Raw genomic sequence first — 72,089 nt, forward strand, 5'->3', positions numbered from 1 at the left:
ACACATCCTTGTCAGTGGGCTTTGGGCTTAGAAGAAATTCAGTTTTATTACACTTCCCTCCCCCTTAGCCTCCCTCAATTTTATGGAGGGGAGGGTGATGTTAGGGCTTCCGGAAACTGAGGTATGGGTGTCTGGAAGTCAGGCTATTGATGAGAAAGCTTCTTCCTTCCTTGTAAGTCGCTAGGACATTTGTAGATGGAGGGAAACTCCTGTCCTGCAAGACTGGGATCTCTATCAGTTAAGAATCGTTTTTCCTTTAGGGCAGCCGGGAGTGCATGAGGAATGTTACACATATGGCATGGGGAGAGGGTGTAGGGCGCCAGCTTCTGCTTTGTCCTCAGCTTGCCTTCTGCTCCCTCATCCTTAGGACAGGAGCTGGGAGTGAGGAGACATAGTTCAGAAGAGGTAGGGGTAGGGATTGTTGAGGCAAGTCTTGAAGGTGTGAAACGGTCATCCATTAGAGGGAAAGCAAACTCACCAGAGAGACAAGGGAGTTTGAAGCCAGAGTTGAGTATCCACTGTAGAATTGTGGTCAAGTGTTTTAAAGTACAGCAGGTTGGCTCAGCTGTATGATCCCTTCCTGGTTTCTGGTGCATGCCGCTGGCATTGGTAGAATCATTTCTAAAGAAACAAAACAAAAGAGGATAAGCCGTTCTTTCAGAAATGACGATGAATCAAGTTTTGAACATGCTGGGTTTTGAGGCACAGGTGGGATATCAGTGAAATAGCATGAGTAGGTAGTCAGTTACACAGGCCTGGTGGGTAGGAAAGAAACAGATGGTCATGTATCAGTGGGAGAGATGTTGGCTAGGGAATGGGAGCTGAAACCAAGGGCACAGTTGATATCACTACAAGAGAGGGTAGCTTGGAAGAGAAAGGTTAACTGAACCCCCGGGGAAACCCTGATGGGAAAGTCACATGCATTTCTCAGGCATGCCAATGTTGACACATATTATTGTAACTTCTGGAGGCCAGAAGCCATGGCTTTGAGACTCATTCATTCTCTGCCTCTGGCATAGCATGGGCCACATTAAAGGTAATTCTAAAATTCATTCCGATTTGATTTCATTGCACTTCTCTGTGGGGAGCCATGCAGCAGAAACAAGAAGTCATGTACTAAGCGAGGCCTGAGGAGTGAGGGATGTAACCGATTGACCCTAGGAATGCAAGGAGTCAGGTACCAAGCGGAGCCTAGGAGTAAAGACTATAGATTAACTTAAGGAATGTGAGTGCTTTCATGGGTGACGTTTGATGGATACCAGGAGTCCTGGGAGAGGCACATGATCTGGGGAGCCATGGAAACCTATGGAGTCACATAGGTGCTCACGAGCGCGCCGCATGCACACAGATAATGTCATAGGTAGCCCTTCTGATTGGTAGTTATGTTAGCCGTGGTGTACTCTTATTGGATATAGTTTGTACTCGGTGGGTATATACTGGGGGTCTTAGACTGACCCAGGGTCCCGGCGTGATTATCAATAAAGAAGCTTGCCACTCACCTCGTCTGCGGGTCGTTCTTGCGGGCCGAGAGCGACATCTGGTGCCGAAGACCCGGGACCCGAGACGCCGGACGCAGAACGAGGATTGAGGTAAGAGCAACGATAAGGAAAGTGTGCACCCATTTCTGTCTTTGGACAGGGAAAGCTCCCCGGGGACGATTATAAATTAAGCTACTTAGGCTCCGCGGGGACTATAGTAACGAAAGATTTCCAGGATGGGAAACGAGCTTGCTAGGTATAGGATGGAGGGTACTTTAAGAGATATCCTCAAAGCAAACGGCACTCCTTTGAAGTCAAAGACAGCTCGCGCCTTCTTGAAAGAGGTAGGGGAGATTGCCCCTTGGTTTATAGAGGAGGGACTTCTGAATGTGCCTCAGTGGGAACATCTGGGGGAGGATTTGAGGCAAAGCCCCACCGTTACTGCCGGAACTCTTGCTGTGTGGGCCCTTGTGAAAGTATGTTTGCAGTCATCTCGGGAGCGACTAAAACAGGTAGTGCAGCAAGGAGGGGAGATTTTAGAACAGTTAAAGGAAGAATCGCACAAGGGGTCCTCTCTAGGCTCCGATGCAGACAGTGAGAGCTCAGAAGGGCTCCTCGATGAGGAGGTACAAGTACTGAAAAAGGGGAAGGAAAAGAAGAGTCTAAAAGTTTCGTGCTTATCTACGGAGAAAAAACCTGCTGCCGTAATACAGTCAGCAGCTAAAACAGATCCCGCGCCGCTTCCTCACTCCAGCCCTACGGCGCCGCCTTGTGAGTGGCCCCCACCATATCGGTCAGGCTGTGCGAAAGTCTGCCATTGTTCAGACTGCACCGCGGCGAACTGGAGAGAGGTCTTAGGCCCGGGAAAAGGGTTTTTCCCAGTACTAGAAGATCAAAATCAGCAGAGGTATCACCAGCCACTAGATTTTAAACTGGTGAAACAACTCAAGGAAGCAGTTAGTGCTTATGGACCTCAGGCAGCTTTTACAGTATCTCTTGTGGAATCGTTAGGGGCACTTTTTCTTGTCCCCGAGGATTGGACCAATTTAGCCAGAGCAGTTTTGAGCGGAGGGCAATATCTGGAATGGAAAATTCAAAATCAGGATAACTGCCAGGATACAGCGCGGAGAAATGCAGCTGCTGGAAATCCCCAGTGGAATTTAGAAATGTTAACAGGTACTGGACCATATCTCGGGGCTCAGGTGCAGAGTACCTACCCCCCTGCCGTATATCAGCAGGTTGCCACAGCGGCTGTTAAGGCTTGGAAGACTTTAAGGGGTGCAGGTGATTTGCAAGGGCAACTGTCTAGAGTAGTACAGGGGCCAAGTGAGCCCTATGCTGATTTTGTGGACAGGCTCATGCAGACCGCGGGCAGAATGTTCGGAGATGCTGACTCTGCGATGCCTTTAATTAAACAATTAGCGTATGAAAATGCTAATAAATGGTGCCGTGAGGCCATTAGACCATGGAAGGCTAAGGATCTTTCTGCCTATATTAAGGTGTGCAGAGACATCACAGGGCCCGTGATTCAGGGGCAGGTTATGGCTGCAGCCTTCGCTCAGGCTATGCAGGGAGTCCACCCTCGGAAATGTTTCCAGTGTGGACAAGAAGGCCACATAAAAAGAGACTGTCCACAGCGAGGAGCTCAATTTGGAAAGGCCTCCTCGACTAAGCCGGCGGGGATTAAACCCCAGCTTTGCCCACGGTGTAGAAAAGGAAACCATTGGGCACATGAATGCCGTTCCGTGGCAGACATTGAGGGGAACACTTTGCCTCCTAACAATTGGGGGAATTCAAAAAACGGGAGGCAGGGCCCCAGCCCCCGGGGCCCAAATCAAATGTACGGGGTGGCAATGTCCCTACCTACCAAGCCGCAATGGGTGTACCCACCCTCCGATCAGGGGAGTCAATCCGCACAGGGCCTAGGAGAGCCACAACAGGCTCCGCCGGACTTGACGTCTGTGCCACCACCCGGATGGTCTTAACACCTGAAATGGGGGTGCAGGCTGTGCCATCTGACCTACGCGGAGGGCCTCCAAGAGGAACGGTGGGACTCCTTCTTGGTAGAAGTTCTTGCACTTTACGAGGGCTTCAGATCCATCCGGGAGTTATTGATCCTGATTTTGAAGGGGAAGTTAAAATTTTGATTTCATCTCCAAGGGGCATTAATGTTATAAATCCAGGGGACCGGATCGCACAGCTCTTAATTTTGCCCAGTAATCATGAAAAATATCCCTCTACAGGCCAGACTAGAAAAGGTGGCCTGGGATCCACAGGATCTTCCCTCGCATGCCTTACTATGAGCATGAAAGAGAGACCTATGCTTAAATTAAAGATTAGGGGTAAACTATTCTGGGGGCTCCTAGATACAGGAGCAGACAAAAGCATTATAAATTGTCTAGATTGGCCTAAAGCCTGGGCTCTAGTTAAAGCCAGCCAGACCCTCCGAGGACTAGGGATAGCTACCAGTCCTGATATTAGTGCTGCATCTTTAGATTGGGAGGATGAGGAAGGTCATAAAGGTGTTTTTCAACCATATGTCTGCTCCACCCCCGTTTCTCTGTGGGGACGCGATGTGCTGGAGCAGATGGATATTAGACTTACTACTGAAAAACTGTATAGTGAGGCCTCCCAAACCATAATGAGAAACATGGGACATAAGCCTGGCCAGGGCCTTGGAGCCAAGGGCCAGGGAGACCCCGTTCCCCCTTCCATGGGAGGTCAGGTTTTTTCCTAGCGGCCACTGAGGCAATTTGCATAACTTGGAAAACACAAGAGCCGCGCTGGGTGCCTCAGTGGCCTTTAACAAAAGATAAATTACAAGCGGCAAAAGAGCTAGTCCAAGAACAACTCAAAGCAGGACATATTCAAAAATCCACGTCCCCGTGGAATACACCCATATTTGTAATAAGAAAGAAATCAGGCAACTGGCGATTGCTACATGACCTGCGACAGATTAATGATCAAATGCAGGTCATGGGGCCCATTCAGTTGGGACTTCCAGTTGTGACGGCGCTGCCAAAAAACTGGCCCTCTATTGTAATTGACATCAAGGACTGTTTCTTTTCCATTCCACTACACCCTGCAGATACAGAGCGCTTTGCATTTACTCTGCCATCAATTAATCATGCTGAGCCAGATCAAAGGTATGAATGGAAAGTACTCCCTCAGGGGATGGCCAATAGCCCCACCTTGTGTCAGTTGTATGTAAGCCGAGCACTAGAGCCTTTCCGGAAAGCATTTCCAGACTTGCTTTGTTATCATTATATGGATGATATCTTGATTTGTGGGCCAAATGAGAGGTTTCTTCCTTCAGCTCTAACCTTCCTACAGAAACAGCTGGCAGAGTGGGGACTAACTATATCCCCTGAAAAGATCCAAGCAGGAGACCTACAAAATTACCTTGGTATGCAGCTCTCTAAAACGTCAGTAAAGCCTCAACTGATTCAAATCCGTAGAGATCACTTGCATACACTGAATGATTTCCAAAAACTTTTAGGGGACATTAACTGGATTCGACCATACATAAAAATTACTACTGCAGAGCTGAAACCTTTATTCGATATTCTGCCTGGGGACCCTGCATTGGACTCCCCAAGAGTACTCACTCCAGCTGCTATTAAATCATTACAGTTAGTTGAAAGCCGACTAGCTTTAACAGCAGCAGATAGATGTGACCCGGAAAAGCCTATAAGTGTCATAATTATCCCATCCCCTGGATCACCCACGGGGGCCTTATGGCAAGGAGGACCCCTACTATGGATTTATCTACCCCATAATCTTAGCCGCGTCATCACCCCGTATGCTACGGCTGTAGCTACAGTGGCAAATAAAGCCTTTAAAGCCAGCATACAGGTCCTCGGGAAACTGCCCGATGTTTGTATAATCCCTTATGATAAAACCCAAATAAGCATTTTAACGCATGAAAATGACGATTGGGCCATTCTAACAGTTGCTTATCCTGTTACGTTTGATAATCATTATCCCTCACACCCTCTCATTGAGTTTTATAAGAATACACCCCTTATTTGGCCTAAATCCTGTCGATTGGAGCCATTAATCGGGGCCCTCACAGTATTTACAGATGGCAGTAAATTAGGAACTGGCGCTTATGTGGTAGAAGGAAAAATAATTCCTGTTGTTGTGCCCTCAACTTCAGCTCAGAGAACAGAATTGTTGGTGATTATGTGTGTTTTACAAAGGTTTCTAAATCAACCTATTAATATTATCTCAGATAGCAAATATGCAGTTGCAGCCACCAGGTCTATCGAAACTGCTATTATCTCAGCCAGCCAGTCAGAAATTTCCTCCCTGCTGGCTGAATTGCAACATCTTATACTCTCCTGTGGTGCCCCTTTTTATATTGGACATCTTAGAGCACATTCAGACCTTCCAGGACCTATGGCTGAGGGAAACCGAATGGCTGATGCAGCTGCGCGCTTTTATGTTTGTAGTGCTCTAGAAGATGCTAAAAGATATCATGATAAATGGCATGTTAATGCCCAAACATTAAAGGCACGCTTTCACATCTCCAGAGCTGACGCACGAGATATCATAAAGTCTTGTGGCAATTGTGTGGTGCACTTGCCCATGCCCTCCTTAGGGGTAAACCCTAAAGGGCTATTGCCTAACCATTTGTGGCAAATGGATGTAACACATGTACCTTCCTTTGGGCAACAAAAATACGTTCATGTGAGTGTGGATACTTGCTCAGGGGTCGTTAGTGCAACCCCCCTGCGAGGAGAAAATGTTAAAAACGTGATATCTCATTGCCTGCGCAGCTTTGCCTGCTGGGGAATGCCTAAACAGTTAAAAACAGACAATGCTCCTGCTTATACTTCTAAAAGCTTTTCAAACTTTCTAGCCTGTTATAATATTCACCATGTTACAGGCATTCCTTATAACCCTCGAGGCCAGGGCGTCATAGAGCGCACTCACCTGACCTTTAAAACTACCTTGCAAAAAATACAAAAAGGGGGAATAGGAGAGGAGTATCACACACCTACAGACCTTACCAACTTGACCACTTTTATTTTAAATTTTCTTACGCTTGACAAGGATGGCGTTTCAGCTGCGGAGCGCCATTGGGGTCAACAGAAAACGCAGCAATCTATGGTGAAGTGGAAGGATGTCCTTACTGGTTCGTGGAAGGGCCCTGACCCGGTGCTCCGGTGGCACCGAGGTTCCCTTTGTGTTTTTCCACAGGATGCGCCCACTCCACTCTGGGTACCGGAACGTCTCACCAGGCTGGTGGCCGTGGAACCTGTGGAAGATGCTGCTACTGCGGATGACAGTGACGACGACCGTCCTGCAGCCTGTCCCCATGAAAGCGCAGACAATGCAACTGTGGCCGAGACAAGAAGCCGCCCAGCTTCAGGCTCCTCTTCGAATGGTTCAGCATAGAATGCATTTCTCTCACCTGGACTCATGTCTATTACTAACGCTCATTCTTACGCAGATATTGGCAGCCCAGGGCGCATTGTATTGGGCGTATGTCCCTGACCCACCCCTGTTGCAGCCTGTGGGATGGGATATGAGTTCTATTCCTGTATATGTTAACGACACTGTTTTGTTGGGCCTTCCCTCCTCTGTTCATCTCCAGCCACAACAAGCTGCCATATCCTACAAGGGTTATTCTGATGTTTATCCTATATGTTTTACTATGAAACGCAAAATGTCATATTGTTTACGTGTAGCCCCACGATCTAGTTATGGTGACGTCATGATAGTCGGCCCTAACGCCACCTATGGCACCAGAGTGTCGTCTGGTGTTGCCCCACAAGACATTCCACGTTGCGCAGCTAACTTAAGTATAGCCATGGGGATCGGGGTGCCCTGGAGGCTTTGTATAGGATGAGAGGCTACTAAGTACCCGTTAAAAGATGGTTTCAAGCTATGGGACTGGGGGCCTATAACACCGCCGGAATGCCCTGAATGTCGCCCTAAGATACCCCCAATTCTCGCTCCCAAGCGTGGATATCCAGTGCAAACTGAGATTTGGAAACTCATTGCTGCTTTTGGAGGCGCGCTTTGCTATGTCTTACAAACTAGTGATGCGGAGACTATATTTGGTTATCAATATATTGGGCAGGATTTCAGACACCCTCAAGCCTGTGTGCCTCATCCCTTTATGCTAATTGTGGGAAATCTTACTGTGAAAAAAGAAAAGGCTACTTATTATCTTTCCTGCTATAACTGTACTCTAACCAATTGTGTTCAGGGTATATCTCCAAATGATAGTGTATTAGTGGTCAAACAGCCTCCATTTATTATGATCCCAGTCAATGTCTCTAAATCTTGGTACTCTAATCCTGGCTTGGAGTTATGGAAGCGTGTGCATTCTGCCCTGAGTCGACCTAGGCGGGAGCTAGGGCTGTTGGTGCTTGGAATAGCCTCATTAATAACCTTAATTGCTACAGCTATAACAGCATCTGTATCCTTAGCTCAAACGGTATACACTGCAGATACGATGGATCAGCTTGCGCACAATACCTCACTAGCAATGGGGACTCAGGAAAACATAGATAAAAGGATTGAAACCAGACTAAACGCCCTTTACGATGCTGTGAGGTTCTTAGGGGAGGAAATTCAGAGTTTGAAGTTGCGCACCAGAATTCAGTGTCACAGTGATTATCACTGGATTTGTGTGACTCCTAAAAGGTATAACATTTCTGAGACTTCCTGGGATCGCGTGCAGCGCCATCTTGAGGGGGTATGGTCGAATTCTAATCTATCCCTTGACCTGTTACAATTGCATCAAGAGATTTTGGATATAGGGGAAGCTCCAAGTGCTAAACTGACTGTGGCACAACTTGCTGAAAACTTTGTAAATTCCTTGTTCTCTCACTTCCCTTCCCTGACGCATGTATGGTATGTTATAGGAACTATTATAGGCGTATTAGTAATAATCGTTATTCTTATGTGCCTTTTGCCCTGTGCAGCTAAATTTATGCTTGTGGAAATTTACAAGCTAAGAGCTGTCGTACGTAATCAACAACGGGCCACTCGTGGCAAACTCAAAGAACGGCCTTAGTTATCACCTAGATGCCTTTTGACCCTGGTATTAGTAATAAGAACTTTATAGTACTCCTCCTCAGGCTAGACAAACGAACAAGCCTAATGAGTGTGACTCAAATGTTCTTAAAGCTGTAGCTGCTGATTAACATGGCAGACATGGCCATGGTGGCTCTGGAGGCTAGCACCTCCCCCCAGATATGGCTTAGCATGCTGGATCGGTAGTTAAAGACGGGTAAGACTGATCCCTCACCATAGCAACCTAAGACAGGGGCTCCTCGGCTAGGGGGAGTACCCGATGACGGGTAAGCATGTGTGCTGAGGATTGGCAACCTAAGACAGGCACGATCCCTGCCATATAAAAATACAAAAAGGGGGAGCTGTGGGGAGCCATGCAGCAGAAACAAGGAGTCACGTACTAAGCGAGGCCTGAGGAGTGAGGGATGTAACCGATTGACCCTAGGAATGCAAGGAGTCAGGTACCAAGCGGAGCCTAGGAGTAAAGACTATAGATTAACTTAAGGAATGTGAGTGCTTTCACGGGTGACGTTTGATGGATACCAGGAGTCCTGGGAGAGGCACATGATCTGGGGAGCCATGGAAACCTATGGAGTCACATAGGTGCTCACGAGCGTGCCGCATGCACACAGATAATGTCATAGGTAGCCCTTCTGATTGGTAGTTATGTTAGCCGTGGTGTACTCTTATTGGATATAGTTTGTACTCGGTGGGTATATACTGGGGGTCTTAGACTGACCCAGGGTCCCGGCGTGATTATCAATAAAGAAGCTTGCCACTCACCTCGTCTGCGGGTCGTTCTTGCGGGCCGAGAGCGACACTTCTCATTTACTAGAATCTTGTCACGGTTTGCTAGTGTATCATTTTCTCGAAAAGATTAAATAAGGACCATTTTACAAATATGAGATGAATGCCTGAAGGGATTTTGTTTAATTCATTCATTAGCTCGGGAACCACTAAGATGTTACCACCATTTCAAGCAAAAATCTCCAGGCAGACACATATACAATCAGTAATACTTAAACGAATTTGCTTTGATAGATGCAAATAGATATGCAAATAGAATGCAAATGAATGCAAAACTGCCTTCTACCAAAGGAAAAGGGGTCAACTGTACTTCCAGTGGACAAAATTCATTTACATATAGCTAGACAAGATCATCTGCATCCACATCAATTATGTACAATCTATAGAGTTGCAAAATAGCTCAAAGACAAGAAAGGCACAGAATATCCCATAGAATTGGTCATCCCAGAAGGTTACATGAGACAACACGTGTTTTCCCTTGGAAGACACTATAATCTTTTAGGTTCATTTCAATGTCTTTCGTGATTTTGCCTATGCTTTAAAAAAAAAAAGTTACCCTTATTATTAGTTTGAAAAAAAACTAATAAAATACTAGTCTGTTATAAAATACACATGGAAGAATGTTCTGGCACTATCATACCCAATTTGGGGTATTAACTGATTAGGAAGATGAGGCAGAATTTGGGAGCCCCTAGAATGAGTCTGTTTCTGGTTGGAATGGGAAATATTTAAGAATCAAATTAAATGATCTCAAATCCACTCTGGAATGAAACAGGTTATAAGGAAAATACAGAAGATGTTGAAATGGACCTGTTGGCTCATTGTGAGCTTTCCTGGTCGAATGGAGACCTCTACCATGATGCTTGTCCTCCATGTCCCACCCGTCCCATACCTGCTATCCTGGCACCAAAGGGCCATCAGACTTTAGGCTCAGTCTGCAGTTCCAAATGGAAACCCTCTGTTCCCACAGTAGTGGACAGGATGACTCTGGTTGCTGGTGGAAGCGTCAGCTGCTTTAGTCCAACAGTTCAAGAGAGGATCAGAAGAGCATAAGGACGATATTGGAAAAAAATGGCCGGATGAATTTCCAGAACACAATATTTCTCTTTGCAATTTTTGAGTGTTCTTTAGCCAACCTGCCAAAAAAAAAGTGAAAATTATAAATAGAGAGGAGTGGGAAGGAGAAATGAGGACCTGTCACAGTGCCAGCGAAAATAGGGAACTGAGAATCTTCCAGAGATTCAGAGTCAAAGGGGGTTAGTATTTACTTAGAAAAGAAGTCGTGGGCACAAGTTCTAGGATGAAATGAAGGCAAGAGAGGGAAGTTAGGGAATCGAGAGAGAGAGAGAGACTTGAAGATAAAAAAAAGTCAACTTAAAGTCTCATTCCTCATTAAGGAAAGTATGTATCAGAGAAGAGGGGAGAGACTGGGATATAGTTGATCGCCGATTGTGTCTGGCTCTGATTAGAAGCTTTGTATCCACTTTTTAATTTAATCTTCCAGCCTGTTTCCTGGATTCCAGCTTCTATTTCCTATGAAATAGGTACAATCACCAAAGACGAGAGTCAAACATGTAACAGTAGTCAAATCTTTAACAGCGCGGACAACTAACCAACCAAAAGCTGGCCCCGGGACCCCTGCAGAGTCAAGTGTTACACGCCCAGTGCCTGGATCACGAGGCCATGGTAGGGATCTTGGGAAGGGTTTAGGGTAGGGAGACACACAGCAGGTTCTGGCCAGAGGCTAGTCACCAAACTTTGTGTGGCTGAAGGGGTGTGTACCAGCTGAATGTCAGCTCCCAGATGAAACTGAGGGAAATGTACTTTGGGAAGGTTTCCGCTGACTCTCTGCCTTTCCTTCATCCTCCCCAGGATGTTCCATTAGCATTTGGGGTCTGGGGTCTTGCCTGTTGCTCCTGGCTTTGGTGGGCCACGCCACTGCCACAGCCAGGGCTCCAAGTGGTAGTGCACTGTATGGGCTCTTGACTGTTCCCTCCTTACTCTTGGAAGGAGAACAGGCAGCAGGGATTTTCATTCTTTGTTGGCACCTACTCTCTTCAGCAACCCCAAGATCAGTACCCCAGGCTGCACAAGCTCAGGTTCATGTCTTTACCAAAGGCCGGCAATAATTTCAGAAAGGAATGACAATGAAGGTAAAAAACAGTTCAACTACTCGCTCATCTGGACTTCTAGGGCAGGTGGGGTTCCCAGACAACTTTATTCCATCGGTCTGGCACCCTTGCCCCCCGTCTCGGTGCCTTGGTGATGAGTGTGGGCCTTACTGTTTGCGCTGCCTGAATTTTCCCTTGTCGCTTATTAGTACTGTGGCCCTGGGCTAAAAGTCATGCCTCTCAGAGCCAATCGGAATAGCTTATTACACCTATTGATTCTGGCATAGTGGGCCTGTGCGGAAATCTCTCTTCTTCATCCCTCCTCCTTCTCAGTCTTCCCCTCCTCCACCTCTTCCTCCTCCTTCTTTGATGTGTAAACCAAGGTATTTGGGGAGCAGGGAATGATGTGATGTTTGGGATTTACTTTAAAATATATTCCAGACCTCCCCCCTCCCCCAAAACAAAAATACAGGCACTTCGGGGGCAGTAGAAGGAGGAGGGCCTATGAAACAGTTGGGGAAGCAGAGTGATAAGTACTCGGAAGGGGCGGGATCCTTCTGCTCTACACATTTTGGTGTATGCTTGAGAATTTTCATAATAAGAGTAAACAAACAAAGACCAAATAATGAGGCTTTCATTCCCTATATCCAAATGACCACAACAGGGCATAGAATGCAATTTCATAGTTGTTCCCCTGGCAATTTATTCTGATTCTCCAAATAAGATTCCAGCTCTCATTCTACCTGTCATAGTCTCTGGATATTGACTGGGAACGTTTTCCTCAACAAGGCCTTGCCAGGCCCACTGCTAGGGAATGTATTGTTTCAGATTCTGTACTCAGGTTTTAAAGATTTTTTTAATTTATTTATCAGAGGAGGGGGAGAGCGAGCACAGGCAGATAGAATGGCAGGCAGAGGCAGAGGGAGAAGCAGGCTACCTGCCGAGCAAGGAGCCCTTGTGGGACTCCATCCGAGGACGCTGGGATCATGACCTGAGCCAAAGGCAGCTGCTTAACCAACTGAGCAACCCAGGCGTCCCTGTACTCACGTTTTTAAAAAAGTGACCAGTTTCCCGTTTGGAGTGACTCGAATGCAAGACTCACTGTAAGCCATTGTCTTGCTGTGTCCCATCCCTTTCTAAGGACTGCTTGTGCTATCTCTGGGAGATCACAGCATTGGGAGGGGCAGCCCAGGCCTGGGCTATTACAGCAAAGCTGCAGCCTGAAGGGCACGCGTGAGATCTGTGGTTTGAGCTGTCAGAGTCTCACGGAGAAAAAAAAGAGAAATGAATCATCATTTGACCATGACATTCCCACTAAAGGGGAGGACAGTGGGAGAAGAGCAAGGGAAGAGGAAAGAAAAATCTCAAAATAAATGTGGGGTGGACGGCAGGAGGAGGGGGTCAGGTGTGGCGATTGAACCAACGCTAGCCAAACACACGATTCCGCCCATTCTAGAGCGGACTGGACATAAACATGCTCCCACATCTACTTGTCGGCTGCGTTTTGTCGGCCAGTAGCGAGGTGATTCTTTAAGAGCTCTGAGAACCCAAACTTGTGGCCTCCCAGCAGCTGAGCCGAAGTGGAGCTGGGAGCTGCCCAGACGACCCGAGGCTGCCAGCTGACCACCTTCCTCCCTACTGATCGCTGGAGCCAAGCTCGGCGGGGGAGAAGCCACGCTCGCGGGTGGGTGCGGGGGCTAAGGGCGGAAGCCGGGTTCCCACAGAGGACTCCGCGCCCAGGCGGCTGCAGCGGCAGCGCAAGGGGACCGGAGGCCTGACACCGGGACGCGCCCCCCACTCTGGACAACCGGCCGCAGAAGTAAAGGGCCAGCATCCCGCCACAGCTATGCTTCCTGCGGGACAATCTCGGGAGAAGGTCCTGGAAAAGGCTCGCAGGCCGATTTTCCGAGGGAAACGGCGAGGTGGGGAGGGAGCGCCCCTGACCCTTCCCGCCCTCCCCTCTCCCGCTCACCCCGCATCACCAGCGGCGGGGCTGCTCCGCAGAAACTTACTCGAGGTTGTAGTGTCGCCCTCCGCCGCATGGGGGCCGCATCACCTGCTGGCTCGGCGTTAGCGGTCCGCACCCCTCTCTTGGCGGAGGCAGGCGGAGGCGGGCCTGCGGAGTCCTCTTTCATTGGCCGGGGCGCAGACGCTGCCATGTTGGAGGAAGCAGTGCCTTCTGTTCGGTGGAAACGCCGTGGCTTCACCGGTAGCGTCGGTAGGAGCGCAGCCTCCTACCTTTCCTCCTCGCTCGAGTGTCGGTGCTGAGAGGCGGCGGCCGGCGGAATGGAGAGAAGTAGGATGAACCTGCCCAAGGGGCCGGACAGGCTCTGCTTCAACAAGGACGTGTTCATGAAGGTGCGCGCCTGGGCTCTGCTCCCCGGAGCTGGGCCGTGGGTGGCCTGCCCTCCTTGGCCCTCCGGGGCCTCTCCTCGGGCTTCTCCTGCGGGCTTCCTGGGCCGTCCCCGCCCCGGACGGGTCCTCGGCAGGGACCTCACTGCACTTCGCAGTGAGTCTCTTGGCCTCGGGTGGGCTAGGTGCAACCTGGAGAAAGCACTCCTGTGAAATCGTGCACATTGAATGAAAAGGCCTGAAAGTTCAGGGCAAGTGGTTTTGAGCTAAACGTAAAAGCCCCGGACCCGTAGGACCCCCCGCCTCTGGTACCGTGCGGCACAGTAAGACCGCCGCTCCCCCAGCCTGACAGAAGCCTCCCAGTGCCTTGTGCCTAGAAGCTCAGCGACTGTGCGTTGAACACATCTCTGAACACACGTACTTACCAGGAATCGGGTCAAAAAGGCACTTAAGCTAACGTTTATGCCTGACTTTCGTCTTAAGCTCAGAATGAGAAATCTGAAAGACTGTACTGTCCTTACTGGTTCTGGTCCAGTACTACAAAGCATACCAAGCTCCTTTTCTAATGTTGCCCTACTTCTCTTGGTGAAGTCAGCCTCAAGCTGGCAGCAGATAACTGTAGGACATAAACTTACAGAATAGAAATTTAAACTGAAAAGACTTTACTGACAGGAAAGGTTCATCAGACATAGCCTTGAAAATGTCCCAAGGTTTGAATCAGAGCCAGGAGGAGCTTTATCTGTTTTTTGTATCCCTCTGGGTCTGTACTTGAACTATCAAAACGTATATGTTTAATTTCTAAAGATTGGGATTTAGTAGCTGGTTTCAGTGTTAAAAAGTTTTGGCTCTGTAGGTACCTAAAATTCTGAAGAGTTTGAATTTCTTACTTTTTTATGGCTTCAAGTCATAATATGTTTTTTTCTTTTTTGGGTTAACCAGCTAGTTCCTTTTTGATACTTGCATTCAGATCACATCTCCCAAACTCTGGCTTTAAAAGTGCTTATGTCTGGATCCTCTGCGGTGTGGCCATATCATTTTTAATATGTAGGGATGTCTAGACGAAGGTATATTGTACTCTTGTTCTTGTATGGTGATGTTAAGCCACTGTAATAAAAGGTGTAAAGTGAATGGAGTGTCTGAAGGAGAGCACAGAGTGAATTCTCTGATCCAGAAACCTTTTGTTAATGAAGGACACGTGATGAGGAGAGAGGTCATTGGAAGAAGAAAAGGCACACACATAGACTTAAAGAATCTCAAAGCACGGAAGTCTCTTTAGCTTGTCTGTCTTTGGACTTCGTCAGGCTTTCTTTGGGCCTAACACTAGCATTTTCTAACACTTCCTAGCCCTGCCATCTTTCTCACTCTGAGCTGACAGAATGCCTTTGGTCAAAGCAGCTTCGGAAAATAGAAATCTCAAAATAGCAGTTCTAAAGTAGGACTTAGAGGTAGGAAGAGAGCAAACTGGGAAAGTGGCTAGAATGCCAGCAATTCCATATTCTTTCAAAGCTCTGAAATTTCTGAATATAATGTACAATTTGTAGTGTTAATGAACATGACCCCTTTATACATAGAAGGAAAATACATGGAACAGCTGTTCTGTGTAAAGTGGTATTGATCTTCTATGTGGGAGCTGGAGATAAAGGTTATTTGCAATTTCTGTTTCCATCAGAGAGATGTTTTGTTAAGTTACAGTTCCGAGGCAGAAATGAGCGGAGAGCTTGCTGTCGGGGTTGTATTTCTACATAGGTGTCTTGTTTGGCACATTTTGGAATGAGACTGGGATGGTAGAAAGGGAGATGGGGTGGGGCTGCGGGTTGCACCTTGGACACTGCATACATTGAGGGGTCCACGTTGATGCAGTCTTCATGGTAGAGCTGTAGTCAGGTTTACAGCAGGAAGTTGCATGGTCATATCTGTTGAGTTCGAGCTGACTGGTGGCAGGAGACTACTTAAAAAGTCATGTTTATGAGATCTAATAAGAAATAGAAGGGGAAAGGTATGCAAAAGAGGTAGGTGATCAAAGTGCAGGAATGGCAGATGGGGAAGGGTCACCTGGGGCAGAGGCACTGGCAACATCATACTTTGTCAGCTTAGAAATCCAAAAATCTTTTGGGTTGACATCCAACTAATAGATGAGCAGGACATAAGGTATTGGTAGTAGGGGGAGAAAGTGGCATAACAGATAAATTAGACCATTTACATGGGTGTGCTATTGACATCACAAGTAGCCTTCCTCTTTCATCTCCAGTCGTACAGAAAAATTAGCAGCCATCCCACGGGACCTCTTCCATCCTGCTGATCATGATCCCATTCTTGTATTTGTCCCCTTCTCCTCTTCGCCTGGTATGGGGAGGGGCTCTCCTTCCTCCTCGGGTTCAGTCTCCACTCTGGCTCGGAGTCCATGCCCTCCCGCCCTTCCAGGAGCCTGCAAGGATCCTCTCCCCTGCACTCCTTCCCATCACGCGCTCCTGTTTGATCCTCTCCCACTTGACTGCCCCACCTCTAGGTATTGCCCTGTCACTGTGGCGCATCACAGCCAGTGTTCAGGGGTTGACTTGACTTTCCCACCTTCCACCCTTCAGGCCCTGTCGTTCCACTAAAGAGTTCTTACCAAAACTGTTTCTAAGTCAGCGCACCTGACCTTTCTCTGTCTCCTTACTCGACATCGCAGTAGACCAAATGCTCTGCATTGCTTCCTGTCTTTCTTCTACCTCTCTGATGTGTCTCCTGTGCAAAGTCATGCTCCTGGTAGCCACTGAATGCTGATTATGGGCTCAGCCCCGTGTTCCTTTCTTTCCCTAGATGACCTTTTGTGCAGCTTCATGATCACCTATCAGCAGGTAAGGCAGATTCCTGTCTCTGGTCCACACGCCTCCTGAGCACCAGTTCTGTGTATCGGACTTGCTGACCTTTCTTCTCGGATGTGTCTGTGGCCCCTCAGACTCATCAGGTTCAAGACGGAATTCATGAGCACCTCCTCCACGGAAAACCACCTTTCTTATTCTATTGCCTCTCTCGGTAAACACTTCATCCATTTAGCCTGGAGTCGGGAAACCAGAAGTCAACTCCTACTCTGTCACCTTTCCAAAATCTAGTCTGTTACACCAAGTCCTGTGGATTTCGCTTACTAAACCTCTTGAGTCCATATACTTCTTTCCATCTCTTCTCGTACCTTTGCAGTGCGCCCTTGCCATCACACCGTAGAAGCTTCTCACCCAGTCTCCATGTGCCTTCCTTGTCTTTCTGGCCCCTGGTCTACACTGCAGGCAAGCCACTCTTGTCAGAATGCGGATGTGATCTTGTATGTACCAGGTGACTGGTCAGTCCACCAGCTCTTGAAAAACCATTTTCCCACGCACTCGAACATATTTCAAAGAGAATCAGTCCCCCATGGGGTAGTTTTCCTTGGTAGACAGTTTGTTTCTGCAATGAGACATCTGCCTCCTTCGAACTTCTCTGTGTCAGTTCCTCTCTGGAACCTGTGGCTTCGTTGGCACCCCGGGTAGGCACATGATGACCTTTTCCATGAGAAGTGAAGGCAGGAGCCCTCTGGACGGTGAATGTATGTACCCTCATGTTCCATAGGTAAAAGAACCGTGTGTGGGGGTGGGGGGGTAAGTCCTTGAGGCTCCTCCCTGTTCTAATTGGGTGAACTGGGAATTTTGAGGCAGGAAGCAGGTCCTGTGTGTCCTTGTTTGCAGGGAGCATGCATTCTGATTGACAAAACGGAAAAAGGGGAAGAATGAGCAGCTGCTCAGATCTGTTTGTACTGTGCTGGCTGATTAGCTGTGACCTGCAGATGTGGGTCCCATCCTCGGCTCTGCTCTCTGCCTGCTTATGTCTGACTTGGGGCAAATCACTCGCCTCCGGCCTTCTGTTTGCTTGTTAGTATAATGAGGTGGTGCTTATCTATGTGATCTTTGCCGGCTCCTCTGAAAAGACTCTAGTCCATCCTGGCTTGCAGATAAGGAAACTGAGGCCTGAGGTGTGATGACTTCCTTTAAAGCCACACAGCTAGTTGGGGCCAATCACAAGCCAGATCTCCTGACCCCCACGCATCAGTCCTTGGAAATCCTACTGTAATATGTTCCTTTCCAGAGGTCACAGGTGGGAACTGAGGGAAGTGGGACAATCAGAACATTAAGAATAACGCAGAAGATGGCACAATGTCCGCATGCCTTGGCACCTGTATTTCACCAATAGGGCCACCTCTTACCTTAGAAGAAGTTCCCACAGGGCTGGTGATCTGGATGCCTGGCCTGGAGCTTAGCTATGGTAAATGGGACCAGAGGGAAGTGATGGCTGTTTGAGGTGGACTTTGTTGACAGCAGCTGGAGATTGCAGCTGACAGAGGAGGAAGAGGGAAGAGTGACAGACGGCAGATAGCCACAGGCCCGCAGGTCAGCCACTGTTGCCCAGGGTCGCCCATCCCCAGGAGCTGACTTTGTATCACAGGATCTGAGTGCTTACCCTGTGGGTTCTTAGTTCGATGTCACGTCTTGATGACAAGATTCCATTCTCTTCCGCATCAGTGTGAGACAGACATCGTAATGAAATTCTAATTAGCCAAATATGGAATGTAAGCCTGGAACTCATTTTATAGAGAAATTTTCTTATGTGAACTACTTTCCCTGATGATAGAGGAGTTGTGACGATGTAACATCAGATAAAGTTTATCTGATTGGCACTTGTAAGAAGGGTTCCCGGCAAAAAAGAACTGTTTTTTTGTTGTTGTTGTCCTCCCTTTTGATCTTTCCTTTCCTTTCCATTCCTTTTTTTTTTTTTTTTTTTGTCTTGTGAGTGGTCATCTGATTTATAAAAAGATGCAACAAAAAGTAAAATGGTACAAGATAATCAGTTTCAAAACATAAAAAAAGTGAGTGTCTTTAGCCATAGCTCAGAACAGAGGAACTGGGTAAGGAGAATTGCTTGTATGAACTGGCAACAGGAAAAGTTGGTAAAGGAGAGCTGAGGAACTCTATTAAGACATAGGAGTGAGGGGCTCCATCATCATCTGGCATTTGCTCAGTGTCGTCTATATGGTTAGAGATGTCCATGATGGGAACTCCAGCAATCTTCTGGGTCTGGGTCAGCTGATGCCACAGTGTAACACTCTGAAGTACTTCCATACTGAGCAGTCATCTGCATAGTTTGTCTTGTGTGTACGTGGTAATCATTTGAATCTTGGCTCTTTCGCAATCTTTAGAGCCTCTTGATACTTTCACCCCGGTTTCTCAGTTTCAGCCATTACACAGTCAGTTGTACAACTGGTAAACTTGGCACACAGCCCATCCATCATTGACCGGTCAAGTTTGGCTTAAATAGAAAAGTTGATAAAGTCAGTACCAACCAGGATGTGGTAAGTCGGCCCAGCTGTGTGTTTATATTGGAAAAAGCAGGAGGGATGTTGGGGGACTTCTCTTTCCTTGAGTGCATGGGATCCTTCTTTTCTTTCTTTTAAGGTTTTAATCTGTCCTTCTCTCAGAGAAGGATCTCAGAGCTAAGCATTCGCTTCCTGGTCACATACTTTCTTGCTTTCTCTTGCTTCCCCATGTTCACATCATGCCCATTTCTCCTTGCTTTTGATTTTCTAATTCACTCTTTGTAGTATCATAAAACTTATTTAAATAAAATGTTGGCCTACTAAGTCATTGATTATTAGTAAGTTCTTTGTTCAAAATTTGAGAGCAAGAAGTATTATGTAAATATATCTTTTTGTTATTTAACTAGTCTTACAACATTTAGCATCAAATTTCTTGAAACATTTAAACAAATTAATCACAAACTGGGGCTTGGGCTCTTTCTTTCTTTTTTTTTTTTTTTTTAAGTAATCTCTATACCCAACATGGGACTTGAACTCACAACCCTGAGATCAAGACCTGCACGCTCCAGTGACTGAACAAGCCAGGTGTTCTTTGGGCTTTTTGTTTTTAAGTTCCTCAGGTGAGGGGGTGCCTTAGTGGCTCAGAGGTTTAAGCTTCTGCCTTCAGCTCAGGTCATGGTCTCAGGGTCCTGGGGTCGAGCCCTGCATGGGACACTCTGCACAGCATGGAGCATGATTCCCTCCCTCTCTGCCTACTTGTGATCTCTCTCTCTGTGTCAAATAAATAAATAAAATCTTAAAAAAAAAAGTTCCTTGGGCGCCTGGGTGGCTCAGTGGGTTAAGCCGCTGCTTTCGGCTCAGGTCATGATCTCAGGGTCCTGGGATCGAGTCCCGCATCGGGCTCTCTGCTCAGCAGGGAGCCTGCTTCCCTCTCTCTCTCTCTCTACCTGCCTCTCTATCTACTTGTGATTTCTCTCTGTCAAATAAATAAATAAAATCTTTAAAAAAAAAAAAAAAAAAAAAAAAAAAAGTTCCTTAAGTGATTCTAATGTGTGACCAGTGTTCAGAACTCTAGCACTGGATAATTCCTTTAAATAGCTCAAGAAATTAATTTTGAAAAGCGAACTAAAAGCCTACATAGATTATAATTGGTGTTAAATTGAGGGGAAAAAAGAGATAAAGAGAAGAAATCAGCTGGAACAGAGTGTAATTAGGTACTCAAATATTTGTTAGATGGATAAATACATTACGGAATGTAGGGTTTGTTGTTTTTTGTTTTTTTTTTTGTCTCTTCATAAATATGTCAAATGGGTATATAAATTCAAGAAAGGAGTTTGATATAAAATTGATTAAAATGTTAGAACAGAAGTTTTTTAGAATTTCAGTGTTACTATTTCATGATGCTTTTAAGATGATCTCTCTGTAGATGGTGGGAAGATCTTGTTAGCATATGTTTTTAATTTCTCAAGCTTGAATAATTTAGTCACCGAACAAAGATTTAGAATGAGTTTTGGGAGACACAAGTCCTAGATTATGTCCCCACCTAGCTGGGTCAGAGATTTGAGAGCAGGGGCTGGAGGGAAGAGCTCCAAGGACATTTTTGTATACATGCTGATACCTTGGGCGGGAACACTCTTCCCACACTTTCGGTGGCTAGCTCTTTTGTGTCATTTGGATCTCAACTCATTGTTCTATATTTCCTGGTTCATCCAAGTTAAAATACATCCCATTTGTCACTCAACCTTTACTGTGTCCTGTTTTCTTTTTAGCTATGATCACTATTCATTAATCACTATTTGATCACTGTTCATTAATATAATGTTTGTTTACATATTTATTTTCTCATTTCTGCATTAGAATATCTGCTCCTTAAAAGCAGAGACCTTGTCTTTTCTTTTCATGACTGTGTCCCCAGGTCTTAGAGCAGAGCTGGAGTTGCATGATAAATATTTGAGGAATATTTATGGGATATACAGGGACATTTATTCATCTCTGTTGTCCATTGTTTTCAAGAATGGTTGGAAACACACACATACGTGAGCTCACACAAACTTTCTATGTCTTTCAACCCCTATGTAGTGTGCAGATTAGTGCTTAACTATTTTGGTTTTTTGTCTCGATGAAATGGGACATGTTTCATAAATTTCATATGCCCTCTTAGTACTTCTCATCATTACAGAGTGATGGTTCTTGGGGATTCTGCTTCTCGTGGAGATAGTATATAGTGATTTTATAAGTCCATGTATCTGGGAAGGAGTGTTTTACTTCTTGGCAGCTTAGAGAACTTCAATCTTTACAAATTCTATGTAATTTTCATAGCATTAAAGCTACTAATTTCAGATTATTGGTAAGTTTTAAATGATTAATTCCCAGGTTACTTTGAATTAGTCTTTGTTTGCCATCCCTGATTGCAGCTAGTTAGTAAAGTAGCTAAACTTTTAAACTCTACTTGGTTTTAATTTTGAGTGATGTCACTGCTTCTCTCATGGTTAATGGTTCTTAATTACCTGCAGCTTGTCTGGTTTGCTCATTTATTTTCCTGTGTTCCAACACCTCTTGTGATCTCCCAACTTCTGGCCTTTTGGGGGATTTGTACTTTAACTGGGTTCAGATAGGAAATACCCCTGAGTACAAAGAGAAGATATTTTTCTTCTAACTTCATTATCTCCTATTATTAATGTATTACATTGTTGTGGTACATGTGTTACAACTGATGAACCAGCATTGATACAGTATTAATTAAAATCCATGGTTTACATTAGGGTTCACTCCTCTTTCTATAGTTCTGTGGGTCTTGGCAAATGTATAATGTTATTTACCTACTGTTGGTATCTTACAGCCTAGTTTCATTGCCTTGAAAAACCCTGTACCTCATCTATTTGTTTCTTCTCCTCTCTCTGCACCCTCCTTACTCACCCCTCAGCCCGGGATCTTTTTACTGTCTAGAGTTTTACCTTTTTAGAGGCACCTGGCTGGCTTAGTTGCTAGGGCATCTGACTCTTGATCTCAGGGTTGTGAGTTCTAACCACCACATTGGGTATAGAGATGACCTAAAAAATAAATAAAAATTAAAATGTTGGTTAATTTTTACCTTTTCCAGAATGCCATAGAGTTGGAATCATATAGTATTTAGCCTTTGAGACTGGTCCTTCACTTAGCAATATGCATTTAAGGTTCTTCGAAGTCTTGTGGCTTAATAATTCATCTTTTAATTGTCGAATAATCCGTTGTGTGGGTGTGGCACAGTGTACCTGTTCACCTACTGAAGGAGATTGGATTGCTTCAAAGTTTTGGCACTTCAGAGAATAAAGCTGCTGTAAATATCCGTGTGCAGGTTTTTGTGTGGACACTAGTTTTAAGCTCTTTTGGGTAAATACAAAGGAGCACAATTACTGATCTTATAGTGAGAATGTGTTTAGTTCTGTGAGAAACTGCCAAGCTGTCTCACACAGTGCCTCCCATTTTGCATTCTGACCAAACAGTGAATGAGAGTTCGGTTGTCCCACATCCTTGCTAGCATTTGGTATTACTAGTGCTTTGGATTTTTTATATTCTACGTGATATGTAATAGTACCTTGTTTAAATTTGCAATTTCTTAATGACATACAAAGTTGAGCATCTTTTCAGATCCTTTTTTTTTTTTCGTTTTTAAAGATTCTATTTATTTATTAACAGCACAAGCATACGGAGAGGTAGCAGCAGGCAGCAGGAGAGGGAAAAAAGCAGGCTCCTCGCTGAGCCGGGGGCCCAGTGTGGATTTCAGTCCCAGGACCTGAGCTAAAGGCAGATGCTTAACTGACTGGGTTTCCCAGCCACCGCTCTTTTCACATTTTTAAATTAGGTTTGATTTCTTGTTGCTACTAAGACATCTTTATATTTCTTATTTTAAGTCCTTTACCATGGCTGTGTTTTGCAGATATTTTCTCTACTCTGTGACTGGTCTTTTCATTCTCTCTCTCTCTTTTTTTTTAAGATTTTATTTATTTATTTGTCAGAGAAAGAGCAAGCGAGAGTGAGCACAGGCAGACAGAGTGGAAGGCAGAGTCAGAGGGTGAAGCAGGCTCCCTGCGGAGCAAGGATCCCAATGTGGGACTCGATCCCAGGACGCTGGGATCATGACCTGAGCCAAAGGCAGCTGCTTAACCAACTGAGCCACCCAGTTGTCCTGTCTTTTCATTCTCTTAACAGTGTCTTTTACAGAGAAGTTTAATTTTAACAAAGTCCCTCTCATCAATTTTTTTCTTTCGTAGATCATGCTTTTGGTTTTATATCTGAAAAGTCATTGCCAAATCCAAGGATCCCTGCATTTTTTCTTATGTCATCTTTAAGAAGTTTTGCATTTTACGTTTAGGTTTTGTGAAAGGTGTGAAAAGTTTGTTTTTATTCTTTTCATTTGTTTGTTTTTTCTTATCAATGTCCCATTGTTCGGTTCCATTTGTTGAAGACTGTCCTTGCCATTGAGTTGCCTTTGCCTGTGTGTGTGGATGTTGTTCTGGGCTCTCCACTCTGTTCCAAGCACCTGTCTCTTTTGCCAGGCACCTTCTGTCTTAATCACTATAGCTTTAATAGTAAGTCTTGAGATTGGGTGGTGGCAATCCTCAATTTCCTTTTTTTCCCCGCTCTTTAATATTTTGTTGACTACTCTGGGACTCTTGGTTTTCCAGTTTTCCATCCAAATTTTAGAGTCAACATGTTGGTATCCACAGAATAACTTCCTGGCATTTTGATTGGGATTGCATTGAGTCTGTCGATCAGTTTGGGAAGAACTGACCTCTTAACAGTATTGAGTGCTCTTACCCAAGATTATGGACTTTCTTTCCACTTCACATCTTACCTTGCTTGTTATCTTTCATCAGAATTTTATACTTTTTCTCATATAGATCTTGTGCATATTTCGTTAGATTTGCACCTAAGTATTAATTTTTTTGGTATGCTAATGTAAATGGTCTTGTGTTTTTAACTTCAAATTCCACTTGTACATTGCTGGTATATATGAAAGCAATTGACTTTTAAATTTTTTAATTAAAATTCAATCTCGTTAACATACAGTGTACTTTTAGTTTCATGATTAGAATTTCGTGATTCATTGGTTGCATACAACACCCAGAGCTCATCCCAACAAGTGCCCTCCTTAATACCCCTCACCCAGTTACCCCAACTTTCCCCTCTCCAGTAACCCTCAGTTTGTTTCCTGTAGTTAAGTCTCTTGTGATTTGCCTCCCTGTCTGTTTCCATTTTTCCTTCCCTTCTCCTATATTCATCTGTTGTTTCTTAAGTTCCACATGTGACTGAAACTATATGGTATTTGTCTTCCTCTAGTTACATCCATGTCCTTGCAAATGGCAAGATTTTGTTCTTTTTGATGGCTGAGTAATGTGTGTGTGTGTGTGTGTGTATACCACATCTTCTTTATCCATTCATCTGTTGATGGACATCTGGGCTCTTTCAATAGTTTGACTATAAACATCGGGGTGCTTTTGCCCCTTCAAATCACTTTGTGTACTTTGGATAAACATCTAATAGGGCAATTGCTAAGTCGTTGGGTTGTTACATTTTTAACTTTTTGAGGAGCCTCCATACTGTTTTCCAGAGTTGCATTCCCACCAACAGTGTAGGAGGATTCCCCTTTCTCCACATCTTCGCCAACATCTGTTGTTTCCTGACTTGTTAATTTTAGCCATTTTGACTGATGTAAGGTGGTATCTCATTGTGGTTTTGATTTGTATTTCCCTGATGCTGAGTGATGTGGAGTCCTTTTTCATGTATCTGTTGGCCATTTGGATGTCTTCTTTGGTCTGTTCATGTCTTCTGTCCATTTCTTGACTGGATTTTTTTGTTTTTTGGATGTTGAGTTTGATAAATTCTTTATAAATTTTGAATACTGGCCCTTTGTCTGATACATCATTGGAAAGCAATTGACTTCTGTATTTTAACTGTGTATTGTGCAGACTTGCTATAATCACTTGACTAGTTTCAGGAGGGTGTGGGGTGTGAAGTCTTTGTATTTTCTGTAGACAGTCATGTCATCTGTGAACAAAGTTTTATTCTTTCCCAGGTTGTATACCTTTTGTTTCCTTTTCTTACCTTATTTCATTAGTTTGGCCTTCCAGAATAGTATTGAATAGTAGTAGTAGAAGGGACATCCTTGCCTTGATTCCCTGTCTTCTATTTTCTCAGTATTAATATCATGTTAGCTGTGGATTTTTGGAAACATTCTTTATCAAGTTGAGGAAGTCCTCCTATTCTTAGTTTCCTAAGGGTTAATAATGAAGAGGTGTGGATTTTGTTAAATGTTTTTTTTCCTCCCTTCATTGATATGATCATGTGATTTTCTTTCTGTTGATATGATGGATCACATTGATTTTCTAATGTTGAACATTTTCTAATGTTGCATACCTGGAATAAATCCTACATGGCCCTGGTGTATAATTTTTTAATATAGTGTTTGCTTTTATTTGCTAATTTTTGTTGAAGATTTTTGTGTCTGTGTTCATGAGAGATACTAGTTTGTAGTTTCTTTTCTTGTAGTATTGGTTTTGGTGTCAGGGTAATAATGATCTCCTAGAATGATTTAGGAATGATTTAGGAAGTACTCCTTCTAGTTTTACTTTCTGGAAGAGATTTTAGAGAATTGTGTAGTATTCCATAAATGTTTGGTTGAATTTACAGTGATTGGGATTGTTAGCAGTAGCCCTCCCTTCTTTCATCTGATATTAGTAATTTATGTCTTCTAGCTTTTTTTCTTTGTTTGACTGGCTAAGGGTCTATCTGTTTTATTGATGTTTTCAAAGAAACAGACTTGGGGTTTATTGATTTAAAAAAAAATTCCTGGTTTTAATTACATTGATTTCTGCTCTAATTTTTATTTTTTTTTCTACTTCCTTTAGGGTTTTTTTAAATGATTTTATTTGACACAGAGAGAGTCAGTGAGAGAGGGAATACAGGCAGGAGGAATGGGAGATGGAGAAGCAGCCTCCCTGAGCAGGAAGGACCCTAGGACCATGTCCTGAGCCAAAGGCAGATGATTAACCAACTGAACCACCCAGGAGCCCCTCCTTATTTTAGATTTGATTTTGTTGTTGTTGCCTAAAATGGAAGCTTAGATTATTGACTTTAATCTTTTTTTTTCTAATATTTGCATTCAGTACTGTATTTTCCCTTTAAGCAACATTCCACACATTTTGCTACATTGTATTTTTTTGAGACTGGTCTCCTGTCATTTAGAAGTGTGTCATTTAATCTCCATGTATTTTGGACTTCTTCAACTATCTTCTGTTACTGATTTTTAATTCCATTGTGGTCTGAGAACATACTTGGTATAATTTTTATTTTTAAAAATTTGTTGTGTTTTGTGGCCCAGAATTATTCTGTCTTGATGAGTGTTCCATATGAGCTTAAGAAGAATGTGTGTTGCACTATTACTGGGCGAAATAGTCTGTGTACATCTGTTGTACGGTAATTGATGGTGGTGTTAAGTGTGCCATGTCTGGACTGAATCCTTGTTACCCTGCTGCTGGATCGGCCCATTAATGATAGAGAAGTGTTGAAGTCACCAGCTGTGATAATGGAATTGTTTATTTCTCCCTGCAGTTCTGTTAGGTTGTGTCTCACCTGTGTTGATCAGGCACACATACCTTAAGGATAATTGTGTCTTCTTGGTCAGTCGATTTCTTTATCATTATGTAATGCTGCTCTTTATGCCTGATAATTTTCCTTCTCTGAAATCTGCTTTGTCTGAAATTCATGTAGCTACGCCATTGTTCCTGTGATTAGTGTTACTTTGGATTTTTTTTAATGTATCCTAGCATTTAGCTTGTTGATATTTAAGTTGTTTCATTTTTCATCAAAATATAATTCACAAAGCATAATAGTTGCCATTTTAAAGTGTACTCTTCTCTGGTTTTTAGTATATTTACTGTGTATATGGTACATACGTCACTTCTGTCTAATTCCAGAATGCTTCCATCACCCGAAAAATAAACCTCTTACTTCCAATTCTCCCCTCCCCTTATTCCCTGGCAATCATGAATCTACTTTCTGTTTTTATGGATTTGCCTTTTCTGGAACATCTCATATCAGTGGAATTGTATAACACGTGACCTTTTGTGTCTGGCTTCCTTTAACCTGAGAGTAGAATGTTTTCAGACTTCACTCGTGTTGTAGCATGTAACAGTTTATTCCTTTTTATGGTTGTGTAAGAGGCTCTTCCACATTTTATGTATCCATTCATCAGTTGATGGACGTTGGGTATATACTCTTTTGGCTGTTACGAGCAGCGCTGCTGTACACATTCATGTACAGGTTGTGGCAGGAACATCTGTTGTCAGTTCTGTCGGTGTCATACCCCTAGACGTAGAACTGCTGGGTAATTGTATGTGTGTAACTTCTTGAGGAGCTACCGAGCTGTTTGCTGCCTTAGCCACACTGTTTTACATTCTCACCGACAATATAGGAGGGTTCCAGCTTCTCCGCCTTCTTGCCAGCACTTTTCTTCTTCTTTTTTTTTCTTTTTCTTTTTCTTATTTTACCATAGTTGTCCTAGTGGGTGTGACGTGGCATCTGCATGTGCTTTTGATTCGCATTTCCCCAATGACTAAGGATGTCGAACATCCCGACATGTGCTCTTGACCGTCTGTGTATCATCTTTGGAGAAATGTCTATTCAAAAGTCTTTGGCTTGTTTTTAAATTAGGTTATTTGTCTTTTTGTTGTTGAGTTCTAAGAGTATATTTGCATATACTGGTTATTAGATCCTTGTCAGACAAATGATTTGCAGATACTCTCTCCCATTCTGTGGGTTGTCTTTTCACATTCTCCGTAGTGTCCTTTGACACACGAAAGTTTTTATTTTGATCAAGTTCAGCTTATCTAATATTTCTTATTGCTTTGTGTATCATGTCTAAGAAAGCTTTTCCCGATCCAAAGTCATACAGATTTTCACCTGTTTTCTCTGAGTGTTACAGTTTTGACTCTTACATTTAAATCTTTGATCCATTTTGAGTTATATTTTTGTGTATGTGTGACGTTGCTGTTCCAAGTTCATTCTTTTGCATGTAGATATTCACTTGTCCCAGTAGTAGGCACTCGAAAAGACTGTCCCCCCCCCCCATTAAATGGTCTTGGCATCCTTGTGAAAAATCAGTTGACCATAAATGTATGGGTTGTAAATACTTTCTTTTTGAATACTTGGGGAATCTACACTATAAAGTAAAACCATTCCTAAAGTAGTAAAACCATTCTTGGTTAAGTGAAATGGGTCTCTATTATGGCACTGTGAGTTTGGGTTTGCTTTTCACAGCAAACACTGCCTAACCCAGTATTCACAGATGTTCCGAGTTATTTAGTCATGTGTTATGCAACTTTTGTTTATCTGAGAACAAATGCATAAATGGTAAGTTGAGTACTAATATTACCTAATAGCATTTGTTCACTGAGGCTAAGTTATATGATTTACTTACTTATTTATTTATTTATTTATTTAAGATTTTATTTGAGAGTGAGAGAGTGCAGGAGCAGGAGGAAGGGACAGAGGGAGAAGCAGGCTCCTTGCTCAGCAGAGCGCCTGATGTGGAACTCAAACCCAAGAGACTGGGATCATGACCTCAGCCAAAGGCAGATGCTTAACCACATAGGCACCCCAGTTATACAATTTAGAATGCCATCATGAAGTTCAAGAACTTCAACAATGTATAACTGAGGCAGGGAAAGTGATCGACCTAAAGGTATACAGTTGATGAGTAGGATGGCCAGGATTATGAACCGAGACCCCCTCCCGTGATGTACTACATAACTATGATGTAAGGTCTGAAATTGTCTCCGGAGAGAAAGGTCCAGGCTAATTTGGTCACCAGTGTAAGGAGCAGGTGGCTTTCTGTAGATGACTGTGAAATTACGGTTTTAAATGAAGTCCTTCTCTCTGACACTAGCAGGGTCAGTCTTTGGTTGATTAACTAAAAAAGTCAGTTTAAACAAGTACTCTTAGGGAATGGTACATACAGTTTTTAGCATTTTATTTGGAAAAAAATATGTACATTTATTCTCCATTGAAACAGTGCCAGGTCTTTTCTCTGGAAACTGGCCTGCAGATTAGATTTCTGAGTTATCACAGCACTTGGGTCGCTCAATAGGTTAGGCATCTACCTTCGGTTCAGGTCATGACCTCGGGGTCCTGGGATGGAGTCCCACATTGGGCTCCCTGTTCAGCAGGGAATCTCCTCCCATTGCCCCTTTCCCTGCTCATACTGTCTGTCTGTGTCTCAAATAAATAAAAAGAATCTTTAAAAAAAGCTTTCTATGTTGTCGTTTTTTGCATTCAGTTTCAGTTTCTTTAACTGAATTGAGTGAGAATCCTGTGATCACTCCCTCCCTGCCTGGTACTTGGTCATCTCACCCATACCTAACTTAGCAAAAATTTTCTTATTGGTTTCTTTGTATCAAATCTTTCCAAAGTAGCTGTGTTAGTTTTCAAAAGAACAGTGATTTTTTTTTGCAGTCATATTTTGTTGGTTTACATAGTGTTTAATGAAAAGTAAGTGTAGGTGTCCTTAACTAGTTTGGGAATCATCACATTTGATTCTTGCTGACTAAACAGGTCATGGAGTAGCAGAGTCACAGGGGAATTAGATAGTAATTTATTGCCTCTAAGCATATAAGCCTACCAGGGTATCACAGTATTGTAAAGGGGAAACACAGGATAGCTAATCCTGTGAGACCAATACTTGGAAATAGGTTATGAAAGATTTGGAACATCTGTTCAATGGGACACTCAGCATGCACATAAAATATTAATAGAAATGTATGTGTTTTATGTAAAGACATTCAAGTTATATTTTTAGATGGGAAATTTTTTTAATAGAATGGGTTTTTATTTTTTATTTTTTTATTCTTTTTTAAAGATTTTATTTATTTATTTGACAGAGAGAGAGAGAGGTCACAAGGAGGCAGAGAGACAGGCAGAGAGAGGGGGGAAAGTAGGCTCCCGGCTGAGCAGAGAGCCTGATGTGAGGCTTAATCTCAAGACCCTGAGATATGACCTGAGCCGAAGGCAGAGGCTTAACCCACTGAGCCACCCAGGTGCCCCTAGATGGGAAATAGTTTAGAAGAGCATGAATATTTGTGTGTGTGTGTGTGTGTGTGTGTGTACACATATGTGTGTGTACACACATACATAGAGAAGGTCTGGGGTTTCCATTCAAGATGGTCGCATAGGAGGATCTTGAACTCATCTCTTCTATGAAATACACACTGAATCTATAGCTCCATATGGAAAAATTTCCTGTGGAAAAAACCCTACAACTAGCTGAGTGACTCCTACACATTAGGTGAGTAAGGAAAAAAAACCTATGTTGAAGTAAGAATCAGTCTTGCCATAAACCCCACCCCTGGTACAGCGACCTGGGATTGGGAGGGTACTCAAAACCCCAGGCTTCTCCCTGAGGAGCAAAGGGTTTGAGCCCCACTTCTGGCACCCCAACTTCCAAGACGTACATCTAAGAGACAAGACCCCAAAACATCCAGCTTTGAAAGCCATCAGAGCTTGCACCCATGAGACCCATAAGGCTATAGCAAACTGAGAAACAGTTCTTAAAGCAGTCCCGCGAGTAGACTGACCCACCCTGGAACTCAGCACAGAAGCAGCAGACTGAAATGGGATCAGATTTCTGTGAAAGAGGCTCATTTGCTTATCTTAAAGCCCTGAGGGGCAGGCATCTAATTTAACGTGGATCTGGGAGCCTAGTAAGGTATTCTCCAAAGATGGAGCTGATGGGTACCATCTTTGCGCTGTCCCTCTACCTCGCTTCTGCTTTCTGGTATCTCCTGGAAAGGAGCTTGAATGCTCGTATGATGCCCCGAGGTTTGCAGTTGCTACCCAGGTATACCTCTAGATCACCTGGCTCTAGCGGCTAGCAAGACTCACACTCACGGTAGTGAGTATCACAATATTTACAACAACCAAGACTTGGAAATAACTAAAGTGTCCACCAATGGGGTGAATGGATAAAGACAATGTGTGTGTATACGATGGAATACTAACCATAAAAAGAAGGAAGTCTTGCCATTTGCAACAACATGGATGGACCTTGAGGATATTGTGCTGAGTGAAATAAGTCAGACAGAGAAAGAGAAATACTGTATGATCTCCCTCACATGTGGAATCTAAAAAACAAAACAAAATGAAGTCATAGAGAACAGATTGGTGGTTGCCAGAGGCGAGGTTGTAGAGGAAATAGATGAAGGGGTCCAGTGGTATAAACTTCCAGTTAATAAGATAAGCCTTGGGGATGTAATGTACATCATAGTGACTGTAGTAAATAATACTGTGTATTATTGTATATTAATTTTATTATTTTTTATTAGAAATATGTATTTTTAGCCCCAGGGTTACAGGTCTGTGAATTGTCAGGCTTACACACTTCCCAGCACTCACCGTAGTACATACCTTCCCCAATGTCCACAACCCCACGACCCTCTCCCTACACCCCTCCCCCCAGCAACCCTCAGTTTGTTTTGTGAGATTAAGAGTCTCTTATGGTTTGTCTCCCTCCCAATCCAATATTTTTTTTTAAGATTTAATTTATTTATTGGACAGACAGAAATCACAAGTAGGCAGAGAGGTAGGCAGAGAGAGAGGAGGAAGCAGGATCCCCGTTGAGCAGAGAGCCCGATGTGGCCTCGATTCCAGGACCCTGTGATCATGACCTGAGCCGAAGGCAGAGGCTTTAACCCACTGAGCCACCCAGATGCCCCCCTCTGAATCCAATCTTGTTTCATTTTTTCTTCCCTACCCCCACACCCCCCACTTTGCCTCTCAAATTCCTCATATCAGGGAGATTGTATGATAATTGTCTTTCTCTGATTATTTCACTCAGCATACCCTCTAGTTCCATCCACGTCATTGCACATGGCAAGATTTCATTTCTTTTGATGGCTGCATAGTATATTATATATATATATATATATATATATATATATATATATATATTTTAAGATTTTATTTATTTATTTATTTATTTGACAGAGATCACAAGTAGGAAGAGAGGCAGGCAGAGAGAGAGGAGGAAACAGGCTCCCTGCTGAGGAGAGACCTGATGTGGGGCTCGATCCAAGGTCCCTGGAATCATGACCTGAGCCGAAGGCAGAGGCCTTAACTCACTGAGCTACCCAGGTGCCGTATATTATTATATATTTAAAGTTGCTAAAGCTTAATAGTTCTTAGCACAAGAAAAAAATGTGTATGTTTGGTGATGGATGTTAACTAGTCTTAGGGTGATCATTTCACAACAGATAAAAATATGGAATTTTTATGTTGTACGCCTGAAACTAACATGTGTCCATTATATGTCAGTTTCTTTAAAAAGTAATTGATATTTTATTTTTTTTAAATTATTTATTTATTAGACAGAGATCACAATTAGGCAGAGAGGCAGGCAGAGAGAGAAACAGGGAAGCAGGTTCCCTGCTGAGCAGAAAGCCCAATGTGGGCTTGAACCCATAACCACTGAACCAGCCAGGCACCCCAAAAGTAATTTATATTTTAAAGAGAAAGACTATGGCACCTGGGTGGCTCAGTCAGTTAAGCGTCTGCCTTCGGTTGAGATCTTGATTTCAGGGTCTTGGAATGAACCCTGACATCAGGCTCCCAGCTCAGCAGAGAGCTGGCTTCTCCCTCTGCCCCTCCTCCCACTTGTTCTCTCTGTCTCTCTCTCTCAAATAAATAAAATCTTAAAAAAAAAAAAAGTAAAGAGACCAAAACAAAGTCTGGAAGGATGTGAATCGCTGTGTTAAAATTAAGAAGAAAAAGCTGTTTCTATTTTGAGAAGAGCCTCTTTGAAATGTATAATTAAAAGAAATAAAATGCCTGTAGAGTTAGGCAACAGGAGAGAATGGTCTTGGTGAGGGGCCCCCTTTCCCATAATCTTAGAAAGTGAGCAGACCCCCTGATGTCCTGTGTGTGTTCCCCTGCAGTAATACAGCCTCTTATTCTTTCGCTGATCTTATTTTTCTATGTAAAATGTGGTATCAGTGCAATCATTTTTTCTTTCTGGTTTGATTTTCAGGAAGATTTCGACATCGATCACTTTGTGTCTGACTGTAGGAAGCATGTCCAGCTGGAGGAACTAAGAGGAGATCTGGAACTCTACTATAAACTTCTTAAAATAGCCATGGTCGAGATCATCAACAAGGATTATGCAGATTTTGTCAACCTTTCCACAAACTTGGTAAACCTGAAATTCACAAGTCCTACACACACACACACACACACACACACACTTTCTCTCTCCTTCATATTTATTAAAAGGGCAGAGTTTTTAGAAACCTTTCAGTTGATTACCCCACCAACCCCACCAGAAACTTGAAGAAATTACCAATTTCATTAATAAAAGAACTAAACTTTTTGGAATACATTTTTTTGTTTTAGTTTTTATTTATTTAAGGTTGCTCTAGTTTGATTATGTTTCAAATTCATTAGTCAACAGTGAAAAGTAAAGGATAATACCCAAGAGGTTGTTTTATTAGTTGGTAAGTGATTACCCTGAAGTCTTCCTTGATTTAGACTAATTTGTAGGAGCAAATGTCCACCACTCTTACAATGTTTAATTTACTCCCAGGTATATCTGTTAGCCAGAACTAGGTTGAGGGAACATTGGCCAATATTGATATTTAAAAAGTTTGGTTTTATAAAAATATAAGAATGATTTGCAGTGAGCTTATCAATTGTTTGTAAAAGCCATTTAGAAATGTTGAATTTTGTTACTTGGCAGAAAAGTCTCCTTGTTGATGCTTCATTTTGTTTTAAATCTGTTTGTCCAGAGAAGCACAGAAAGTTGCAGCTCCATGGGAATTTCAAGAAGCATTAAAATTAATGATGCACATTTGCTTTTGGGAAATATACCACTAAGATAAATATCCCAATAGGATTAAAAACCTAGAAAATTTTACTTCTGTTTAATTTCTATTTTTCTCAAGGCTTATAATAATGTTTAAGAGAGACGTAGCCCGTCAGACTTTCACATCAGCTGGCTGAGTATCATCAATTACAGACAGAGAACTGTTCACCTTCTGTGAAAATTTTTCACATTCATTTAAAATATCATCTAAAGGCAAATTGTTCTTAAGGAAACTTTCGTTTCTCCTGACTTCCCTTATTTTTATAGTTTCATGTATTTCAACAGATTTTTTTCATATTCTATGAACAACATTAATGGCCAAATAACACTTCTGTTGTTTAGCTAGTTATGTAGTAAAATACGGTTGTGCCAAAAAAATAACTTAAATCTGGTACTGCTTTGATCGTTAAATAGATACGTCACTATTACTCCTTATCGTGATGTGTTTGTGCCAACCTGGTTTTGCCTTTAGGTTGGCATGGACAAAGCCCTCAATCAACTTTCTGTGCCTTTGGGACAGTTACGAGAAGTTCTGGTAAGTCCCCAATTAATGAAAACAGTCTTCTGTGACGCCTGTTGTCCTCGTCGGCTTTTCTCTAAGAATTCTTTTCATCTGTTAGTTTGGTGGTACTGGTGGTTGTATTTTAATGGTTCATGATTATAATATTCACCTTCAGAAGAGTTGTAAATGATTTTGTTTTTGCATATGCTAAAAACCTAAAAAAACATATTCGATTTGAAGAAGACATATTCTCAGAGTAGACAACCTTAAAATGTCAGGGGAGAGGAAGCATATTTCCAAATTCAACTTATTAATGCCACTTTGGTCATATGTAAGTGGTTTCTAACTTACGAATGACTTGTATTTTAACAGTTTGTAATCTTGTAAATATCCCCCCCCCACCCCACGTAATCTACGTGTGGTTAGGTTCCTGGGCTGATCTACAAAAACTGTGTAATCCCTAATGGAACTAAAGGATAATATAAATAAAATGTAATACTTAATAAATGTTACATTTGCATGTTCTCTCAGAAAAATCTCTGTTGTGGGAATGGGACTCCCCACCTCTAAGCCATTGGGAATAGGAACTCCACCTGGGTGAATAGTGGAGGGGCAGTTGTGGCATCACTTCTAACAAAAAACTGTGCTGCCCTGTCTCCCCTCCCGCCCCCCCCCCATCTGTGTCTGGTGCCCTGACTTACAGCCTCTGTCCATTCTGATGCCCTGTCGTAAACTTGTCATAAACGACACCATCCTTCCTTGTGTGTCTCCTCTAGCTTGAGTGGCCTCTTGCGTCCCTCCCCTAAGACAGTGCCTGCATCCTAGAGAGAATATAAGGAGAACATAATTTAAGGGAAGACACAGTACATGGTTAGAACCAAGAAAAATGCAGAGTGATGGAAATATCAGTGCTGAGAAGCCTAGGGGAGGGGCAGGCAGGAAAGAGTTCGTGAAACAGGTAAAAATCTTGAGTTGTGCCTTGAGGTAGCCAATACTTTCCATGGTTTATGTCTCATTTGAATTTTACAAAATCGTGTTAAAGATACTTTTCCTTGGAATGGAAGGGATTTTCATGGTCCGCTGTTGGATTCCACACCAGCCGCTGTGGGGCTCTCCCACTGCCTCCTTGGTGTGCCTCTTCCTCCCGGGGCCTCATAGTGGTGTTGTTTCCCAAGCCTAGCCTTCCTTTGGCCTCCCACTCTTCTCTCGAACCCCCTCCCTGGAGGCAGATTTGCTCTACTCACACAGGCTCCTGTCCCGCCTCACCCCCTGCCATCACCGTATCCCCTCCATTTTCCATGGCCTGTTTTTATGGCCACTTTGGTCCTGCTCAGCTACAGGCCTGACCTGCCTTTCTGGTCCCAACTCTGAAGCTGTTCTGTGAGATTCTCAGACCACTGAGGGATACGACTATATCTGTCTTCATTGCATCCCTGTAGGCTGCCACAATACTGACGTCCAGGAGGTGTTTCATAATGTTGATGGAGTGAATTAATTCACCTTCCTTGGAATTTTTGTGATATGCCTACTTCATTCTAGTTGTTTCTGTTAACCTTTGTTTTGGCCCTAATTCCTAATTATCTCTTTATTCATTAGCTTCTGGACATGTTTCTCTACCTCTGTGCTCTGCCTTTTTCTGGTCTTCTGTTCTTCATTCTTGATTCCTGGTATTCCCATACCCACATTTCATCATCATGCATCAGTGCTTTGACATTCTTTCGTTCTCCAAAATATGCAGAATCTAAAGACTTCATCTCAGTGAAGTTGGCCCTCCATTCCTATTTCTGCTTCTCTCCAGAAGGAAGCCTGCAGTGCACATGGCTGTGTGCCTGTCTGAACCTGCCCCTGAGTGTGTGTGCACTTACATCTGCTCCCCATCCCCTCCCCACCTCGGCAGCTGTGTACACATGGCTTTCAGAGTCCGATTCGAGCCCCGTCGAATTTCCAGACTCTCCTGTACTTTGCTTCATATTATCTGTTCTCCATTCTAAGCCCCCTCATCCCCATAACTTTCACTGTATATGTCATTCTTCTTGTGGCCATGCAACCCTGCCTTCGTGTCATTATGCCCCCAGGTCATGAGTCCCCTCAACAGTAACTGTGTCTGGTATATCATGTTTTTTTTTTTTTTTTTGGTCAATATCTGCATAGTACTGGTGCACAGGTATTAATTTCTGTGGAATTAAATGAGATGTAGGAAATTGATAATGTGACAAAACAATGTCTGTAATACATTTTCTTTATTATTCTTTTAAAGAGCCTCAGGTCATCAGTCAGTGAAGGAATTCGGGCAGTAGATGAACGAATGTGTAAACAAGAGGACATAAGAAAAAGGTACCCTCCAGTAGATTTCATTTTTTTTTAAAGATTTCATTTATTTATTTGACAGAGAGAAATCACAAGTAGATGGAGAGGCAGGCAGAGAGAGAGAGAGGGAAACAGGCTCTCCGCTGAGCAGAGAGCCCGATGTGGGACTCGATCCCAGGACCCTGAGACCATTACCTGAGCCGAAGGCAGCGGCTTAACCCACTGAGCCACCCAGGCGCCCCCTCCAGTAGATTTCTTATGCTGCATGCCAGTTGAAGCCCTCTCCTCTTGTCTCCACGAACTTGTCAGCACTATTCAGCTTTTTTCTTTTTTTTTTTAATTTAGCTTTTTTTCAAAGCTCTCACGCATGTGCATTTTATGCATTATGTCACGTTATCTACCTGAAATAAGAAGACAGAATTTCAGAGGTACCCACACGATCTCAAGATCACCCACTTTTTCCAGAACAAGAAACAGTGATAACTGTTGTCGGTGCAGCGCTTGACAGTTAACGACTGTATAAATTGTCAGCAGCCCTGTAAAGAAAATAGGCCTATATCAGAGACTAGGGGAGAAGTGGGCTTTCCAAAGCAAGCTCAGGATTCTGCCGTAGGTTTGCTGTTATTTTCTGATCCTGTGTTCTTTATGTTCTGGTGTTCACTTTAATTTTTTCAATTCCCAGTAGTTAGCATGCGGTGTTGGCTTAGTTTCAGGTGTGTGAGACAGGCAACGGCTCTGTACATCTGAGGGCTCACCCCGGGAGTGTGCCCCTTAGTGCTATCTCCAGTTCCAAGTGTCCCCGATATCATTCATGATCATAACGATGTAGGGGCACAGCGGGCATTGGGAGTCTGGGCTTCTGACTCTCGCCTGCTGCTCTGTACAATGTTTTCTATGTGTATTATTAGCATATTTGTTAAAATCTCAGTGGGGAGAAGCCTGTTTGAGGGACAGGCTTCTGTTTAATTCGCCTCTGGATCTCCTCACAGCTTTTGTCCAAAGAATGCTTGTCGTGCGCTTCCAGACAAAACAGTAAGCTTTGTGAGAGCAGGGTGTATTTCTTGCTTTATTTTCTCGTGCCCCCCCACCCTCTCCCCCCCCCCCCGTCGGAATGAATATCGAGCTCCCAGGGGTGTTCATTATTATTATTATTTATTGAATGGATGACTTTGTATTTTTTTGTTCTTTAAGGATGAGAGTTTTCATAATGTCCCTCAACCTCTTTGATAATATTTGTAGTGTAAAAGGTCTTTAATGATTTGGTGCTTGGGCATATAGGTATATGCACATGTAAACTGAGAGGGCCAGTACAATCGGAAGACAAAGTTAAAACATGAATAAAGGGCCATAAGAAAACAAATGGAGGGGCGCCTGGTGGCTCAGTTGGTTAAACGTCCGACTCTTGATTTTGGCTCAGGTCATGATCTCAGGATCATGAGATTGAGCCCCGCATTGAGGTCTGTGCTCAGCAGGATGTCTGCTCGAGATACTCTCTCTCCCTCTGCCCCTCCCCTGCACGCGCACATGCAGTCTCTCTCTCTCTCAAATAAACAAATCTTTTTTAAAAAAATAGGAAAGAAATGCCCATAGAAAGATTCAGGATGGGGAAAAAAAGAAATAAGAGTATAGAATATGAGAAAGCAAAGTCTAGGTTTTTTTTTTTTTTCCTCTATAAACTTGCAATAGAATATGGAAGTATGCTTATTCTAGAACTAAGATTTGCATTCTTGAGAATTCTGTGTTTCATAGAAATATTCAAAATATAGCATGCCCTATATATTTGAAGTTAACTTTTGGTCTTATATTTTCCTGCATTTAGCATGGGAAATAAAGATGATTAAGAGTAAAGATGGTGACGTGTTTTGTTTGCTTAATTTTTATTTTTATAGATGTGTGTGTTGAGGCTTATACAAGTTGAAAAGATTGAAAAAATCTTAAATTCACAAAGTTCGAAAGAAACCTCTGCACTAGAAGCAAGCAGGTAAGCATTTTTTTTTTAACTACGTAGCACATAAATTAATACTTCACATCCAATCTAATTAGGCGGGGACGGCTTAGTTAGAATTCATTTCTGAACAAGAAGAAAATCCAGGTTTGTGGCTAGAATGTAGCTCCAGGAGAGTGGAGAGCATGAAATAGTGAAATCTATAACACGTTCCTATAAACGCTTTGGTTATAGACCACAGTTCCAACACGTCATTATGCTTGCAGTGTAAAAGTATATTTGGAATCACCTTCCCTGAGGACTAGCAAAGTCCTGTTGATCTTTAAGGCATACCTACCATTCATCTTGGTTTTTCTCCATCTCATTTTTTTCCTAGACATGCCCAGAGTATTACCATTGATGTATTTTGCACCAGCATTATATTATTATGAAACAGTATAAAACATATCCAGTTGAAATTTACAAACAGGAAAGGAAAAACTTATGAAATAGGAAAAAGATGATGGCTCTCTTTGTTATACTGTGATTGTCTTGTTCCCTTCCTGGTGTGAATTTTCAATCAGCCAGGGTAGATGAGTGACTCAGAAAATGAGTAGTTAGGTCCTGTCAGCACTGTGAGACGCACAGTGGTGCAGTGGGAGTAGCCGGGGCTGGTCCTACACATACCAGCTGGGCTGCCTGCGTCAAGGTCGCCTGGTGCCCTGAGTGCTCTGTTGTGTGACGCTAACAGTCCCTCCCCTTGCAGGCGGAGTTAGGTTTCTAAATTTTAGGAATTAAGGTTTTAGATTTGGAAGGAACTTGAGAGACCATATGCTCCGCATGTCTCATGATGGAGATTAAGAACGGACACATCCCAAAGGAAGCGATTCTCTGGTCCTAGGTCTCTGTCCCCTTTCACATCAAGGCATTCAACTAAGTGGTCAGCCTCCACTGTGCTTGTGTCTCTAGCCCGTTGCACTCGTGCTTCTGCCCCGTTCGTCCACACTTAGCAGACAGTCTGCACGCGGCCCTTCTGCAGCCCGTGTGTCTCCAGCGGCTCTGCTTCACTGCGGCCCTTGGCAGCGCCTGCAGCTCCTCCAGCCATGTCCACGTTCGGCCCCTGGGGAGCTGGCCCTCCAGTGTTCTTCCCATCTTTGCTGTTGGTGCTGTGCTCCTCGGATAGAAACACCTCAGTGAGCTCTGTGTTTACAATCCTGTCCCTTTGCAACACTGTCCTTGATAAACAGACATTGTGCGCTTTCTTGCTCAAAATTAATTACCTTGGAGGACTTTTTTCTCCAGAAGAGCAGCTCTGAGCTCTAGAGTCAGGAAAGCCAGAGCAGTGTCAGCGCACAGTAAATCCATCATGCTCTGCCAGGCCCAGAAATGCCGAGAAAAGGATAAATAGGAAATGCGCATGGGATCAGTCAGTAGAGGTTGGGATTAGGGTTCGGCAGTGTTCGTGCCAAGCACTTGCCTTCCCTCCACACCAGTTCTGATGCTCTGGGACGGGGCACACCATGGCAGGTCTCCAGAGATTTGGGGTTTTCTTACAGTGTGTTTCCTCACTACCTGACTGCCCATCCTCAGATGTGGGATGCCTCATAGAGCCCAGGAGGGGCTTTGGGGCCTTTGTTGTGTGTTTTTTTTTCTTTCACTGTTCGACTTCCTTTTGAATGGGGTTGACGCTTTCTAATGTGGGGGGCAAGAGGGAAGTGTATCCAGTCCACTTGATGGCAGATGCACTGTGAGTGATTTCTCACCAGCTCCCGGAGCACTGAGCTTGCTCTTTCTGCCGTTGGGTAAATTTAAACTTGGAGTCCGCTGCTCTGAGCGATTTCCCAGGTTGCTGCTAGGCGGTCAGTTTTAGCTGATTGAGGAGACAGCAGTAGTTGGTACTGGGGAGGTACTTGGGAGGGAGAATGAGGCAGGCAGAGAAGAAGAGGGGGCTTCGGGTATGAACGGTAGGACAGGGCAAGAGAGAGGAGGGGGTTAGAGAATGGGAGAAGAAGGGAGAAGAAGGGCACGAATGGGAGAGCCCGAGGAACGTGGAGGAATCATGCAGTTGTACCCACACTGACCTAAAATAGCTCCATCGCCTTGCCTGGGCCCTGTGGCCCGGGCCAGGCTGCGTCGGTGGCTTCTACAACCTCCCCGCTCCTCACCCCTTGCACTGGGGCCTGCTGCACAGACAGTTTGTCATTAAAATTGATGGCGTTCAGGTGCAGGTGCCTGAGCACTGTAAGGCATGGGGGGCGGTGGGGGTGGCAGGTTTTTAACTTTGGGAATTACATTTCTCTAATTGTCTCTACTAGCCCTCTCTGGACTAGACAGATTTTGGAGAGAATTGCCACAGAATTTAACCAGTTACACTTTCATGCTGTTCAGAGCAAAGGCATGGCTCTTCTGGACAAAGTAAGACCAGCAAGGGTTGGTTTCGATTTTCAATTTGCTGTTTGCGAATTTCCTGGATGATTTTGGTTTGACCTAGCATTGCCCCTGATAATTGCTACTCTACAGGATTTTGAAGCTAGCTTTGAATTTTGTTTTTTTCAGTGTCTCCTGCTTGGGACCCTGCTTCCATTATGACACACTAGATAGATTTTGTGTAAAGACACAAGCGTAGTCTCCAAACTATGCAAGTAAAATTAATTCTGAATTTCATGTAACTTGACACATCATATGATGTAGTCAGAGTTCATTTATCCAAAGCCCTTGACTGGGTTTAAATGCACGTTTGTCAGATTTACTCCGTAGCTTAAGAGGCAAATAACTTTTTGTCTAAACTTCACTTTGATGAAGCTGACTTACTTTCAAAGAAATCATAGGAAGGGGACGCCTCAGTGGCTCAGTCAGTTAAGCCACTGCCTCTGGCTTAGGTCATGATCCCAGGGTCCTGGGATCGAGTCCCACCTTGGGCTCCTTGCTTGGCAGGAAGCCTGCTTCTCTTTCTGCCTGTGTCTCCTTGTGTGCTTGTGCTCTCTCTTGACAAATAAATAAATAAAAACCTTTAAAAAAAAAAGAACGAAAGCAATCATGGGGAGAAGAGATTCATTGTTATTCTCTAGGAAATGTTGGGATTTTAATCTTACATATATTCTGGTAGAATTAGAGGCTCGCTTTATATATATAACACTTATGTATATAAATTATACACATATATTTGAGCTTTTAGAAACTGTGGTGCCTGGACCTTCTTTCCTGGTCTCTCTGTTCTTGCAGCGTATAGCCCACATTACGGCCATGCTGTAGCAGTCCCTGGGAGGCCTGCTTCTAGAAGGGCTTCAGACTTCCAATGTGGACATCATATGGCACTGCCTCCAGACTTACGCTACAATTGACAAGACATGGGATGCAGAGGCGTTAGTTGGTCAAGTACTGGTGAAACCGTACATGGATGAGGTTTGTGCCCCCATGCACCTCATTCCACAAACACAGAGCATCTAATCTGGCTTCGTTTCTTGACTGGGTGCGAGAGAGCTCAGGGCTCTTCCTTGAAGATGCTCTTAGTTCCTGCTCTTCTGGTTGTAAGAAAAGGTTGGTCCCGCTTGGTGCCCATCAGCATGGCAGGAATCAGGCATGCGCTCTGGTCTCTTACAGTGATGCCATAACTCAGGGATCATCTTAATTTAGTAGGGGTGAGGGACTTGCCTAGGAAGAAGGTACGGATCAGAACATTTTCAGGTCAATTTCCATTTCCATAAGTTATACGTTAATGAAGTTGCCGAAAAGCGTGACCCCACCAAGGCGCCCGTGCCCACTGGAGGAGCTGGAAGACAGCTCTGTGCGCAGGGAAAGTCTGTGAGGGGAAGCGTCTTCGCAGAATTGATGTGGCCTAAGTCTTGAAGACCATGGGGGAGTTTTCCAGGCTAGGAAGGTGGGAGGGAGGGAATATTCAAAGATAAAGGGCTTTGAAGGGCGATTTAGCGGGGTAGTACCTTAAGTCCAGAACTTAGTTACCCAGTGTTCTTGACCTTTAAGGATACAGTTAAATACAGGGAGTCAGTGTATCCTGCCTCTGAGCGGCCGGAGTATGGGCTGCACCATGTGAGGCCGCCAGCAATCAGCAGCTTCCAACTTAGAGAGCGTCGGTTTCATCTAGTTCAAGCTGACAGAAGTCATGAAGCCAGTCTCAGCGTTTGAGGGCTTTCTTCCAGTCACCTGCCAGTGCGAGTGTTCTTTCTGTCTGGTAAGTATAAAGCTACCCACCATGACTTCAGGATAAAAGGCTTCAGTTTTAAAACGAGACAGTATCCCAGTGATAGAAGTGAAATTGAAGGATTAATTTCAGTAATCTTCTCAGCTTTATTAAGACTCTAAAAGTAAATAATCTGTCAGTTCTTTGTATGTATCCTATTATAGTTCATAGCTCTCTCTGTGAGGGTGAAAAAGATCACATTATTCTTTGTCACTAAATGAAAATATTTTAGTTATTTAATTTATGCCCTTTTCATTGAACTGAATCTAATATGCTAAATTAGGGAAGTACTTTACATTTCCGTGTCATTAAATGAACTGTGGCCACGTTTGTATTTTAAGTTTGTATGCTTGTCATTCACCTCCTGCAACTCAGCCTCACCAAAAAAAATTAAATACTAAAGCAAATAATATGTGTTTTCTTCCATCACTTTCCATCTCAGCCCTTTCCCTGTTCTGGACACGGTAGAGGATAAGGCCAGGGTGAAGATGGTACAGAGCTGTTGTCTGCAGATACAGTATTTCGCTTTTAAGCTCAGAAGGGAAGCAGATGAGTGTGTGTGATGTTTTAGCTTCAGGCCAGTCTCTGTCCCTCAGCCTCCGTGTCCCCCAGGGTTGGAGCAGTATTCCCAAATCCCGGGACCTAGATTTTCATGCCATTGTTACTTACCACCTGTTTAGAAAGCATACTGAGTGGGGAGGAGGAAGGACGAAGTGCATTTTTAAGGTTTACACGATTCTTTTCTCTGTAGTGTATAGTTCATACTTCTCTTTTAGGTGCTTTAAAAACAAACAAAAACACAAACAAACAAACAAATATATAAATAAAAATAAAATGCTCTTCCTTCTGCTAGGTGATTGTAGAGCAGATCGTTGAGTCTCATCCAGACGGCCTGAAGATCATGTATGCTAATAAGCTCCAGGAGGTCGTTCCTCACCACTGCCATCTTCTTCGAGAGGTCACAAGAGGAGCCATCTCAAGGTGACGTAAAATGCTGTGTATGCACCTGAGCTCAGTTTAGTGACCACCTGTCATCTCCTCATGTGCTGCTGATCCCTGGCTGTCCTGTCTGACCCGGGAACGTGGGAACGTGTGCTCTTCCCTATTTGTTACCAGTGCTGTGAGGCAGGTGTCACTTGCCTGGGTTTACAGGAAAGGGAATGAAGAGTGGGGACGAATCTCAACGGTGCCATTTGTGTGACTCCAGAGCCTCTGCTTTTCTCTTGTCTATACTGTCTCCTTAACCAGGCTCAAAATCAAAATTGGTTTCCTTCCATTATTGTAATGTCATCATCGGTCTAGAAATACCAATTCATTTTAATTCAACACGTTTTATACTGATGGCAATTAAAGTCATGAACAGTTTTCCCTCCCTCTCTTATTTCATTTCCATGGCTTTAAAGTTCTGTTTCATGAATATCCCATTACCTTCCACCATCTCCGTCATCCCAGTCCAGACCTTTGTTGCCTTTTGTTCGAGGGTAGCGGGCTCTCCCCACCTGGTCTCCCAGCTCCACCTGTCCCTCTTCATTGCAGCCCTCAGCTGTCCACCTGCCCAGAGCTCTTCAGCCTTCCTGAGTCGCTCGTGGCTTCTCATCGCCCACAGAAGAGCATCCAGTCTTCCTGGCGTAACCTGTGACCATTGGTGCTTGAGTCCTAGTGGTTCTCTGCTGTAGAACTTTCTACTGTGGAACTTTCCCCCATACCACTATGGTTCCTGGCCAGACAGGAGCACTTGACCTTCCCTAACACACCTGGTACAGAAGATCCCTGACTTCACCTTGGTTCAGTTTATGGTTTTTTGACTTTTTATAATAGTGCAGAAGTGATATGCATTTAGTTTGGATCTTTTCCCAGGCTGGCGATCTACAGTAGGGTCCTCTTTTGTAATGCTGGGCAGGGGCAGCGAGCACAGCCCCCAGGCAAACCACGTGATCACGAGGGTCAGCAACCAACACACTTGAACCGTCCTGTTCTGGCTTTCAGTGCAGTGTTCAGTAAGTTACATGAGATACCAGACACTTTATTGTGAAATAGGCTTTGTGTTAGAGGATTTTGCCCAACTGTGCAATACTGTAAGTGTTCTCAAGACATTTAAGTTTGGCGGGGCTAAGCTCTGATGTTCAGTCGCTTAGGTGTTTTCCATGCATTTTCAACTAGAGATTTCTAGCTGAACAATGGGTTTATTAGAAGCCGAGGCCGTCATAAGCCGAGGAACATCTGTCTATACTGTGCGCCTCTGTGTTTTCCTTCATTGCTTCCTGTCTCTTATTCCTTTGTCTTTCTGTTGATCTGTCACTCCACATGAAGCTCCAGTCAAATACAACTTCTTTTTTTTTTAGGTTATTTATTTATTTACTTATTAGAGAAAGCATAAGCAGAGGGGGAGGCAAAGAGTGAAGCAGGCTCCCCACTGAGCAGGGAGCCCGATGTGGGACTCAATCCCAGGACCCTGAGATCATGACCTGAGCCACCCAAGCGCCCCTAGGCTATGGTTATTTCAAGAAAAAGTCCTATTTGTGAATTCTTCATCTAGTGAAGATGAATTAAAATCAGAAAGTCAACTCTGCCACCTTTAAAAACCCAGGAACAGAAAACAATTCCACGAGCAGGTATAACCCTATCCACAATAAATCACTTTCAATCCAGTCCTGAAAACTAATACAGAGTAGGAAGAAAGCATTACAGAAAAATTTTGTTTTCATTAATCAAGCTGGAAAATAACGAGACTTACATGAATGCCCTTTAGAAAGACAGTTCTTATAGTTTTATGTTGATAGAAACTCACATTACATTCGAAATGCATGTTAAAACCATGACTGTAGATTAACTACCACTTTCAGTCGTCAGAAGATGAAAAATGGTCGAGTCACCCAAACTGAATCCTGGTTCCTCCTGGAAAATGTGTTCCTAAATATTTTTCCCCTGAACTACTGTGCTCTTTCTGTATCTTACACAGCAGACACTGCGATGCACAAACACATCCAGAAGGGCTGACAGCCTGCTGGAACAATGAGGAATTTACCTGGGTTTCTGCCTTTCTGCCGGGCCCAGAAAGTTCTGGGTAACCCAGGTGACGTGTCATGAGAATACATGTGAGAATACATATGTATTATCTCCTCAGGGTAGACACCAAAATCCATGTCCGTATATGAAAATCCGAGATGCGTACAGAAATCAAGAGTGATTCTGTCATCTTGAAAGAAAAACACACTGTTGCACTGCCACATGCCTCGATTCTCCTTGAGTGACTGCAGGAAGTAGCGATTGCAGTCAGAAATCTCAGAAAGAAAAATTAGAGTAAGGGCAAAACCTGAAGTTTATTCCTGAAAATACTTGGAGAACGACTGTGACCAATAAACCAGGGCTTAGTTCATGAGACTATGTCAATGAGCTTATACCATCCCATGTCCTGGTCAAACCCTCATGTCTGGGAGATGGAGGGACGTCTTCATCTTCCAGAGCTACTATTAGGGAAAAAGGTGGAGACCATACTGACTGAGTCCCTACTTCAGCAGGAGAGCCAAAAACACCTTGCCCCTCCATAATCCCAAATAAAAATAAACATCTCGGGGCGCCTGGGTGGTTTAAGCTTCTGCCTTTGGCTGGGATCGAGCCCCACGTCGGGCTCTTTGCTCAGCGGGGAGCCCACTTCCCTCCTTCTCTCTCTGCCTGCCTCTCTGCCTACTTGTGATCTCTGTCTGTCAAATAAATAAAATAAATAAAATCTTTAAAAAAGAAAAGAAAAGAAACATCTCATTTTACTAGTGTGCAGCAGTGACTATGCAGGAGAAATTATTATTATTTTATTATTAGATGATATATTATTATTATTATTATTATTGTACTATATTGTTAACCTTTTGAATTCGGACACCTAAAATTTTTAATAAAATATGAAGGCCTTTTTTTTTAAGATTTTATTCATTTGAAAGACAGAGATCACAAGTAGGCAGAGAGGCAGGCAGAGAGGGGGAAGCAGGCTCCCCACTGAACAGAGAATCCGATGCAGGACTTGATCCCAGGACCCTGGGATCATGACCTGGGCTGAAGGCAAGAGGCTTTAGCCCACTGAGCCACCCAGGCGCCCCATGAAGGCTTTTTTTGTTTTTTTTTTTTTTTAAAGATTTTACCTATTTATTTGACAGAGAGATCACAAGTAGGCAGAGAGGCAGGCAGAGAGAGAGAGAGGAGGAAGCAGGCTCCCCCTGAGCAGAGAGCCCGACATGGGACTTGATCCCAGGACCCTGAGATCATGACCTGAGCTGAAGGCAGCGGCTTAACCCACTGAGCCACCCAGGCGCCCCATGAAGGCTTTTTTTTAAAGAACAAAAACTTCAGACTGTATCTTTATCCTATCAGTTCCCACTACAACTGGCTTCTGTCTTGGCCAACATTTAGCCATTCAGATAAAGTCCGTATTTAGTGCTTCGTGTGTATGCATGTGTAAAATAAGCGGACAGTCATAAATCTTTAAGATTGTGTATAATAACTGTGAAATAAGGATTCTTGATACACAAGGTCTCGTCTGGGGAAAACAGCTGGAGAACAGTATGCAGTTTTCAAATGACGAAGGGGAAATACGCATTCGGTTATGAGAAAGGGAAGGAGAACAAGACCAAATATTAATAAAATGGAAAAAAGCTTTTTCTGCCATCTTTCTGTGCCGCAGTAACAGTGTGAACAAATGTCCCACAGATGCCCTCAAGAACATTAACACTGCTGAAAGGGGGGAGCGAAGGCCAGGTTCTTAGGAGGCCCTGCACCAAAGTCATCGTCCCGTTTCCTCACTGTGATGATGAAGCATGAGTACATTGGCAAATTTGAAATTATTGATGACCACAGAGATGGGAAAACTGCTGTGAACCTCACGGGCAAGTTAAACAAGTGTGGCATGACCAGCCCTAGACTTGTATAACTGAAAGATCTAGAAAAGTGGCAGAATATTTCCATCCCCTCAGTTTGGTTTCACTGCATGGAAAAATTCTTCTGGCATCATGCACCATGAAGAAGGAAGAATCCAGGCAGGAGGGAAAATCTTGGGATTCCTTTTTCCTAGAAATATAATATACATGGCACGTGAAATGCCTCAATGGGAAAAAAAAAAAGAAAAATAAATTACAGTCAACTAATGTTTGACAAGACTGCCAAACAATTCAATGGGGGTAAGAACAGTATTTTACTCCCAAGCAGCCACATGCAAATAATGAAACAGGAGTCCTGCCTCACACCATACAGAGAAAATAACCCAAAATGCATCAAAGACATAAATGTAAGCATTAAAATGATAAAGTTCGGGATGCCTGGGTAGCTCAGTTGGTTGGTCGGCTGCCTTCTGCTCAGGTCATGATCCCGGAGTTCCCGGATTGAGTCCTGCATCAGGCTCCAAGCTCCACAGGGAGTCTGCTTCTCCCTCTGACCTTCTCCTCGCTCATGCTCTCTCTCATTGTCTCTTTCTCAAATAAATAAAATCTTTTAAAAAATAAAAATAAAGTAAAATGATAAAGTTTTCAGAAGAAAACACAAAGGTAAATGTTAGTGGTCTTGAATCTAACAGCGGCTCCTCAGTCAAACACCAAAGTACAAGCAACTTAAAAAAAAATAAACAAATAAATGGGACTCAACCAAAATATCCCAGTTTTGTGCTTCCAAGGACCCCATTAACAAAGTCAAAAGACAAGCCACTAAATGGGAGAAAATATTTGCAGGTCATATATAAGGAACATGCATTCAGACTGTGTGAAGAATTCTTACAACTCAAATAAAAAGACAACCAAGTTAAGAAATGAGCAAAGAGGGGCGCCTGGGTGGCTCAGTGGGTTAAGCTGCTGCCTTCCGCTAAGGTCTTGAACTCGGAGTCCTGGGATCGAGCCCCGTGCTTTCTGCTCGGCAGGGAGCCTGCTTCTTCCTCTCTCTCTGCCTGCCTCTCTGCCTGCTTGTGATCTCTCTCAATAAATCTCTCTCAAATAAATAAATAAAATCTCTTAAAAAATGAGCAAAGAACTTGAATATACCTTTCTCTAATATTCAAATGTATACATTAATATATAAATGTATATATAAATATATTTTACATGATCATATATTTATATAAACATATTTATGTAAATATATTTACATTCTTAAATATGAATTTAAATATAAATAAAATATGAAATATATAATATATATTTAAAGATACATATAAGGTATATATAAAATATATGGGACAATAAGCACGTGAAAATATGCTCAACATCACTAATCATTCGGGAAATGCAAATCAAAACCATGGTGAGATACCACCTCCCACCCACGTGGATGGCTACTATCAAAAACCCCAAAAGCAGGTGTTGGAAGGATGTGAAGAGCTGGAACCTGTAAATTGCTGGTGGGCTTGGAAAATGGCGCAGCCACATTAGAAATGGTTTAGTAGCTCCTCAAAATGCAGAACACAGAGTTGCCATATGACACACCAATATCACTCCTGTGTATAGAGCCAAGAAAAAAACTATGCCCACACAAAAACTTGTGCATGAAAGTTTAGGGTTTATTTGTAATAGCGAAAAGGTGAGAACAACCCTGATGTTCATCAACTGATGAAGAGATAAATAAAATGTGATCCATCCAGCCTGTGGAATATTATTCAGCCTTGAAAAGGAATAGAATTTTGATATGTGCCACGACACAGAGGAGCCTTGAAAACATTCTGCTGATTGAGAGAAGTCAGTCACAGAAGACCACGTATTGCATAATTTGATTTATATGGAATTTCCAGAATAGCTAAATCTACAGAGACCGAAAGTAGATTAGCGGTTGCCTAAGACTGGTGGTGATGGCTAAAGTTTTCTTTTGAGGATGATGAAAATGTGTAGGTAGTTCAGTATAGTATAGTTAAATATAGTGAAAGCCATTAAATTGTCCACATTAGATGGTGAGTGGTATGGCCTGTGAATTATATCTCAATTAAGCTGTCATCGAAAAATGCAAAGAACTTCTCTATTTATCAAGTACAAAAAGAATGAACTTGATTAAAAACATCAAAAATGGGGAAAATAAAAACAAAATAAGATGGGAGGAATAAAATTATGACTGTTTATCATTAATTTAAATGTGTACACACTGACTTTTTCTATTAAAGCGCCTATCAGGAGGTTACAGATCCACGCTGTTCAAGAAACATACTTAAAATGCAAAAGGGATTGAGAATGTATCAGGTGAGGAGATACCATGCAAAAGAGAAAGCCGGAATGGCAAAATTCATCGCAGACAAGTTGGTTCTAAAGTTATAGGTAGTAAGATGAAGAGGGACATTTGTAAAGGCAGAGTTTGGAAAGAAGATGTAAAAGGTATAAGCAGGTATACATCTAACAACATAATACCTGAAGACTCTAAAAATGCAATAACAAGGTAAAATTTTAGCTTTTCAAATGGGAGTATCTACTAGAAGGAGGGAAAAACAAGGACACACAGAAAATAGACATCCTGGGGCGCCTGGGTGGCTCAGTGGGTTAAAGCCTCTGCCTTCGGCTCAGGTCATGATCCCAGGGTCCTAGGATCGAGCCTCACATCGGTCTCTCTGCTCCGCAGGGAGCCTGCTTCCTCCTCTCTCTCACTCTCTGCCTGCCTCTCTGCCTACTTGTGATCTCTGTCTGTCAAATAAATAAATAAAATCTTTAAAAAGAAAAAGAAAATAGACATCCTTATTTCCCTCGGAAAACATTTCTTTCTTACACCTAAGGAAAGCCATATTTGTAAAGATTAATTGCATACTAGGCAACAAAGGAAACCTTTACAAGCCTTCCAAATTAAAGATTTAAAGAACAGTTCTTTGATCACAATCCGGTAGAATCAGAATTAGATAACCTGGTAACAAAAAATTGAAACTACATACAAGTTAAGAAATACAGTCTTCAGTCAAAGAAGAAATCATAAGACGACTGAAGAAAATCTTGAAAGCAATGGAAAGGAGACTATTTCATACCAAAACTTACAGAAGACACCAGAAGTTATACTCTAAGGAGACTTTATTGTCAAATGTCTTCAATTTCAAACATTTTTTTAAATAAAAGAAAGTACTCATTTAAACCCATCAGAAAAGGGCAGCTCAATCCAAAGAAAGGAAGTAGTTATAATAAAGATAAATTTTTAAACTAATAAAAAATATCAGGGGCAAATAAACTCAAAGTTTTTTCTATGAAAGACTAATGAAATAATAATAATAAAAAAAACTTCACATGCCCTATTAAGGATAAGAGAGGGGGAAGATGGGGTGTGGGAGGAGGTGGGGAGAGGGAAGGGGAATGGGGAAAGGGGGGTTTCAGGGAGGAGGGGACAGAGAGAGGGAGAGAGTTGCAAAACAGATAAGGATTGGGAACAGAGATATAAAAGCAAATGCATAATATAAAAGAATCACTAAACTGCAAGGCACTTTATACTAATCAATTTGATAACCTAGAAGAAACGATGATTTCCTAGGAAAACAAAATTATCCAAATGATTCAAGAATGGAAAATTAAGAAGATGAGTTCCAAGATCAGACAGGTTTGTAGCTGGATAACTGTCATTCTACTGTTAAATGGCAACAGGCAATTAAACAATAATAAGTCAATTCACTTGATGAAGCTGAGCGCAATTTTAATACCCAAACCTGAGAGGGAGGAACGGGGAAGCTATTAACAAATCTGGCTTAGTACAGATTAGTTAACAGAAACTGAACTAATGTTAGCAAATAACAGAAGTCAGGCATCTATCAAAGGACTATATCCTGAGACCAAATTGGATTCATTCCAGGAAAATAAAGGGAGCTCAAGACCAGAAAATCAATAAGATTTACCTCATCACTAAATTAACTGTGAAAAAACTCTTAAGACCATAGCAATAAATGCATTTGATAAAAAAATAAAGGCACCTGATAAAAGGTGAGCAGCCATTCTTTATAAAAATGAAGATAAAAACAGAAGGACGTTATGCAGGAGGGATTATTAACTGGGAAGCACTAGATCAAGAGGTAGATAAAATGAGCCCATATTTGTTAAACAGTGACAGAGCCCCATGCGTGCGTGGATAGAGGCGAATGAGCTCATGGATGAGCACCAGGCTGTCAACAGGTATTATAGGGACAAAGGCAGTGGTGAGGAGAGGAGAGTCTTAACAACAGGGAAGAAGGTAAAAGGAGGATTGCAGTTAAAAATTGTGCATGATACAAACACATGCAAATAAGACCGGATATTTTCCGGTATATAGTTTTTTAAAACCCTGTGTTTACTGGAACTACCAACTCTTGCTTTCAGCTCCGCAGCCCTCGCGTGCTTTCCCAGTACCAGGATGCAGGGGTAGATCCTCCGTTGGTGACATCCTATGTCATTGTACTCCTAAAGGGACAGGTGAAACAGCGCAGGGGCTTGAGGTCGGAACTTAGGCATCGCTGCGCCCACCCCAGCTCCCTGCTCGCCCAGCCCCCACTCTGAAGCGGGGGGCACTTGGAGCTGTTAAGAAGCAGGGATCTGAGCAGTTCTCTGGTTTCCCCTGGAGCCATCTGCATCCATCATATTTCCCACAGCTCTCCCCGAGTGTTGGTGCTGGCTCCCCCCGAGTATTCCTTTAACTCCAGGCATACCCTTCTTATGACAGCACCTAGTACTCCCCGTCACAGTGCTCTGTCTGTCACATGCATCCATTGATCAACTATGTGCTGGTTGAGGGCTGGAGCCCCCTCCTGTTAACTTCTCAAGTCCGTTTCTAATGCAGCAGCACCTGGCACTTAAGCACCCTGTCAGTACCTGCCAAATGAATGAAATGTACTCAAAACATAGTATGAAGTCTGCGTTCTGAAACTCCTTTTTGGAGCTGTTTGCTATCATTTTCCCAGGCAATTAAAAAAATTTCCAGCCTTGCTGCCAATAACCTGAAGGGGTAAAGGAATGCCGGCATGCCCCATGGGACATGTCACTCTGGATGGTCCTTCGGCAGCAGGGACTTAGATAGCGCTCTTCCAAACCCAGCAGGATGGTGGAATGGGTACGTGGCTGAGTGCCTCCCGGGTCTGACCCTGTGTGACGCCACCCGGTGCCTGCAGCTGCCCTCTGGAAGGTGTTGCTTTTGCGGCAGAGCCGGAGGGCACCAAGCATGTGTCTGTCTCCAAAGTCCTGGGCACCACATCACAATGCCTTCCTGAGAAGCAGAGTCAAGGACAGTTGCTGATCTTCATTCCTTCCCACCAAAGGTATCTCATACACCATCTTTGGAAGTTGGAGCCAGGGGGTGCCTGGGTGGCTCAGTCGGTTAAGTGTCTGCCTTCAGCTCAGGTCATGATCCCAGGGTCCTGGGATCGAGTCCCACACATTTGCCTCCCTGCTCAGCGGGGAGCCTGCTTCCCCTTCTCCCTCTGCCATTCCCCCCACTTGTGCTTTCTGGCTCTCTGGGTGTCAAATAACTGAATACAATTTTTTAAAAAAGTTTGGGCCATACTCTTTAGCCATTCTACTTTCCCTGGGGTAATTTGCCACCTCCCTGAATTTACCTGAATCTTTCCCAAAATCTACTTATCTTCCAGCCTTCTTGACCATAATGAGTCTATAAATTTTCAATAGACAGTGTGAACTTACACTTGCTAATATTTGCATAACATGCACCTCTTTCGATCTCAAAGAAAAGCTTTGCACCGCAATGGTCTCTAATCTCCAATTAGGTTCTGTTCCGGGATCCCACTGGAATTCTACGCGCCTGTCCCCTAAGATCCCATAAATGGTGGTCCAGTTTCCCAGCCAGCCAAGGAAAGCACATGGGAAATCTTGCTGAAGTATGAGTAAGAGCCAACGAAAGGGAACATATTTATCTGCCTCGAATGCTGGGACCTGAGGAAAGCAAGTTTCATTACAGACAAATCAGGAAGGAGGTGCAGATTGCTTTTTATGTCACTCTGGAGTGGAGGTCTGCCAATGATCATTAAGGCCATTTCCTGCAATGCACTCACCAAAGTGATACTCACTTCGGAGTGGACAAAACTTAGGAAATGGCCAAGGGGAGCTCTGCTTACACTTTACACTCTCAGCATTTATATGTATTATTTTCTTTATAGGGCAGTATAGAGACTTGAGACCACATTGAAAAAGCAAAGCTTGTCATCCTGTGGCCTTGGGTCAAGAATAGAGATAGTGCTGCTCATGTCAGTTTCAACCTCCAGTGGCCAAGGGTTTGATCTGATGCTCTTTCAAGTTTTCACCATAGCCTTTCTCAAGCTCAATGGCCAATAATCCCACAGGAGGAGATTTTAGGGCCCTCTCAAACTTCTGTTTTGCTATCTCTCCCCAGCCTGCTTCCTCTGCAAAAGTCACCACTTTGCCTGTGCATCTACCACCTCTTAGAGCCTTTGGAATCAGCCACGAATTGCAGTGCTGATTCCTTCCATGACCACATATTGTTTACAGGAAAACTCTTCTTCGTTATGCCTTGCCTGTCAGAGTGATGGTTTCATCCGCAACCTGGACCAGGTTCGGGAATGTTCTACACATAAATGTGAGCAAATGTCTTTTGTATTGAGAGACACGTACAATCTGTAAATGGAATCTATTGAAAAACCAATACATAGGGTACACTTATGTCCTGACCCAGCTGGAAGGAGGCAATTCATTTCTATCTTTCAGAAAATTGGTGTAACACATTGATTTTCATAACAAAGAAAGCAGTTTTGTGTCCTCTACCAAAAGACTGTCATAGTAAGCAATAAATTGCCTCTTTGGGGTGAACAAATTAATAAGATATTTTCTAAATTTCAAAATAACAAAGACAGAACGATGTCTGTAATGCTAAGGGCATCCCCTTAGTTGCAGGGCACTGTGTCATGGACCACCTGAGCAATGACACATGGCGGCTGGTAGTCTGATTTGTACATCAATTCACCTGGCAACCTGTTAAAAGAAAGTCTTGCACATGACAAGCTTTCAATAAGACACTGACAAGATGGCCAGGAAGCCCCCTTAGCTGGCTTTTTCAGGTGTCCAGACATCTAGTCAACCTACCTCACCAACTCATCACCATGCTTACTGGAGTAAACCCAATCTCTTCCTTCCCCCCTGGAGATGGGAGAAGAGCCACTCACACGTTTGTATGGAATTCTCATTCCCCCTCGCTCTGTCCCCACATGGCGCTGTCCGTGTAATAAATAAACAAATCTTTATGTCACCCGGAAGTTCCTGGGTCACAACTCGGACAATTTTGGGTCACTACAGCCTTTTGTTTTTCTCTCCACCTTAAGCCTTCTGGGTGACCAACTATCTAAAACTCATGTTGCTGCCATATGCTGTTGTTCTGCTTCATCTTCCCAGTAAAGTTCAGTATTTTTCCCTAAAGTTTGGTTTATCAGTATCTCCAGCGTCTATCTCCAGCTAGGGTCATGATCCCAGGTCCTGGGATCAAGTCCCACTCTGGACTTCCTGCTCTGCGGGAAGCCTGCTTCTGCCTCTGCCTCCCATCTCTTATGAATAAATAAAGAAAATCTTTTAAAAAAATTAAAAAAAAACATTTCTATCTTCCCACTTTTAAAGATTAATTCTATGAATTATTTCTAGAAATCCAGTGTCCTATCTCTTTCTTAAAAAGTCTTCTCCAGGGCACCTGGGTGTCTCAGTTGATTAAATGTCTGACTCAAAATTTTGGCTCAAGTCATGATCTCAGGATCATGGGATTGAGCCCTTAGTGAGGCCTCTGTGCTCAATGGGGAGTCTGCTTCTCTCCTTTTCCCTTTGCCCCACCCCCCTACTCACATGTGCACACACGTCTTGTCTCTCTCTCTCTCAATAAATAAATAAACAAATCTTTAAAAAGTCTTCTCCAAAGGGAGTTTGACAAATAGTCCAGTAAGGGGCTGGAAGAAAATATTATGTTTTATTCATATTTTATGTCATCCATTTAACTGTTTCGCTTTTGCATGCCTTTTATAATAATTTAGTAGAGTAGTAGAGTTTATAATTTATCAAAAATTTGCTTAAATTTGTGCTATGTCCGCAAATATTTTTTGTATGTATGTATGTATGTATGTATGTATTTATTTTTGTGAAAGAGAGGTGCACAGTAATAGAAGGAGATCACTGCTCCAGGGACCCAGATATTTCCCCAAGTCCTGTTTCCTTCCATTCCCTCTGGGCTTCATTAGACCCCCTTAACACCAATCTTGTCCCTAAAACACGCCCTCTGCAGCACCAAGTTCAAATGCTTAACTCGGACCATCACTGCAGGCTGTACCGGGATGACCTTAGGGAAAAGGGTGGTGGGTCTCACGGGTTAGCTGTGTCACCTCCATGAACAGTCCTTTGTTCTGAACAGCTAGTGCAGCCCACGTTTGCAATCACAGGCTCTGGCACCAGAGTGGGCGTAGATCCCAGCTGGCCCCTCAGTAGCAATATGGCTTTGGGAAAGTTGTGTCATTTCTGGCCCAGACTTAAGGCTCATCCATAACGTGGAGGAGAAGACAGTGTGACCCTCAGTGGGCTGTTGAAAGGATCACGAGATGGTTCGACTCAGGTGCTCCGAGGTACCCAGCACACAGTAGGCCCACAGTAGAACAAAAAGTTGTTCTATTGATCTTATAGTTACTATTACTCATACTAACAAAACTAACTGATCATTTGAGATGATTTTCAAGCGAAGTGTCTTCGCCTGGATTTCTAAGATTAACCTACTTCAAAATGAATTCTGCTCTACTGTGAAAAACGAGCTAACCAGCAGGTTTCTTCTGCATCTTTTCTGAACTTTTTAGGATCCTCTCTAGAGAAAGGTTCTAAAGGAAGGCAAAGTGCAGAAATACTCTTGCTTCAAAGGATGTGTAGGAAATGATTAATTTTGCCAAAAATCAGTGCCTTGAACATAAAAGATGTTTGACGAAGCTCACTGTAGACAGTGTATCCCTCCAGGATTCATAAGTTGAAAACTCAATGTCCAAAGGGACATAACTAGGATATGGGGTCCTTGGGAGATGTTTAGGTCATGAGGGTGGAGTCCTCATGGGCGAGATTAGTGTCTCCATAAGAGAGACCCCACAGAGATCCCTCGCCTCCTCCACCTTTGAGGTTATAGGGAGAAGATGGTCATCTGTGACCCAGGAAGTGGGCACTTGAACAGACACGGAATCTTCCAGGGTATTGATCGTAGACTTCCCAGCGTCCAGAACTGAGAGAAATAAGTATGTCTTTAAAGCACCTAGTTTATGGTGCTCTTGTTACATCAGCCCAAACTAAGATAAAGCTTGTCTCTTATACTGAAAAATAACACAAATGTTAACAACAATTTAAAAAAGGAACATTGTGGCCAATGACATGTAATGAACATCATCTCTCCTCTACAGAGCCAAGAGCTTAATTAAACCAAAGAGCAGCAAGATGTCTAAATGCTCAAGTCCTCGGCCTCCTACATTTCTGCCAAAACAAAAGAAAAGCCCTAGGCTGGTTTTGATTACCACCAAGCACAAAACAGCCAAATTCCAAATTAAAAAGCTCTGGGGTTTAATTGTGGATGTATGGAATTACATAGAAGCTCTCTTGATCATTCCAAAGGATGTTTCCCTCAAAGGTTACAAATACATCTCAGCCTACCAACCATCTCAGGTCTACCACAAAAATTATATATATACACTTTTAGCATTTTAAAATGTGTCTAAATTTCAGTTTCGGATCCAGTTTTGACTATTGTTATGGGCTTAGTTGGATGCCCCCAGATTCCTACGTTGACGTCCTAACACCCAGCATCTCAGAATGTGGCAGTATTCAGAGACAGGATTTTTAAAGAGGTGATAAAGGGAAAACGAGCTCACTGGGGGTGGGCACCAAGCCAACAGGACTGGTGTGCTTACAGGAAGAAGAGATTAGGACACAGACAGTACAGACTGAAGGACAATCGTTTGAAGACAGAGTGGAGAACACAGCTATCTGCAAGCCAAGGAGAGACGTTTGAAGAATCGAACCCTACTGCCACCTTGATCTTGGACTTCCAGAGCCCAGAACCATGAGAAAATAAATTGTATGTTGCCTAAGCCACCCGGCTGTTATTTTGTTTATGACAGCCCATGACTCAGAAATTTGAGGACCTCCCCCCCAGACTTTATCCTGAAGTTCTGTTTCAGCTTCAGGGGCTTGTGTAACACTACTGTATCAAGGAGGGAGGCTCCTGCCATTCCCTGCACTGGGTCATTGAGACACTGCACAGCTGTCCCCAGGGCTGGCTACATAATTTACAAGCCCCATGCAAAATGAAGATATAGGGCCCTTTGGGCAAAAACAGGGAGGAAGTGTTTGTTAAAGGTACTAAAATAGAAAGCTCATTTCCTCCATCATCTGTCTTCTGAAGGGGCATGGCTGCTGTTTTCTATTTGCATTTAATGTCATTCCAAGCAAATAAAAATTTTATAATGTGATTATGGGCATGATTTATGCCATTCATCTTCGCAGGGTGCAATGTCAATGTTAAATAATTCACGCAGGGATTCCACAGCTGGGGCACACCCACGTGCCCTCTTCTTATCAGAACCGTAGAAATCCTGCACAAGACCAGCTCTGCCATCTTTACCTCACCTGGGGACTCACACCTGTTCCACCAACCCTGCTGCCCTCGGCTTCCTGATGAGTACGGAACTTGACAGGATCAGGAGCCAGGGGCTGCCTTTCTTTCCCTTCCCTCCTAAGTCACCACTTCCAAGGCTTGGCTAACACAGGGAGGTGACATGAGTGAGAAAGGACAAGACAGGGTTCTGGGCTGCTCACAAGAGGCCACCACCTCCTGCCGGTGCTCAGAGCAAGCTCTGGTCTGTAGGGAAGGCGAGCTCCGGTTGACTCGGTCATAGACATCACGTGGTCAGTGAGTCTCGTTGACCACCACTCACGAGGTGTCCATTTCCATGCTGTGCTCACCAGACAGGGCGAGCAGTACATGCAAATGAGCAGTACAGGCAAGGAATGGTGGATACCCACAGTGGGCTGTCCCCTCCACTATGTACGTGCTCCACTATCCCACCTGTTATGCCCCAATAATGGGTCCATGATTAAAAGAGTGAGACTGATACAAAGCGAAGGTCAAACAAAGCTTTATTTTGCACCAAGCATCAAGAATCAAACTGACCAGCCAGGGCCGCTTTTCTTACAGAGAAGTCAACCCCTCTCTCCTTTACAGACTAGCTTTTAAGGACATAGGCCATGCGGTTGGGCCTGGTCATGCACAGGTGGCCAATGAAATTGTAACACACAGAGAAAGCTGCACAGTGATGCTAGGTGACCAATTGAATTACAACTTACCTTTTAGTAGATATTTGACCTAGCCTATCACCTTGGTTAGGGTTTTCGCCCAAAAGACTCACAAAGGGCGGGACCCATACTCCTTGGTAGCTAGGGAGACAGTATGCAGCCCTCCACTGATCAGATGTCTTACCTGGCCTGACCCACCCTTGTATTTGGGTTTTGTTACCTGAGGTTGATTTCCGGGACTTGTTTTTAAGTAAGTCCCCTGGGAGAAGGGGAGCAGGGACAGCTTAAGGGTTAAACAACAAGGTTATTGTGTAACCTCAATGGAAGCCTCTGGCTAAAATATAAAAATATAAAGTAGGTCCTTACACCACCCACTTCGCTCAAAAAACACAAAGTCAAAAATAAAACTGAGTAATTCCTAGACATTGAGAGAGAAGCACACTGACTTCACCTTAGAACCTTTCTGAGGGCGGTGCTTGGCAGGGTAAAGGGGTGTGAGGGGGTTGGGGGTGGATAATGGGACCTCTGAGGGTGTGGCCAAAGGTCAGGGCCATTTGGGAAGGGGCTTTCTGGGGGAGGGGCCCTTCTGGGAGCAAAGCCCTGGGTGGGGGCATTCCCTCTGGGGGCAGGGCTGGGAGCAACCCCAGAAACCTGGCCCACAGAGAAGCTGGTCCTTTCTCTCCCTCTGTCCCCTTTCCCCAGGGACCCCTAGGCTTTGGAGACTAAAGTCAAAATTAAAGCCATATGTCTAAATGGTTCATACTGTGGTTGGGTAGTGTTTTTAACATATTAATTGACTGGTTTTTCTCAGTATTTGTCAAACCTTTCCCAACTCAAGGCTTTCTCTTAAGCAGCAGCGCAAGGCAGGCCATTCAGTTGGGTCAAGCTGTTTGGTGATTCTTTGTAAAAACCCACCCTCTTGCGCTGCTCAGGAGGGCAGTGTTGCATCCTAGGATAAACATAAATATATATCAAATGTGTTTACAAGTTATATTTATATGTATACATTCAATTCTCTGTTTACATATATATGTATAAAATAAAAATAAAAATATTGTTTAAAAGGCTGTTTTCCGGGATGCCTGGTGGCTCGGTGGGTTAAAGCCTCTGCCTTCAGCTCAGGTCATGATCCCAGGGTCCTGGGATGGAGCCCCTCATCGGGCTCTCTGCTCAGCGGGGAGCCTGCTTCTCCCTCTCTCTCTGCCTGCTTCTCTGCCTACTTGTGATCTCTGTCGGTCAAATTAATAAATAAAATCTTTTAAAAAATGCTGTTTTGCAGGGAACCTGCGTCGCTCAGTCCTTAAAGCGTCGTTTTTCCACTCAGATCATAATCTTAGGGTCTTGGGATGGAGGCCCACATTGGGCTCCCTGCTCAGCAGGAAGACTTCTTCTCCCTCTCCCACTCCCCTGCTTGTATTCCTGCTCTGTCTCTCTGTCAAATAAATAATTTTTTAAAAAGAAATACTTTATTAAAAAATATATGTAAAATGCTATTTTGCCTTCTATCCTGGTAAGATTGAACACATTCCTAACAAGAGATCTTTCTTGACTCCGTGATAAAAATTTAACATTGTCTTAATGAATCCTCACAACATCCGCCTCCCCAACCCTTCTCAGATGTTACAATTAAGGTTCAGTGAAGTCCAAACACTGGGCCTGAGGTAATATATCCAGTATGTGGCCTCTTGGCATAGTCTAGCAGCCCAAATTGGGGGCGAGAGTGTTTGAGTGTCGTTGGCCAGGATGAAAAAGCTGAAAGATGAAAAGAAGGGTAGTCTTGCTTTTTGTCCCAAAAAAAGAAGATTTAGAAAGAAAGAGACCTGTCGCCCAAAGGAGGAGGCTCCCCACTGATCCCGGCTGGGCAGGAGTCAGAGCAGAAGGAAAACTCCCATCACCAAGGAGAATGGGCTTCTCCTTCATACAAAAGCATAGGATCCCTCTCGCCTGATATGTTTCTGTCCCATAGTCATCCCCCTGTGCCTGCCCCATAATAGCATTCACAGGAAATGGCTGAGAGATACATTCAACTTGCAGAATTATAGCAAATAAAGTAATCTTTGACCCATTCTGGGAGCTTCTGATTACTGGGAGGGGCCAAGCCATCCTAGGGCAAGTGCACTCATTTCAAGAACCAGTAAAATGACTCCAAGAGTATCATAAGGGCTAGTGATCATGACTGGTCCAGAAATATTTCTGGGAGTCCCTTTTAACATCCCTCCCATCATTTCTTCTCATCTCCAAGGGAATGGTACTTAGGTATTCTGAAAGAAATATGCATGACTAGTAAACTGTGTGTGACCCCTGCCGCCCAATTCATCCCTCACCAGCAATTAACACTGATGGTTTGAAGGATGGCTACTCCCCTGGCAGGGCAAGAGCTGAAGCAGAACGTATGGGGCGAGGCGGCTCTTCCCCCTGGATATAAATAATTAAACCCAGTAGCCACCCTTCCTGCCTGGCCACTGTCATTTAGGTATGGCTGATTATCCCTAAATGGGAATGAGATGGGGGCGGGGGTGGGGGAGGGAAGCAGGTGACGGTCAAAAAAACTACAGTAGCTGCCACTGAGGGTCCAACCTGGCATTAGACTGAGCTCAAGTCCTGATTCCATCATATACGAGCTGTATGAACTTGGAAAACCGAGTTCAACTCTCGAAGCATCTGCTTTGCCCCCCCTTGGAGTGAGAATAGTCAGTAGTATTGACTTCACAGGGCTTGTTAGGAGGATTATATTAGATACTGTTCATTTAGCACAGTTCCTGGCCTATAGAAGGCACACATAAAAGTTGATTATCGTTTTTATGGACCTCCAACTTTAAGCCTTCTATAAAGAACCAAATGATATCTCTGAAAAATACCAACTGCCTACAAGGTTGTAGGAAAAGTGGTATCTATGTTGACCTGATTAGAAAAAAGTGGAAAATCTCTCTTGTTTAAGCCTTGTTGAAAATTTTCTAAACTCTGTCCACTCTTCTGCTTTAGTAATTAGAACAAACGTTGGAGACTCGTGATTTTCTGATAATTGAGTTGCTCGTTGTAACGCAGGGCAATTCGACATTAGTGTTTATTTAAAAAATTACCGCAAATGAAGATAAATGGTGAGACGTGCACTAAATTTGATGAAAATCCTGACGTGAGTGTTTCTTCTTGGGATTCTCTCTCTCTTTTTTCTCCTATGATCTGAGAGCGGATTACATTCTACTTGGGTGATGGCTCAGGTCAAATGTGTGGTTTTGCAGGTGCCTAGCCTTTCACAGACAATCTTGGAAGAACCATCATTGTCTTTGTAAGAAAACGGAGGGAAAGATGTGATTTTAACACTCAGCTTACAACAGTTCAACAATCTACCAATGTGAATTTAGAAACACTGAGCAAGTCCCCCTTCTAGTAACGAATATCTCTCCCGTTTTCTTATAATACCTGAGTTTCTACAACTGAGCAATCTACTCTTTTGTGTAAAACAGCTTCCCAGGATTGTTTCTCCTTTAAACGCAAGTGAACTTTGGGGATGGCACTCAGATCCCTTTCTTTTACTGGACAACTGTGGAGCAGGGGTTGGGTGTGCTTCAAGAGGGAAAATATCCACAAGGGGACAGAAAAAGGACATAAATGTACAAAACCCCATTTTCCAAGAATGTAAAAAGCTAACTTCCAGGGGAGCCTGGGTAGCTCAATTGTTAAACATCTGCACTTTGGCTCAGGTCATGATCCCAGGGGCCTGAGAATCCAGCCCCGCATCGGGCTCCCTTCTCAGAGGAAAAACCTGCTTCTCCCTCTCCCACTGCTTGTATTCCCTATCTCATTGTGTCTCTGTCAAATAAATAAATAAAATCTTAAAAAAATGCGAACTTCCAATATTTATTTTTTTTCCTTTGCTCTAAATATCTCAATGTTCACTTGTTGAAAGCAATTGATTGAAGCCCTGGGAAGAAGTGGTAGATTGAAGCACTCATCAGAGTTGTTTGTGCTGCTTTGCAGGGGTCTGGCTGCACTAAATTATTTCAAGAAGTATTAATTATCTAAGTCACTCAGAAGAATCCATTTACCTATTTTATTTTCTTTTTTTGAAGAGAATCTTTTTTTTAAAGATTTTATTTATTTGTCAGAGAGAGAGAGGGAGCAAGAGCGAGCACAGGCAGACAGAGTGGCAGGCAGAGACTGAGGGAGAAGCAGGCTCCCTGCCGAGCAAGGAGCCTGATGTGGGACTTGATCCCAGGACACTGGGATCATGGCCTGAGCCGAAGGCAGCTGCTTAACCAATTGAGCCATCCAGGCGTCCCCCTATTTCATTTTCTGTGGTTCTTGATCCTTACCCCAAATTCTCACAGGCCTCCGCAGCTGGCACAGAGTCCACTCCCATAACTATAATCCCTGTCCCATACTCTCACCTCCATCATACATCATACATACCTGATAAAACCCCACCCTGGTAAAAACCCAACCTTCTGTCCACCCTATGTCTGCCCCTGGCAGCTGAAGGTGGTTGGTGAGAAAAGCAACAATGCTGGAAGCTTTCACATTAAATTCTTTTTTTTTTTTTTTTTTTAGATTTTATTTATTTATTTGACAGAGAGAGATCACAGTAGGAGAGAGGAAGGGAAGAGATCACAGAAAGAGGAAGGGAAGCAGGCCCCCTGCTGAGCAGAGAGCCCAATGTGGGACTCGATCCCAGGACCCTGAGATCATGACCTGAGCCAAAGGCAGCGGCTTAACCCACTGAGCCACCCAGGCGCCCCTTTCACATTAAATTCTCAGCCACAAATCCAAGTATGTTTCTCTGACCGACAGAATCTCCATTCTTCTCGTGAAATATTTTGACTATTTCACATCTTCTTTCCTCCAACCTTAAGCCAGGGCTTCTCAACACTGGCCACACTTTTGAATCGCCTGGAAGACTTTAAAACACAGGAGTGCCCACCTCCAAAGGACCTGATCTAATTGGTGTAGAACCAATCAGATTAATATCCAATTAGGGTCTGGATATAAGTGTGCTTTTAAAATTCTCCCAGTGATTCTAATGTACAGCCATTTTGTTCAGAGTGAGAATTGAACACCTTCCATCAGATACAGCTGATGACCGACCATTCTGATGACTTCACTGAGAAAAGTAAATTGAGGGCACCTGGGTGGCTTCAGCTCAGATCCTGGTCTCAGGGTCTCAGGCTCTCGCATCAGGCTCTCTGCTCAGCAGGAAACCTGCTTCTCCCTCTCCCTCTGCCTGCCTCTCTGCCTACTTGTGATCTCTCTCTCTCTCTCTCTCTCTTTCTCTCTGTGTCAAATAAATAAATGAATAAAATATTTTAAGAAAAGAATGAAAAACAAACTGGGTGGGTGTCTAGGTGGCTAAGTGGTTAAGCGTGTGAATCTTGGCTCAGGTCATGAGCTCAGGGTTATGGAGTCGAGCCCCACGTCAGGCTCCATGCTCAGCGGGGAATCTGATTGAGATTCTCTCCCTCTCCTTCTGTCTCTTACCCCTGCATGTGTGTGCTCCTGCTCTCTCGCTCTCTCTCTCAAATAAATCTTGAAAAGAAAAATCGGTAAGGAAAGAAGACCCACAGAATCCCACTAAGTTTACCTGGGTGGAACCCTTACTCCAATCCCTTCTGAGTGAGGACAAGCCCCTCCACTTGGGGTTTCTTCTCAATTCCCTGATCTCTGAGTATGAATGTGCTCCAGGACCCAACCTCAGACTTCTCCTCTGTCTACACTGAGTCCTTGGTGACTGTCCCTCTTCTACCATCTATCTCCTGATGACTCCACATCTCCACCTCCAGTCCAGACCTGGATTTTGAGCTTTCTTCCACTGCCTGCTTTCCAGATCTACCTAGATGAGTTAAACCCAACATGTTCAAAACCAAGCTCTTATTCTTCTCGAGCTCTGCTGGTCTTGCAATAGCTCAAACAGGAAACTGTAGAGTCATTCTTGATTCATCTCTTTCTTTCACTGCCCACGTTTAATTCTTTGGTAGAAGCTGTGGATTCTATCTTCAAAATATATTCTAAATCTGACCAGTTCTCCACATTTCAGTTACTCCCACTGTGGTCCAAAACACCGTCTTCTATGAGTTATTGTAATAGTCTCCTATCTGGTCTTCTGGATTCCATCTTTGCTCTGTTCTAGTTTATTTTCCACTCAGCAGTTAAAGCAATCCGTTTAAGACAAAAGTCAGACCTTGTTATTTCTCTGCTCTAAGATCTCCAATGGCTCCCCACTTCACTCAATACAAAATTCAGTCTCACAAAATTTAACACTCAACTTCCTTTTCAATTCATCTCCTACCTCTTCACTCAGCTGTCTCTGCCTCCGCTCACCAGCCTCCTTAGTGTTTAACAGAGTACAGCAAGTGCGTGCCTTTCTTGGGGCGTTGCACTTGTTTCCTCTTCTTAAATGTACCCGTCTTGTTCTCTGAATCCACTCAAGGATCTGCCAATGTCTTCTTATCAGAGTAATCTCCCCTAACTGCACACACAGCCAGCACCAGCACCATCACAATCAACATAGTTTCTGTCCCTCTCTACTTTTGACTTCTTATCAACAGCTGACATATTATATATTTATTTATTTACTGTCTGTTCTCTCTCTTCTATTTGAATGCATGTGCTATAAAAATGGTATTTGTGGGTTTTTTCCTTATTTATTCTGTGTTCAGAAGAGGATTTGATACATAATACTCAGTACATAATTGTTGAACGAATGAATGAATGAATGAATGAATCAATGGAAATATCAGGTTATCTCAATCATAAGAGAGATTTCTCTCAAGCATTTTCTATAGTATTGCCCTATTTCATTCTCTGCATCTCTGGGTTGATTAGTAGATAAAATTATCATGTAAAATCAGTTTGAGCAAGGTTGGATCCTTAAGCTTCTATGTCACCTAGGACTCCAAATGTCACGGTGTACCATGCACATTTGCCTCCAGCCTTCTCCCCCATATTTTGGTCATGGTTCAGCAGCTGTGGCATCGTTCAGCTTTCTTTTCCCCTCCCCTGTCTCAGTTCCAGGAGGTCCTGCTTGGCTTTGGGCCCCCTCCCTGTGGGTGATGAAGGCAATGTAGGGAGAAGCAGCAGCTTCCCTGACTCACCCCTGCTTTCTCCATTCATACTGATCCAGTAACGCATAGACTGTGCAGTACAGGGCTGGCCAGGTCAGTCTCTGCCACCTTAGGACCTCATTTTTGTTCCCTGCGGCAGCTTGGCCATTTGCAAAATCAGAAATTGTAAAAGTACAAACAGGAGACAATATGCCATATTTTATGGATTTTAAGATGCCCCTCCCCTCCCATTTTCTTTCACATCTCCAATGTCAGGAATTGTCTTATAGTTGGGGCTGAGCAGGTGGAAGTCCCTATAAAGTTACCACAGCTTGACCCTGTGCCATGTGGTTACTGCTCCTAGGGCACAACTGATCATCTACATCCCTTGGCATGCCAAGCCACAGGCCTTTTGAGGACCATTTAAAGAAAGAAAATAAACTGGTTATTATATGAAAATCTCAGATAAGGAAAAAAAAAAGAAAAAAGAAAAAGAGAAACCCTACCAGCATCAAACCAAGCAGAATGGATGACCTCAGAATACTTTTATAAGAAGTGTAGCATGCAAAACAATCTTGAGAAAGGAGAACAAAGCTGGAGGTATCAGTTTCTTGGATTTCAAGATATACTACAAAGTTATAGTAATCAAAACAGTAGGGTACTGGGAGAAAATATACGCATAAATCAACGGAAACAGCATAGAGAGCCCAGAAATAAATCCACAATTATATGGTCAATTAATCTTTGACAAAGGAGGCAAGTATATGTAACAGAAGAAAGTCTCCTCAAAAACAGTGTTGGGAAAACTGGAGAGCCATTTGCAAAAGAATGAAACTAGACCACATTCTTTTACCATACACGTAAAGAAACTCAAAATGGATCAAAGATCTAAATGTGAAGTGTGAGGTGTGCCTGTCTTGCTCAGCCTTTACAGCATGTGACTCTTATTCTTGAGGCTGTGAGTTTAGGTCCCACATTCAGTGTAAAGCTTACTTAAAAAAAAAAATTAAATGAATAAATGAGAGCCCTGAAACCATAAAACTCCTAAAAGACAATAAGCAGTAATCACTTGGAGATTGGTTTTAGCAACATTATTTGTGGGTATGTCTGCTTAGGCAAGGGAAACAAGAACAAAAATAAATTATTAAGACTACAACAAAATAAAAAGCTTTTGCACAGTAAGGGAAACCCACAACAAAACCAAAAGGGAACCTACAGAATGGGAGAATACAGTGGTGAATGATAAATAAAATAAAGAATTAATAACCAAAATATGTAAAGAACACACACACACACACCAAACCCCCAAAAAACCCAACCCCCAACATATAATCCAATTGAAAAATGGGCAGAGGACTTAATAGACATTTTTCCAAAAAATACATACAGACACCCAATAGACATGTGAAAAGATGCTCAATATCACTCATCATCAGGAAAATAAAATCAAAACCACAGGGAGATCTATCACCTTATACTTGTCAGAATGGCTAGTATTAAAAAGACAAGAAAGAACAAGTGTTGGCCAGGATGTGGAGAAAAAGGAACCTCTGTACATTTTTAGTGGGAATGTAAATTGGTGCAACAACTGTGGAAAACAGTATGGAGGTTCCTCAAAAAATTAAAAGTAGATTTACCATATGCTTTAGTAATTCTAGTACTTGATATTTACCCAAAGGAAATAAAAACACTTGATTCAAAAAGATATATGCCCTCCTAGGTTTTCTGCAGCACTATTTATAATAGCCAGTATATGGAAGCAGTTCAGGTGTTTATCAGTAGATGAATGGGTAAAGATATGGTGTATATAGATATATAATGGAATATTATCCAGCTATAAAAAAGAATGAGATCTTGCTATTTGTGACAATATGGCTGGATCTAGAAGGTATTAGGTTAAGAGAAATAAGTCAGACCGAGAAAGGCAAATACCATATGATTTCACTTCCTTTTTTTTTTCTTTTGAAGATTTTATTTATTTATTTGAAAGAGAGAGAGATCACAAGTAGGCAGAGAGACAGGCAGAGAGGCAGGTGAAGCAGGGTCCCCACCGAGCAGAGAGCCCGACTCGGGGCTCGATTCCAGGAACGTGGTATCATGACCTGAGCCAAAGGCAGAGGCTTTAACCCACTAAGCCACCCAGGGGCCCCTGTAATTTCACGTCTATATGGAATATAAAAAAAGAAACAAGTGAACAGACAAAAAAAAAACAAAACAAAACAAAAATAGACTCTTAAATACAAAGAACAAACTGGTGGTTATGGGAGGGAAGGTGGATGGGGGATGGGTGAAATAGGTGAAGGGGATTAAGAGGTACAAATTTCCTGTTATAAAATAAATAAAATAATTTCCTGTTCTCATCTGGAGATGAAAAGTACAGCATTGGGAATACAGCCAATGATATTATAATAAGTTTATATGGTGACGTGATGATATACTTACTGTGGTGATCACTGAGTAATGTATAGAATTGTCAAATTACTATGTTGTACAACTGAAACTAATTTAACATTGGATGTCAGCTATATGTCTAATAATAATTTTTTAAGTGCAGCATGACAAAAGCTCTGGGTGGCTCAGAGGAACATATTGTGAGAAAAATCTGGGCACTGAAATCTCTCAGTTAGAAAGTAAATAAAAGTAGTGAGATTCTTAATGTGAGGTTTGGAAAAACGTTAACCAAAAATTTTAACTTTTATTTTATGTATGCATTAAGGCCATATGTAATAAAAATCTGTCTAAATACTTACCAAAGAGCTTTTTGAATACATTTAAATTAAAATACTAATGAAAAGAAAACATTGTATTATAGTTTGAATGGTAGCATTTTTTGTTTCTTATTAAACTATACCAGGAAAGGAGGCCAAGACTCAATGAAATATGGCTATTATCCCCAGTTTCACAAGAGCATGAACCTCTCTGGCTTAACAAAGCCTAAGGAATCTACTACAGAAATGGGTTGTTCTTACTACCCTGGAGCCTTTTGTGCAGACTATGAACCAAAAGCTCAATATTAATTATAATTAATCTTAAAATTAATTATATTACAAAGTTGTATTATTTGGAAGATGTGTTTAAATGACTCAAAGTTAAAAAGATCTCAGTATAATGCTGGTTCTATAATTATCCTCCCAGAAAACATTACTTGTAAAACTTAATGATGTAGAACCATAATCATAGCATCGAGTAGGAGGTTGCCAAGCAGATGGGAAAGTATTTTGGTTTTTGTTTTCCAGTTGTTTTCTTCCCTTTCCTCCCCTCCTTTCACAAGGAGAATCAGCCACCTGTTTTTAAAGGCTGAAGTATTTTTACTGTTCTTGGTCGGAAACATTTGTTTAAACAAAGTAGCACTTGGTTGCTAAACCCTTGATTCTAAATGGACATAGCCATCTCATTTTTGTTGGGCCAGGGTTTGGATAACAATTTGATTTCCCAGTCTGTTTCTTTTGTGACCATATAATCCTCTCCCAGTGTTGCATGCTCTGTGAGCTACAAGCACTTGAGAGCTCATAAGCACAAAGACTCTAAGGTTTCTTTGGGATTAGCACCATACAAATGCAGATTTGGCACAATGGAAGACTGATTCCATCCTTGTAACTGTTACTGCTCTACTTCCTGCTTCCTCTGGGTAGCAAAGCTAGCCACTGTTTTTAAAATACTTACTTTAGCTGCTGACTTTTTCATTGGCTGCCTGGAGAAGAGAAGGAGTTCTTGCCTATGTATTTCAGTGTTTTGATCCCTTTCAATTATTTTTTAAAATATATGTCATTAAATTTTACAGGAGTATTACAGAATTCCTAATTGCAGAATTTGAACTTGAGCTACGCAATCTTACTTTTCGTCTTTAATCTATGTGTCAATGACCTTTTTAAGTCTGATTACCTGTATGAACTCTCTTCAGAATCTTTCCCTGGTTAACACAGTCTAGAGAAGTGCTGGAAACCAGTTCTTTTCTGTGACAGAATTCTTCCAACGGAGTTGAAATGCTTTGCAAACAATTTCACGTATATCAGCCAATTCATATACAAAGCAATGTCATGTGAATCCTTTCCTTTTTATATATCATCTTTCAGTGATGATCAGGAATTCATGCTGGTACAGAGACTCTGGTTTGGGAGGAGGAAACAGGGGCTTGCGAGGGGAGGGCGAGAGCAGAAGCTGCTCACCTGCTGTTAGAACGACCTTAGCTGGTGGTACCAACATCTTCACCCTTTATGCATCTGCATCCTTTATGCATGAAATAGCAATATGCCTTTCCCTTTCGTGTAATCCTTATTTAGTTAATACCCAGTAGGATTTGCAAGCCCTTCACATCTCTGTGGATTTATTTTATTTCAGAGTGCAAGTGACTTTATGGCCCAATTACCATCATTGTGACTTATTGCATTAGTGTGGGAGGGAGAGAGGAGCAAGAAACGCCTGATCACGTGTATCGTCATCAATGGAATGAGTGCCACGCACTCCTGGCCAAGGCAGAGGGATGGATGAAACCTTTCTGATCTATTGTTTATCAGAACACTGAAGCCTGGGTGATTGTGCCGTACTTTAACAGACAAGTGTGTCAAATGTATGGGTGAAGATGTTGCAGTGGTGGTGTTAGAGTAATTAATATTTGGAAGGTAATGAATATTTTGATTTTAAAGATGTCAAAGGTCAAAGACGGAAGGAATGACTAAGATCGGATGTTGACCCCCTCAAATTACAGGGGTATTGAAGCGAGACTGAGTCACCACCTGACCCCAGGAATGAACCAGCGAGGAGGGCTCCTTATTAGAGCAAGGCTCCCGGAAGCCAGATAGCCCTTGTGCTTGCAAGAGCTCAAGGGACAGCCGGCTGTGGAGCACCGAAGCAGCAGCAGCCACAGCAGCCACGGGAACCGTGACCCTCAGGCCTGGCGCCTACCTGGAATTTCCGCAGCGCCTGCTTCAGAACCACCGGGGCTGACAGATCCCCGCCGCCACCGACGCCGACTGCGGAAGGGGACCGAGAGCGCGGGCTTCACGCTCCGTGAGCCGGCTGGGGCGGCGGGAAGACCGGCTGCGTCCCCCCTAACCCCCGACACCCACTGGGTTCCTCCCTTCCTCCTGCGGGGCCGCGTGGGGCCTGCGGGTGGCCGTCCCGGGCCACACGTCCCGCAGGCGAGGAAGCCACAAGCCACCCTCCACCCTGCCGCCACCGCCGCCGCAGCTGCTCTCCTAGCCCCGCTCCGCCGAGGTGTGTGGGGCGTGCCCCGCGCGGGCCCCGCCCCGGCCTGCTCCCCATTGGCCGGGGGGCGGGCCGGAGGTGCGAGGAGGCGGTCCGTCTCTGGCGGCTCGCGCCCGGGAAGGTAGGCCAGGGAGCGCGGGGTGCGGCGGTAGGGCGCGCGGGGTCGCAGCGGGCGCGGAGGAGACGCAGCGGAGGCGGTAGCGGTGGCACCTGGGCCCGGCCGCAGCCCCTGCCTCCCGCCCTCTCGCCCTGCGTCCCTCCGCGGCCTGCAGCCTGCGGCGCCCGAGCTCCGAGGGCGCTTCCGAGGGCGCTGGGCCCGAGGTGGCCAAGATGGCGGGCCGGCCGGGCGTGGGGCGGCAGGCGCTGTGCTGCGGGCTGCGCTGGTTGGGGGCGGAGGGCCGCGGCGCGGGCCCGGTGCCCGGCGCGTGGGGCTGGGAATTCGCTCTGGGGGGCGGGCGCGCGGGCGGCGGTCGGGGCCATGGCCCAGGTCGGCGGGAGCGCTCGGAGGAGGGCGCCGGCGCTGCTCGAGGTGGCCCTCGTGCGCCACGGGAGCCTGCACATCTGGGACGAAGTGTTCGGCGAGTCTGGCCCGGACAGCGGCGGGAACGCCTTCTACAGCACGTCCGCCGCCTCGCGCTCCTCCTCCGCCGCCTCCTCGGATGCCCAACACGAGCGCCCCGGCCCCCCGCTGCCTCCCGACGCCCCGGAAGGGCATGAGTCC

At 43.6% G+C, this 72,089-nt stretch overlaps 1 long non-coding RNA gene across 1 annotated transcript; it reads left to right on the forward strand.

The window, feature by feature from the left end:
- Positions 1-33,163: 33,163 nt before the first annotated feature.
- LOC309857613 lies at positions 33,164-41,965 on the forward strand. Its single transcript, XR_014307811.1, has 3 exons — positions 33,164-33,321; positions 34,463-34,525; positions 41,946-41,965. It is a non-coding gene; the product is annotated as an uncharacterized lncRNA (long non-coding RNA).
- The last annotated feature ends 30,124 nt before the right edge of the window (positions 41,966-72,089 follow it).

This window comes from Mustela nivalis (genome assembly GCF_964662115.1).
Source record: "Mustela nivalis genome assembly, contig: HAP1_SCAFFOLD_958, whole genome shotgun sequence".
In the NCBI taxonomy this organism is placed as follows: Eukaryota; Metazoa; Chordata; class Mammalia; order Carnivora; family Mustelidae; genus Mustela; species Mustela nivalis.